This window comes from Gossypium raimondii, chromosome 8, assembly GCF_025698545.1.
Source record: "Gossypium raimondii isolate GPD5lz chromosome 8, ASM2569854v1, whole genome shotgun sequence".
NCBI classification, from domain to species: Eukaryota; Viridiplantae; Streptophyta; class Magnoliopsida; order Malvales; family Malvaceae; genus Gossypium; species Gossypium raimondii.
In genome coordinates this window covers 51,310,284-51,382,372 of record NC_068572.1, presented here as the reverse complement: position 1 = coordinate 51,382,372, position 72,089 = coordinate 51,310,284, and the positions used below count along the sequence as shown (strand labels likewise).

At 33.3% G+C, this 72,089-nt stretch overlaps 6 protein-coding genes and 1 pseudogene across 10 annotated transcripts; 4 read left to right on the top strand and 3 right to left on the bottom strand.

The window, feature by feature from the left end:
* Positions 1–7,457: 7,457 nt before the first annotated feature.
* On the bottom strand, positions 7,458–11,513 carry LOC105793398 (uncharacterized). The gene is made up of 6 exons (XM_052634875.1): positions 11,492–11,513; positions 8,887–10,016; positions 8,500–8,808; positions 8,244–8,410; positions 8,030–8,154; positions 7,458–7,828 (listed from the first exon to the last, which is right to left on the bottom strand). The coding sequence occupies exons 1-6, from the start codon at positions 11,511–11,513 to the stop codon at positions 7,458–7,460; spliced, it is 2,124 nt and encodes a 707-aa protein (XP_052490835.1).
* A 9,355-nt stretch (positions 11,514–20,868) lies between these two features.
* Positions 20,869–25,851, top strand: LOC105792011 (histone-lysine N-methyltransferase, H3 lysine-9 specific SUVH6). 3 transcript variants are annotated; one of them, XM_052634941.1, is made up of 4 exons: positions 20,869–20,983; positions 21,688–24,892; positions 25,126–25,268; positions 25,697–25,851. In XM_052634941.1, exon 2 carries the CDS (start codon positions 21,722–21,724, stop codon positions 24,836–24,838), a length of 3,117 nt encoding a protein of 1,038 aa, XP_052490901.1. In that variant the 5' UTR covers positions 20,869–20,983; positions 21,688–21,721; the 3' UTR covers positions 24,839–24,892; positions 25,126–25,268; positions 25,697–25,851. The 3 variants fall into 3 exon arrangements, with proteins under 3 accessions (XP_052490901.1, XP_052490900.1, XP_012475819.1); XM_052634940.1 differs by having other exon boundaries at positions 25,126–25,367; XM_012620365.2 differs by lacking the exon at positions 25,697–25,851 and having other exon boundaries at positions 25,126–25,617.
* A 2,372-nt stretch (positions 25,852–28,223) lies between these two features.
* Positions 28,224–29,626, top strand: LOC105792009 (uncharacterized). 3 transcript variants are annotated; one of them, XM_012620358.2, is made up of 3 exons: positions 28,228–28,931; positions 29,005–29,157; positions 29,486–29,626. In XM_012620358.2, the coding sequence occupies exons 1-3, from the start codon at positions 28,740–28,742 to the stop codon at positions 29,543–29,545; spliced, it is 405 nt and encodes a 134-aa protein (XP_012475812.1). In that variant the 5' UTR covers positions 28,228–28,739; the 3' UTR covers positions 29,546–29,626. The 3 variants fall into 3 exon arrangements, 1 of the variants encoding a protein (XP_012475812.1); XR_008198344.1 differs by having other exon boundaries at positions 28,229–28,931; positions 29,052–29,157; XR_001133164.2 differs by having other exon boundaries at positions 28,224–28,931; positions 29,052–29,626.
* Positions 29,627–44,389: 14,763 nt separating this feature from the next.
* On the top strand, positions 44,390–51,757 carry LOC105792008 (COP9 signalosome complex subunit 8-like; annotated as a pseudogene).
* Positions 51,758–55,386: 3,629 nt separating this feature from the next.
* LOC105792001 (ankyrin repeat-containing protein BDA1) lies at positions 55,387–57,048 on the top strand. The gene is made up of 2 exons (XM_012620352.2): positions 55,387–56,163; positions 56,248–57,048. Exons 1-2 carry the CDS (start codon positions 55,561–55,563, stop codon positions 56,929–56,931), a joined length of 1,287 nt encoding a protein of 428 aa, XP_012475806.1. The 5' UTR covers positions 55,387–55,560; the 3' UTR covers positions 56,932–57,048.
* A 904-nt stretch (positions 57,049–57,952) lies between these two features.
* Positions 57,953–59,350, bottom strand: LOC105792002 (expansin-like B1). Its single transcript, XM_012620353.2, has 4 exons — positions 59,123–59,350; positions 58,927–59,033; positions 58,472–58,783; positions 57,953–58,373 (listed from the first exon to the last, which is right to left on the bottom strand). Exons 1-4 carry the CDS (start codon positions 59,256–59,258, stop codon positions 58,176–58,178), a joined length of 753 nt encoding a protein of 250 aa, XP_012475807.1. The 5' UTR covers positions 59,259–59,350; the 3' UTR covers positions 57,953–58,175.
* A 3,101-nt stretch (positions 59,351–62,451) lies between these two features.
* Positions 62,452–63,889, bottom strand: LOC105792003 (expansin-like B1). The gene is made up of 4 exons (XM_052635393.1): positions 63,563–63,889; positions 63,367–63,473; positions 62,919–63,236; positions 62,452–62,822 (listed from the first exon to the last, which is right to left on the bottom strand). The coding sequence occupies exons 1-4, from the start codon at positions 63,699–63,701 to the stop codon at positions 62,640–62,642; spliced, it is 747 nt and encodes a 248-aa protein (XP_052491353.1). The 5' UTR covers positions 63,702–63,889; the 3' UTR covers positions 62,452–62,639.
* Between the last annotated feature and the right edge of the window lie 8,200 nt (positions 63,890–72,089).

Here is a 72,089-nt window from a genome sequence, read left to right as displayed (position 1 = left end):
AGCTCGTGAAAGCTTATTAAGTACTCGAGAATCCAAATATCATTTTTACATTGATTTCTATATATTAAAAATATTATTACTATTACAATTCTTGAATATATCTTAATAATCAACATAGTATATTTTAACAATCAATGATCATTCCAAATTTATAGGATTAATTATTATGATAATTTACTACTTTTATCTTTTCATGGATTGATAGGAACAAAACTTTTACCACTCTAATTCACTACATTATCACTTCACTGTTTAACAAAAATTGTTATCAGAATCATTTACTTGTCATCTCATTATGTATCATAAACTTTTCATCAGAACTTGCTTACCATAAGTTTTTATTTTATCATTATCTTTTATTATTCAACAGAGGCCCAATGTAGACTTAACAGAACACATAGGATATACAAAAATATTATAGTAATGCACCGAAGTGCAATAACAGAACAAGCCAGCACCCAAGTGCGTATTTAGAACAGGACAACAGCAAAGTGCATATTCAAAATAGAGAGCGCGCTAAATTTTCCTTAATGGTGTGCCATCTATAGAGGTGTTCAAACGGTTGGTTCGGTTAATACCCGAACAGAATTACAATTAACAGAATTACTCAAAATGTTAAAATCTTTAATCATTAATCGAACCAAAGTTTTTTTCAAATTCATTAACCAAATCAAAATATTTTGGTACCGAATTAATCGAAAGTTATATGTTTTTTGTCTTTTGATTAAAATAAGTATAAAACATATAAAAAATACATTGCTAATCTTCATTTTATTTTCTTTAATAGTTCAAAAATCTTTAAATGGAGGTGAAAACAACAAATAAGACATTAGAAACAGTACATGAATCTTGAAAGTTAACAACCAAACAAAAAGTTAACTATAACACCCCTTGCCCGCCTCTGTCACCGGATTAGGGTTACGGGATACTATGACAATTAACTAGTCAATAATACGCAATTTCAATTCAAAATTAAATTTAATCATTAATTAATAGATAAACATTCAATAATAATGCTAATCATACAAAAATGAGACTTAAATTGAGCATATGGAACTCTAGAATCGATTAAGAAACAAGCAGGGACTAATTCAAAACAAAATAGAAAAGTAAGGTAAAAACAAAAAAGGGGTCACACAGCTGTGTGGCCAGGCCGTGTGACAGCTTGATGCTGTGTGATGCTATGGGACATGGCCATGTTGCTCAATCGTGTGCAAGGACTAAAACTATGTAGGTGGGGGTACATAATTGTGTCTCTAGACCTTGTAACAAACTATGGCCATGTGGCCAAATTGACACCTAAATCAAAGAGAGCACATGCCCGTGTAAAGCATATGACCTTCTATCAAACTGTGTGGTAGCCTGTGTGAACCTGAATATGCCTTCGAATGCAAGTCATACAATTACATGCTTACTTAGGCCATGAGTATACCATTAACCAATCATTCAACATATTCCAATCACACTAAAAACATACAAAAACATGCCATTTCCTTACTTCTAGCCAATATGTTATAAGGCAACTTCACAAACAATATTTTAACCTAATGCTCAACTTCATTTTCTATCAAACTCATACCTAGCAAAACTATGTCATGTAATGTACCATAATGACAAATACGATCAATTTTTCTATCAAGTAACAATTATGCTATTATATATCTTAGCATGCATTTATCAACACATTTACCAATTCAACTATTCAACTTGAACATTTCCAAACCAACAATCAAAGTTTACTATCACAACCATTAATCATGCATCAAGTAACCAATGACCAATATATATAACTTTAACACCCAACCATACCATTCACCATGCAAGAAACCTTTCAAAACATTTCCAACCATTATATCACCACATATCAATCCATGATCAACCACATTATCAATCTCAAACATACAACTTATATACAAGAACACATATAAACAAATACAAACTACTCCTATTACATGCCACATATCCCAAAATAAATGCTTTCAAAGTCTATCGAGAGATAGTGGGATAGTGTGATCTTCTACTTGATCCGATTGCCCAGTTCCGCAAAATGATATCTACAAGAAAATAGGAAAAATGACACGAGTAAGCTTTAAGGAGCTTAATAAGTTCATAGGTTGAAACAATACAACTTACCGTATAATCATAGTTTAATAATTAACAAGTTCATTAGCTAACATTAATCTAGTCATCCACAACCATTCAATAGGTAAGTTTCATATATACAAAGCATTTAATAATCTCATTTTTACGATATCATTCATTACTAAGTTATGATATGGTATCGAAAATCATGAGAACATATACAAGTTATCAACAATGCATCATAACCCAATATCAAATACATATCATCAACATGTCAATTAACCATTGAATATTTGCTTGATGAACAATATAAACAGATACAGATATGTGGTTATCCACCCAAGACACGCTAGGATGCTCAACGAAGCCAATCCAACCAATAACAAGCTTGGGCACCAAGTGCCTAGCCCGTAGGCTAACATCCCTCTAGAAACACGCTTGGGCACTAAGTGCCAAGCCCGTAGGCTTTACATTCCCCCCCAGAAATATGCCAAAATTACTATAAATATAACTTCGTAATCCGTAACAAATGTTGGACTCCAGTATATCCAGTGAATAATAACAAGTCAAGAATCGTCATCTCATCACAAGTCAATCTTGTACAATACGCAAAATAACCTATCGGCATGCCAATTGTATCCTATCCTATGTTCATCCGGGCTCGTTACAAATCATCATATAACACTTCACAATTCAATTACTTTCTCACCTTGTATTAGTTTATAACAAATCAATTATACGTATACATTCAACAATTCACACCCCAAAAATCAATATAGCATTTCAAATATACTAATCCAAACCGTATGAACTTACCAAGGCTAAACTGTAGAGATAGTAATATCAGGGACTAGACAGTAATTTTCTCTTTTCCACGATTTTCTACCGGTTCTTGATCTATACAATAATTTATTTCAATTATTAGTCCCAAGTACTTTTCAAAAATTCATTTAATGCACATGACTTCTTTATTGCCATTTTTCATAATTTTCCTAAACTTTTACATTTTATTTAATTTAGTCCCTAAAATCGAAACAAGCTTATTTTTTTCATAATTAAGTCCAAAACTATTATGCTGGATCCATTATCATCCTAAAATAGCCCTCAAGTAATGAAATTTACAAGAAATTCATGTCATTTTTAACAATTTAATAATTTAATACCTAAACTCAAAACTATGCAAAACCACTTTACAAATTAGTCCAAACTCATCATCGAGCTTCAAACTAAAATATTAATAACTAAAAAGTTCCAATAATATCAATGAAAAGTTTTAAAAACTTTCATGGAATCACAAATTAGTCTTTGGGCTAGATAAATTAAGCTGCAACAATCTCAAAAACATAAAATTTACGAAAAACTGATTAAAAAAACACTTACATGCAACGGATATAATTAACTGAATTCTCCAAGATTTCTCTCCTATGGTTTTTGGTCACAAAATGGTGATATGAAGAAGATGACACTTTTGGCTTATTTTCATTATGTTTTACATTTATTTAGTTACTAATTTAACCTTAAATAAATTTGTTAATTTTCATTAATCAATGGCCTTTAACCGTCCATTAACATGCATCATGGTATAATTACCACATAAATCCTCCTACTTTAATTATTTAAGTCATTTAGTTAATAAAAAAACAAATAACGAGTGAATTTTGCAATTTTTACAGTTTAGTCCTTTTTCTTTAATTAACTAGTCAAACGTTAAATTTATTGGACCAAATTTCAACACACTAATATAGTAACTCTATAAATATTTAACGAATGCTTAACATAAATATTTACAGGCTCGATTTATAGAAACGAGGTCTTGGTACTTCATTTTCCAAAACCGCTTGACTAGAAGGACAAACCACTTGTACTTAAATATTCGTTCAATTAGTAGGAACTATCAAATCAAAATTCTATATAATACTATATTTGACTTATAAATATTAAATAATAATATTTACGAACTCACTTGTCAGATTTGTGATCTTGAAACTACTAGAAAATGGGTTGTTACATTAACAATTATATATAATATATTATTTATTTTGGTTAATTGGTTAATTCGGTTAATTACTCAATTTCGAACTAAATTAACATATAACCAAATTCCAAAAACTCATTAACCAACCTCCGACTGAACTAAATTTGGCCACTGACCGATTAACCGAATTAGATCAATTCGGTCAGTTAATTCGATTTTAATCGAACTATGAACACCCCTAGCCATCTATATCCCACTAGTTCTCATCTCGTCTACTTGGGCGATTATATCAATTTCATTTCCTTATTTCAAAATAGAATTTAAATACTTTGGACTTACGTCAATTTAGTCCACATTGTAACAATTCAAAAACAAAATTTCCAACTTTCTTTAATACATATATCTTACTACTTAATAAAAATTCCATATTCACTAATAAAATTTACTATAGCTTTCCACATGCCACTTTTGCATATTTCGGGTAATCTACAAAAATAGTCACTTTTGTTTGCCTCAAGTTACATTTTAGTCACTTATGTTTGAAATGTTACGTTTTAGTCACTTATGTTACTATTTTGTTACGAAGTGATCACTCTACCGTTAAGTTCCGTTATCTCTCTAACGGTAATCCTATGTGGCAATCCAACTAGATTTTAAGTGCCAACTTGGATTTCTAAATGGGATGAAAATAGATTTTAACCAAAATTAGAGATATTGGGTGTAATTTAACCAAAATTAGAGAGAATTTGTTTTCTTTGTTTCCTTCAGTCATTCATTCCGTCCCTTTCTGTTTTTAGCAGTGAAAAATTTCAAAGGAAAAAATAACATCATTTGGTATCGATCTAACCTTCAGAAAAAGAAAAAAAGAAAATGGCTTCAACACTCAAAAAGCGTCCAAAATCCAAGCATAATTCATATTCAAAAAATTCTTCACTGAACTCCATACTCGAACCACCCCAAAGCTTATTCCCTTCAAAAGGCGAGTTCTTGCGTCTCGTTACCGTACTTGCAATCGCATTCGCTGTAGCTCTCTCCTGTAATTACTTCCTTACCTTCTTTACCTCCACCACTAAACCCTTTTGTGATAGTAACTTAGACCCCATCGATTCATTCTCAGGTATAATTCTTTTATCCCCCCTTCTTTTCTGGGTATTTCTTTGTTTTTGTTTAACTTTGCTTTCTGGGCATCTTTTATTATGATTTTGTATTCATTCTGTTTGTGTAATTTGAGTTTTGTTTGTAGTTTTAGCTATGGGAACTTTTTATTCGGTTTATTGGTTTATATGAATTTGTGGGTAACTTGAGATTTTCAAGTTTTTTTGCTCATAATGTGTCAATCAATGTTTCTCTTGTATATTCTTATACGATGGGAAAAGTCTTCGAAGTGTTGTTATAGTTGGCCAGATCTTCAACAATGGCAGGTATTGTCTCTGGGTCGTCTTTGCTGAGAGCTGTGTATGGTTCATGGATGGAGAGTGCCTCTAGGAAACGGGTTATACGCGGGCTCACGACTACTCACCATGGGGACGTGAGCCATACACGCCACTCGTTAGAGGCGGGAGACAAAATCTTTGTACAACCCGAGAACAATTCCTACCATAATCTTTGAACTATTGTTACAGCCGGTCGGATCCTCATCAATGGCAGGTATAGTCTTTGGATTGTCTTTGCCGAGAGTTGTGTATTGTTCATAGAGTGGGAGTACCTCGAGCCAACGTGTCATGCGTGGGCACACAGCCACCCACCAAGGGGATGTAAACTGTACACTGCTCTCAGTAGAGGCGGAGACAAAATCTTGGCACAACTCAGAACAATACCTATCATTGAATAGCAACCGACCGGGTCGCTCGTGATCAACACTCAAGACTTCTCTCACCTCCTCAAACACTATGTAGTTTTAGTTTTAAATTTGCTACTCCAAAGTGATAGATTCCAACTCACAAATGTATATTGCTACAGATTCTTGTGAGCCTTGTCCAAGTAATGGGAAATGTTATGAAGGCAATTTGGAATGTATTTATGGTTATAGAAGACATGGAAAGCTGTGTATAGAATACTGAGATATCGATGAAACAGCTAAGAAACTTGTGTGTTATTAATATCTTACTCATTTTAGAATATTATATGTAATTTTTTGTCTTCTGATTATCATTTATGTGTTGCAGTCTGAATCCATAGAAGCTGGCCTCTATGAAGCTTATGCTCAAGTTTTGTGCTATGGGACTAGGACAGTTTGGGTATCTCATGATATTCAATTTCATATAATATCACATGTATAATACAGAAAATTATGTATCCTAGGAACTGTACATTACCAATGTCTATTGTTCTAAATATGTATATGTTTCAGGTTCGAGAAAATGATATTTGGAATGATTTAGACAGACACAACTTGATGCAAAATGTTGGTTCAGACCATACCACATATGTGTATATGAAAAGAAGGGCAATGGAGACAATAGTTAAATTATTGGAGACAAGAACAAATCTACATGGGTATGCTTATCAACGTCTATTTTTATGTTTCGGCATTTCAAGATATTTAATTTACATTTCTCTTGTTTTCTTTTTACAGAGTTCTGAGAATTCAAGTGTCCAGATGCTTTGGCGAGTATTACAAACCTTTAACCTGTCATTTTCGTGAATTGGTCTCCAAGCATTCTCTTATTATCATGCCTATTTGTGCTGGGGTAGTCCCTTCTAAAAGCTATTCTTTGAATGCTTTAGTTATAGTATCAAAATTTTGAAAGTTGTTAACGATATTTAGCTTTATAGCTTATAGGGTGTGCAGTATTGTTCTTGAAAGTCTGTCAAAGAATGTATATTTCGGCTAGAGCAGTGGAGCTTTACAATTAGGTGCACAAACTTTTTGATGTACAGTTATAGTCAATTAACGGTTTATTTTCTGTACATGCTGCATGTCAGACTCTTTTGAAATTGTTTGTGAACATGTATTTTATTTTGCGTCGGTAGTCATTTTTGTATGTACAACTACCTTTTTATAATTATATCTTTTCTTGCAGTAAAGAGAAAAGTTGTTATACACTTGCATACTAATATACTTTTTATCAAGTAATTATTATTTTAATAATAATGCCCCTGCAACTATCTTGTAAATGCCATATACATACACAGATTCAAGTTCTATGTTTCAATAATTAAAACTCCACATGGTTGCGAGGGCAAGTAAACAAATGCTTACCTGCAATCCAGCAACTAAAACAACAGGCTTCAAAGTAATTGTCCAATAGTTAAATGTATAACATGTCCAATAGCCATTTCTCAAGTAATTGTTCAATAGTTTAACGTTTCAAAAAAAATATTGTTTCAAACCCTCAATTAAGATAAAATGTATTGTTAACATGATTCAACAACCCTTCCAAAAAGATATATTCTTTATTCACAAAATAGATTTCCTTTTGACAGGTAATTTGGCCCTAAAATTTGCTGTCAGGTTTGAGCTTTGTTGGGTTAAAGGTGGTTGGCTTGATGTGTTATCCATTAAAGTGGCTTGGTTCAAAATTTGTAGGCTCGATGACTGGCTTGCCGTTTGGTTACCCCCAACAATCCCTTTGCAAGTCCTTGTATTATGGCCTGGTTTGCCACATTTGGTGCAATTAGCTTGCTGTCCAGTCTTGCTTAATTTTGGTCCACTCTTTCGTACTTCATCTATTTCCTTCCTCCTTATTCGTTTGGGTCTTCCTAGGGGCCTTCTAATTATGGGAGGAAGAATGGGTTCCATGTCCCTTACATGTTCCCATTGCATAGGACCTATACACAAAAATTTAAAGATGTCAAACACATTTTATAAATAAGTAATATTTTATAAAGGTTTAAGGTTTTAGGGCTATTACCTTTTACAGGGTTAATCAAGTGGTCGTAAATATTCAACTGGTAGTGACAAGATAACATGTATTTACATATGTTTGGTGGCTCTGACAAGTAATTGCATGCAAGAAACAGCATGCTTACATGGAATTCCTGACAAGTCCCATTTTCTGCATGAACAGGAGGAGTTGAGGAGGTCAACCACATGCTTGTTGCCTAATCCACAGTCTACCTCATACTTCTCATTTCCAGCATATATCGGCCATATACTATAAACAAAGTAACATTTTAAAGTTAAAAAATTTTCCATCCAAGCAACAGAATTCAAGCTAAGTAAAAAAGAGTTAGCAAAGCTTACTTATTAGACTGACTAACAATTTCAGACAACTTCTTTTGTATCCTTGGACATAAAGGTCCAGGATACTTCTTAGCAGCCTCTCTCATAGAAACTAACCTAGTCATGATTTTTCTTCTAATTATTTCCAACATCGTTAGGATGGGTTTATCTCTAGCTTCTAAAATGATCTGCAAGGAGAGCAAGTCTTTAAATAACTCCAACAACAATTATATAACATGAAGTGATAAATAATCAGATTTAAAAAATAAATTTTAACCTTGTTGAAACATTCACTGTTGTTGTTCAGTAGTAGATCAGATTTGCATCTAGTTGAGAAGTGGGCTATTGACCAAGTTCTTGGATCCTTGTCACGCAGCCAAGCCTCAGCAGATTCTGACAGTGACCTCATTTCAGACATTGCTTCTTCAAATTGTCTTGGAAAAGTTGCTTTAGCAGCTTTCCAATAAGTAAGACGTATAACTTGGCCTCTAAATCCTTCCATATTTTTAAAATTATTGTAAAGATGTCTGGCACAATTCCTTGTTTCAGCATTATGGAACAACAAAGAAATCGCTTCTATTAAACCCTGTAAAACAATTAAAACAACATGCTAAGTAATCGTTTTTATATAAACAATTTAGCGTATACTATGACTTTATAGTACCTTTTGTTTGTCAGACATGAAGCATATATTGTAGGAGTTGTCGATCTCCAAATCCCTCTGTAACAACTCGAGGAACCAAAACCATGATTGTTTGTTTTCACTCTCAACTGCAGCAAAAGCCATTGGATATATACAATCATTGGCATCAACCCCCCAGACAATGACAAGCAAATGTCCACCATAATATCCCTTCAGCCAACACCCATCTAACCCTATAATTCTCCTACAACCAGTTAACCAACCTGATTTGCATGCTTCAAGGCATATACAAAGCCTCTGAAATAGCCTACAGTCTAATTTACAGATGGTTGTTGTACCAGGGTTGCTTCTCCTTAACTCAAGTAAATAATCATATATATTGGCATATTGGGCTTTGTGATTCCCTTGAACTAGTTCCAGAGCCCTAATCTTAGCCCTCATACATTTAGTCCGAGACACTATTGTTCCAAAATCCACCCTAATATCATTTTGTAAGGATGTTAAGGAATAATTAGGATCAACTTGAAATTTGTGTAAATAATGTCTAGCCATCCACTTTGAAGTAATATTCTTATTTTTCATTGCCTTACCACACTTATGGTGGTTGACTAAGGTCTTAATTTGCCAACTCCCATCCATTGGATCCTTGGGATTTAACTTGGATGCCCATAATGTCCATGGACAATTAGGTACACAGACTGCTTTCACCCTAAGCTTGTCATTCCTAGTTAGTTTGGTTTCTACCGTATTTATCCTCCCATACTGTTTAATTGCATCTTTTAAAATGTCTCTACTAGGGAAAACCAAACCATTTATCAATATAGGGTTCTTCATATCAGTTTGAGGATTGAATAGAGGGTACCTTTTATCCACATATTTATCATAATCCATGTCATTATTCAAATCATCATCACTGTTACTATCAAAATCATCTTCTAAACTCCAAAAACTTGAACCCAGTAAGTGGTCTAACTCCTTCTGTATCATTTCACCTACTAGTTCTACCTCTGGTTCATCTACCCTATCACCATCAGACTCAAAAGAATCAGAATAAGAAGTACCTGACTTATAAGCTTTATATGAATTATCATCTGAGTCAGACGCTTCTCCTCCAAAATCTCCCCCTAAAGTATTTTGTTCAACTTCAAACCCTAAACCAAAAAAGAAAAATAAAACATTATATTAGTATCAACAAATTGCACAATTCAAACCTGAAAAAATATTATCTCAACTTCAGTTCAATTTCAAACAACATCACTAATGAATTTATGAACATTTTAGGACATTCGGACAGCAATCGATTCACATTTGGACAACATTAAAATACATAATCTAAAACATGAAGACAATAATCATTAGATTATTCACATAATCTAAAATAAATGGCCTGTGAATAGATGTTTAAATCGTCGCCTATCATGGGAGGTTGAATAAATAAAAACTATACAGTAGAAAGTGTAGAAGATAAATCAATTTATCTCAGTAATTATGCGATGGGATTCTTTACAGAGAAGCTATGGGGTATATGCTCAAAAACTAGCTTTAAGATGAAAAAGAAAAAGAATTGTGGATATTTTTTTTTCAAATGCCAGCTTCACCACATAGTTACACGATGTATACATGCATATGCACTCATGAACTCACATATATTAAAGCTAAATCCCACTATGTTCATGGCCTAATCTAATCCCTTTTAAATTGTGGTGTTCCTGTCTGCATATATGGTTATATATGGTTACCTTGTTAACACTCCATCCCTGCCCTGCTTCCTTTTTCGTATGGTTTGCTTATTCAGAAACGAGAGACAACATAAGAGGAAGCAATTTATTAAGTGAAATTTTGCTTCATTCTTATTTGATAGATTTACAATTGTTTTTGGTTTTGTTCAGTAGACAGGTCGAAGAAACAAAAATACTCCCTTACTGTTTACTATTTCTTCTTTCCACTAGAAATATATTTAAAATATATGTTCATGCTTGGGCTATCTAAGTTATTTAGTGGTTGCCAGTTGGGGAGCTATGTTTACTCTCTTCATCTGTTTTTTTTGGAATTGGGTTGTTGCTATTTTAATAATAACAAACTAATCCATCCATCTAACAAACCCAAAATCCAATGCTAAAAGGCCATGAACACTCATACACAACTCTAGAAAGCCCTTATCCTTAGAATCAATACATGTTTGGGGTTTTCTTCTTAACCCTTCACTGCAAAAGAATTTTTGTGCAAGATTTTTTTCCCAATTTATCACGTTTTATGGAACATTTGGCACCTCCGAATCCTTTGTGTAGACATTGAGACTGATGGATGATAAGATGGAATAAGCCTACTAATCTTTGATTTAAAACTTTTGTTCTCAATTTCACATGCAGGATGTCTGCAGAAATGGTAGCATGTATAGCAGTTGTGTCCCTATCAATATTAGAGAAGATGCATTCGAAAGGGTTGGTGATCTTAATTATTTTTAGTATGAAGATTAGCAGTTGAGTCCCTATCGGCAGAAAAAGTGATTCCACTTACAATAAAAAAATTCAATCTATTTTTAGGGTTTTCATTAAACAATAAAAAATTCAATCTTTTGTTTTTTAGTATTGAATAAAAGAGACAGAGGAATGCAAAGAAGACATACCTGGACTCTCCATTGAATCCATCTTTATGAAGCAGTCAATTTGATTTCAACTATTTTGATCTTAATAATAGTTTTTCCAGTCAAATGGAAAAAAAAACTTAAAAAAAGAAGAGACGAAGAAAAATTAAAAAGAAGAGATGAACATTTTTTTTCAGTTAAGGTTTAGGTTTCAAAATTTTAATTAATTAAATTTATTTAATTTAAAATCTATTTTCATCCCATTTAGAAATCCAAGTTGGCACTTAAAATCTAGTTGGACTGCCACATAGGATTGCCGTTAAAGAGATAACGGAACTTAACGGTAGAGTGATCACTTCGTAACAAAATAGTAACATAAGTGACTAAAACGTAACATTTCAAACATAAGTGACTAAAATGTAACCTGAAGCAAACAAAAGTGACTATTTTTGTAGATTACCCTATTTCACAATTTAGTCATTTCTCTTTTTCAAAATTCTTTCGTTTCATTAAAATAATTCACATAATAAATACAATTTAATAATTATTTCTATCATTCACTATTCTTTGTAATTCAATCTCACTTTCACTTTTCATACATTTACTATTTCATCACACTTTCTTACATTCTATTTATCAATATAATATTTCACAATTTAACTATAATTTTACACTTTTTAAATTTAATCATTATCTTTCCACAACTTAAAGAAAAATTGTAATTTGAATTATAATAATCATGTATTTTGTATTCTTAACAACATTCTTCACTTATTAAATATTTTCTTGTAAACTTTCATAACTTTTCAATTTAGTCCTTTTGATATAAAAGTTCAATATTCACTAATTAATCATATTAAATCTTTTTTCTTGTTACACTTTAATCATATAATTTATTTTAATATCTTATTTCACATATCAATTTTTATATATTTCACTTCTATTATTTCATCCACATATTTTCTCAAGTTTGACAATTTAGTCCTTGTCATAATAAAATTCCATATTTTTCCACAATTTCACATTTTACAATACTTAATGCATATTTCATAATCTCGTAACACATTCTTTAAGCTTTTATCATATTTTACTTATTCACATATTAAATTGTTACACACTTTATTTTACTAATTTACCACAAAATTTCACCAAGCCTACATTTTAATCCTTAGTAACAAGAGAATTCATGGGTATTTACCTTTTCCTACTTCAAATCACTTGCTCTTCATTTTTCCTCATCACTTAATTCATTTTCTCGTTCTCTTTCTTCATCAACATGGAAAAAACATAGAACTTTCTAAAAGTAAACTTTACCTTAACATCGTTTCCATACTTTTCTAACAATATTAAACTTGAAAATAATATGAAACCTTAATATTCATACCTTGTTCTCTTGGAATCAAGCTTTAGCTTTATTTTCTCTCTCTCTGTAACACCCCCAACTCGTATCCCTTGCCGGAACCAGATTACGGAGCATTACCGGAGTTTACAGATCAAACGGATAAAAATTTGAAACATTTCATATCATCAAAACAAGTCATCAAAGCATCATTTTAATCCAAATTATAAACATCTCAAATCCAAATCAATTTTGCCTAGTTCATGAGCACTTAAACATAGAATTAAATTCACATGCACCTATCTAGATTTAGTTCAATTTATCATGCCATAATATGACTTCAAAAACAAACACATATTTATATGTATAAAACCAACCAAAATTAAACTTATAACCTCATTTACAATCAAACCACAAAATAACTATTATTTAGACACCCTAGGACATGCCGACACAAAGGATAAACATCATCACATTTGAGTTCGGGATCGTTGTTGGATGTTGAATCGGCGATCAAAAGTTAAGTACCTAACTGCATGACGGAAACAAAACCGCATAATGAGTATAAACTTCGATGGTATTTCTATAATCTGAATATTTAAAGATAAGAAATTACAAGTATACAATTGAAATATAAACACATATTAATATTTAATTAGTACAACAACCATTATTTCATTTGTTTCACAAATATCTCAATTCACATACTTGCTATATAAATAGATTTTCACAATGTATTTCAAATTTCATTATACAATTGCAATATCCATTCCATAGTCATTTCATGAGTATATAACTCATACATTCCATATATTTACAACATATTTCACATTCTATTTTCAATTCACTATTTCACTTCCATTTTTCATACCATACCATTTCAATATCAATTATAAAATTTTATTATTCATTTACCCCTATTAACACGACTGGGACTCGGACGAATACACGGATCCAACCAAAACCCACCAGTTTGGCACCCACTTCCTCATCGGATTATTCGAAATAATAAATTGACACCCAGTGTCTCATCGACTCAAAGTCGAAGAAATTCCTGAACTCTTCCAATCCTATGGCATGTCATCTATATCCGACTTAGCCCGATACAGTTAATAGGGTTTCAATTCACTTTTCAAATACAATTAATATTCATTTCAATTCAAATAATCAATATATTCAATATATATACCAATTCAATCAATATAAATTCAATAAATTCATCACATACTAAATCAATCTATTTCAATTGCAAAACACAATAATTCTCACCTCAAAACTTACCATATACATTAAATTGAATTATAACAATTAACAACTAAATTCGGATTATAAAAATACAAACTAGAAATTTCGAGCTATTCCTCGTCGACTTTATCTTTCCCCTTTTTAGTCGAGGATTCCAGTACGACGTTAGCTACGAAATTAAAACAATTAAAATTCATCAATACAATACAATTCAATTTCATATTGCATATTTCAATTTTTACTCAACATTTGTCTAAATTCCAATTTAGTCCCTAAACCAAGACTAATTTTATTTATTCACAATCAATTCTATATTTGCATTCAATTTCCACTTTAAACTAGATTTAACTCTCTAATTTCACTTAAATCCCTAAATTTCAAAATTTTCACAATTTAGTCCCTATTACTCAAAATTTACAATTTATTCTACAATTCAATCCTTTTTCACTTCTAACTTAAAAATCTATCAATTTAATCCCTAATACTAAAATTATTCAACATTAAAAACATATAAAAACTCAACAATTTCTAAAATTTTGACATGGGTCGGGTAGTATTTAATACTGAGATTCTAAAACCATAAAAATTTAAAGAAAAAAGGACTAAATTGACTAACCAATTAAACTTTGAACAATTGAAGCCCCTAAGGCCGTGGCTTTCTCCTTCCTTTCTTTCCTTTTTTTTTTCTTTCTTCTCCTTCCTTTCTTTCCTTTTTTTTTTCTTTCTTTCTTTCTTTCGTTTCGTTTCGTTTCGTTTCGTTTCTATCTTTCTTTCTTTTTATTTATTCTTTATTTATTTTGTTTTATTATGTTATAATATAATATAATATAATATAATATAATATAATATATACTTAATAATTAAGTAAAACATATTTTATTATAATATATATTAAATTTATAAATTGCCTCATTAAAGAATAATGGTATAATTGCTTCTTTAGTCCCTTTAATTTTTCTTTAATCTATAATTCAATTTTTACCCTATATGCAATTTAGTGCTTATACCTAATTACTTTTAATTCAAGCAAATTCACTCAATCGAAACCTAATTAACTACACAACTAGCTTCGTAAATATTTATCAAAAATATTTACGAGTTCGATTTACGGGAACAAGGTCCCGACAATGCATTTTTTAATTTGATCCTTTTTAATTAATTAACCATCGAAACGTTGAAGTTTCTTAACGGAACTTTAATATCACCTTAATGACAGTCCGTAAATATTTTTATAAATATTTACGGCTCAGTTTATAAAAACAAGGTCCCGATACCTTATTTTCTAAAACCACTTGAACTTAATAAATCATTTAAATAACATAAATTATCAAATCAAAAACCTTTTTTTTAAATCACATTTGAATCATAAATATTAAATAATAATATTTACGAACTTACTTGTCGAATTTGGTGTCCCTGAAACTACTGTTTCCGACACCACTAAAAAAATAGGTTGTTACACTCTCCAACTTCTATTTTCTTGAATCTAAATTGATATTCTTACTCTCCATAGTCTCCTTATTATTTTTCTCTCTTGGTGGTTATGGAAATTCCTTTGATTTTTTGGTGAAAATGATGAATTTTTTATTAAAAGACCAAATTGTAAAGAAAGCAAAATTTTCTTTCTTCTCTCTTTCATGGACGTTGGGAGTATGAAGAATTTTCTTCATCTTTCTTTCTTTTTATATTAATCTTTAATTAAATAAAATATTAACAAATATCTTATAATAAAATAATAAAATATTCAACCAATCATGTTTTAACACTTTTCTTACTTACTTATTATGTTTCTTCAAATTTTCATCAAAATTTCATCCTTAAATCACTACTCACTTTTGATAAAATTGTGATCTAGTCTCTCGTATTTATCCACTTATTCAATTTGGTCATTGCACACCAGTTTCATCTCATAAGAAATTGGGTTATTTTCCATTTTGGTCTTTAAATTTTCTCATATTTATGCTTCAACCTAGAGGTGTTCATGGGCCGAGCGGCCCGGCCCGGCCCGACGGCCCGCTCGAAATATGGGAGGGTTTGGGTAAAAATATAGGCCCTAAATATAGGCTTGGGCAAAAAAACGAGGCCCGTTTAGAAAACGGGCCGAGCCTCGAGCACAACTTTTTTGGCACGGGCCCAGCCCGGCCCGATATAATAAATATATTTATTTTTTAAATTTTAAAATAATTTTTTTAATTTTAAAATATTTTTAAAATACTTTTTTTAATTTTAAAATATTTTTAAAATATTTTTAAAATACTTTTTTTTAATTTTAAAATATTTTTAAAATACTTTTTTTATTTTTAAAATAAATTTTTGGTATTTATTAAAAAAATGGGTCGGGCCGGGCCGGGGCCGGGCTTATGATTTTTTTCCCGGGGTGGGCCTGGGAAAAATTTCAGGTCCATATTTCGACCCGGGCCGAAATTTTTTATGGGCCCGGCCTGAACCCGGCCCGGCTCGGCCCTTGAGCACCTCTACTTCAACCCCTCAAATTTTGAATAATTGTACTTGAACCTAAAAACTTTTTACATCTTTATTATTTAGTCCTTACTTTAATTTAGTATACCACAACATACTTCTAAATTCAACTTTCTTTGACACTCCTTAACCTTCTCTTTTATCACTTTCATTTTCTTATTTTTCTTTATCGAGAAATCAATTGTACACAATCTCAATTTATTATTACTTTTAAAATATAACAATTTTAGGGGTGTTACATGTAAATTATATTTGTTTTATCCATTTTATCTAAAATGCCATGAGGTTAGTGTTAAGTATTTGAATTTGAATTTTTTATTTTATTTTACCAAAGTTAAAGGAGGCTATTGTTTTCTTTTAATTTATTAAAATTTGATATCAACTTTCAAATTTTAAGTGCAATTGTGAGTAGACGTAAATTTCAATTGTCATGTAACACCCCCGTATTCGACCCGGCCGCCGAATCAAGGCATCAAGATGTCACATTCGTTGCCGAAGCAACTACTAAAAATTTCAAATCAATGTATCATATTATTTAATTAATATAGATCATTAACTCATTTCAGTAATAATTGAATTTACGATAGAACTAATTATGAGTTAAAGGAGCTCATTAACACATCCACAATTGATCAAAGGCCAAATTGTATAGTTCATAAAAAATTTTGAACTGTCGTCACGACGTTAGGGTTTCCACATCGTGACATGACGAACTTGTCATCGTGATGTCGTATCCATTTTCCTACAAGTTCCAGGCTTTATTTTTATTTTTTTATATCATTACATGAATCGTATTCAGATGTCAGAACCGCCACTTCATTTTACATATCATCCACTTACATCTATTTCTAATCTCAAGTCATCATAAAAACATGATATTCAATCAAAGATAACAAAGTTTATAAAATTAACACAAATATTAAAGTTTTACAAATAAGACCATTGGAGGACTTGCACTTTCAAAGTAGTTTACCCACTTTATGTATATTTCATATTTATTTCTAAATTGTGCCAATCAATTTAATTCTTCATAAAATCTTAACAAGAATTCAATATCACATCAATTAAAATTATTCACTTATTATTTTATCAATTCATTTAAACATATTCACATGTATTAATCATTCCATCACTTACAACCATTTTGAAACATTTCAAATTCATCTACTATATATATATATATATATATATATATATATATATATATATATTCATATTTTTTCCTTCTCCTCCTCTCCATTCCACATCCTTTATGTATATATTTATTAGAATCTTTAGCTTTTAGTATATAAGATGCTTATATGTAACATTGTCTATAATCTCACTATTTACTTATGTGTTCATATCAAAACTGTCCACTTGAGTCATAGTCACTAAATTATTTATTTCTTGAGCTACGAATTGAAATTAGGATCCGCTTGATGTTTTTGAAACTAGACTCAAATATATTTTTTTACCATAAAAATTTCAGAATTTATAATTTAGCCAATTAGTACAGTAAATTCTTCAAATTTTCCCATGTTTTGTTGCTTGACAACTTCGACTTTTCTTTACTAAAAATAAATTATCTCTTAGTACAGGGTTTGGATGATGTTTTCGTTTGTTCCTATTGAAAATAGACTCATTAATAATTTAAAAATATAAATTTAAACCCATATATAATAATTTTTTTTACATTTTTTTATGATTTTCCAAAGTCAAAACAGGAGAACCCGAACCCACTCCGACCTTATTTCACGAAAATTAATATATCTCAAACTATAAAATCTCGTTTCTTTCACCGTTTCTTCCATATGAAATTCGACTAGTAAGCTTTAATTCTATATTTAATTCAATCTCTAACTAAATTTCTATAATTTTAGGTGAATTTTTCAAAGTTAAGTCACTCTTGTTGTCCAAACTATTTTAATGAAAATATTTTCTTTTCCAAGGTTCTTTGCACTATCTTTCATTCAATCACACATAATTGTCATACTTTGGATTACTATACAATTTAGTCACTTATGTTTATTTGTAGATTACATATTCATTTCTTAATCTTAGTACTTTTCACCATACAAATCACATTCTCTGTTACCAATTTAGCGTTTTAAGTCTCTATTCTTCATCAAATACTTTCTATTTCTAGTATTTAGATTAAATACATGTTTCATACATCTCACTCAAAACATCTTTAACTCAATCTATTGAAATACAAGTAGGTTTAGTATGAAACTTACCTCCTTTGTCAAGAATTTCTTCATTTCTTCTTCATTTCCATGCATTTCTCATCTTCACCACTTTCTTTCCTTTTCTTCTCATTTTCTCCACTTTCATCTACTATTTTCTTCTAAATTGATGAACATATTCTCTAGAATCTCTACTTCATCTTCTCTCTTTAATATCTAAGGAATTTTTCAAAATTTTGGGTAAAATGTAAGTTTTCATGGCAAAAGACTAAATTGTAAAGAAAAGAAAACTTCATTTCTCACCTTTTCACTCACGTTGGAAGGATAATAAATTTCCTTCTTTTATACTACCATTTTCTAAATAAAATAATAATAAATATCTAAGTAAAATATTAATAAAATAATATTTAACTAATTACTTAAAAAATCACCAAAATATCATCAACATCATCATTACATTCAAGAATTCTCCCTCTTGCTAATTGACCATTTTACCCTTTATGATCTTTCAAAATTTTATCCTTGAATCATCAATAATTTGGTAAAATTTACGATTTAGTCCCTCACAATTCTTCACTTATTCAATTTGGTCCCTGCATCTAATTCCATATCTTAGTAAATTGGATTATTTTCACTTTTGGTCCTTCAAGTTTCTCATTTTTACACTTCGATTCCCTAAAATTTGAACATTTATACTTGAGCCAAAACTTTTCACATATTTACGATTTAGTCCCTTCCTTAATACATCATGTCATGCTTCTTAATTTAACTCTCTTTTGATATATTGCAACTTTCATTTTCTTTGATATTATACCTTATTTCGGTAAAATTTTATCTCATATTATTTACAACCAAGGGGGTTTTGAGGATGTTACCGTCAAATGTTATTAACTTATTACATATAAATTATTAAATTATTATTTTTTAATGAGTTGTTGTTGTGTTCTAGAAAAATAATATGATGTGTGAATTTTAGTTTAATTAGTCGATTTTAGTTATGATTGTTTTGATCCTTAGTTTATTTATATTATAATAGTTTGATTCTACTTTATGATTGTTTGAACTTGTATTTGTATTTTGGTTAGATTGTATTTATAAAACTTAAAAAAAAACAATGTTACTCAATTTTACTAAAATATAAGGCTTAAGTTCACATTTGGTACTTGAACTGGACACATCTTTTTTTTTCTAATTTGATGCCTAGACTTTTTAACCCAATTTAGTACTTGAACTTGATATTTTTTTCTAATTTGGTACTTAAACTTTCTTTTAGGTTAATTTGGTACCTAAACTTATCAAATGTCATACAAAGTACCTAAAAACTAATGATGTTAATTTTTTTACAAGGGATGAAATAGCTAATATATGGTTGACATGTGACAATTGACTTGAAATTTAATAGTAAGAATTATTTCATTTATTTGGAGTTTTCTATGTTTCACTAAACAATATGCTCGAATTTTAGTTTTCATTGGGGTTGAGGTTATTTTGTTTTTTAATGCCATGAATGATTCAAGAGGGATTACATGCTTTAAAGTATAGTTTGATCTTCACAAAGCCCTCAATTCCACAAAAAATATTGTCAGTATTAGAGGAACTGTGTTAAAAAATTATGCTTTGAGGTATGTTTAACGAATTAATATTGAATAAGAAAATATAAATTTTAAAACCCAAAAGAAAGAAATTCATTATTTTAAGATAAAAATAAATATAAAAGTAATTAAACATTTAAAATATAAAAAGGAAAAAAATTATGTCATCTAGTATATGTGGGTCATACATAAATTAATTTTACTAGTCATAAAAATAAAATTATTGGTATATTGAAGTAATCTATATAACGTCTAGGCCTTATGAACTTAAATTTTTTAAGTACCAAATTTGGTAATTTGATACACTTTTTTAACACATTTGGCATTTTTTCTAATTTGGTATTTTGAAGTAATTTATATAATATCAAATATCAAATTGGATAAAAAATTAGGTACCAAATTAGTAAAAGTGAAAAAACCCTAATGCGAAATTAGAAAAACGTGTCAAGGTGATATTCAAGCCAAAATATAAGGATTAAGTTTTAAAAAGATTAAAATAGAGAAATTAATTCTCCATTTTTTTGTAAAGTAAAGGATGAAATTTAAAATTAAACCATATATTTTTTAATTTGCTGTTTGACCCTTTTAAAGTTAAAAGAAAAAATGAAACTGAAGAGCAGAAGAACAACTCTCTCTCGTTTTCGACAATTTCTCTCATCTTCTTCCTACACTTTGGTCTATAAGTGGCCATATGGTTTGAAGATAATTCATGGTGATTATTCCATCCTAATTGTATATAATTTATAATTTCTTTCTTTTCTCATTTTATCTCACCTTTTCTAAATTCCCTTTCAGGTTTTTCTTACTTCTCTTAATTCGATTGCAAATTATTATGGATTTTGATGTGTGTTATTATTATTATTATTTGTTTTAAATGATTTTATAATGAAAAAAAGAATCACCTTTGAAATATGTTTTCCCATTTTTATGAAGATCGAGCTTCGACTCTCTGAGTCTGGTTTCCAAAAAGAGTTCTGGAAAACATTATACATGGAAAAAGAAAAAAAAAATTTCTTGACTGTCTTTAGGTCCTCGAGAGGTTACGAGAAAAGAGACTCATGAAGCGCATTATTATTTTATCGCTGTGTTTTTTCCTCCTCTGCTACTGTTTGGTTGGATACGAAGTTTGAATTTCATCCTTGGGATTTACTATTTGCTTCGTTTCCCCCCATGTTTTTGATTGACATGTTCTTCAGTATCGGGGCATAGCTTTAGGTTATTTGGTGGCTTGATTTGATTGTTAAGATAGCTCTTTTTGCTAGTTTGAGAAACTAAAGTCCCATGGGCATTAGGTTAGTTTTCATTATTTTCTGATTTTAGCTTTATTCATGGTTAGAGAATAGAGAATTAGGTTAGTTTTTGTTTAATCTTTGAGCTAATAGCAGCTGAATGATATTAATATTATTGTTTTCTTAGGTTGTTTTTGTGCAATTCTAATTTATGAGTTGAAATGGGGGTTTCCGATAATATGTTGCATAAAGAGATATCAATGGTGGCAAGTAGTAGCCATTCTGAGGGAAGATCAGGAAGGGTGCCAACTGAAAATGGACACGTAGCCCCTGCCCCCAGATTTAAGCAGCGTAAAGTTTCGGCTGTTCGGGATTTTCCGCCAGGGTGCGGCAGGGTGGCTGCACCAATCACTAGACCAAGTGAGCAAGCACAAGGACTGGTAGTATCCGAGTCTGAAAACCCAGCATCATTGCCTGATTCTGTAGAGAGAGTTCAGTGTGAAACAAAGGTTTCAGAAGAATCTGAAAATGCGACTAGTTCAGTAAATGAAGTTTCTGGTTCGCAGAAGGATTTGCCTGAGGAGAATGCTGCATCAATCACTAGACCAAGTGAGCAAGCACAAGGGCAGGCAGTATCTGAGTCTGAAAACCCAGCATCATTGCCTGATTGTGTAGATAAGGTTCAGTGTGAAACAAAGTTTTCAGGAGAATCCAGAATTGCGACGAGTTCGGTAAATGAAGTTTCTGGTTCAGAGAAGGATTTGCCTGAGGAGAATGCTGCTATTTCTGAAGAGGAGGTTCCAGAAAATGGTGTGGAGTTCCATCCTGGTGAGAGCAGTTTAGCAAGAAACTATCGTCCTCGGAAAGGAGTCACTGTTGTTAGACACTTCCCTCCATTTTGTGGAAGAAATGCTCCACCTCTTAGTGATGAGGAGCGCATGAAATGGCTTACCTCTCTAAAGAACAAGGGTTTCAATCTAGATAAGTTTGTAAATAAAGAGAAGCCCTTGGAAAAGACCTTATGTACTGATGTGAGACAAGCGATAGAGGATGTTCAGGAAATATATGCTCTGGATGGTAAAGTAGAAGGTTGTTCTCCTAGGCTCCCTGTAGAAGAAATTCAAACTAAACCTGAAGAGTCAGCTTCTGAAAAAGTGGGAAAGCGGGGTGCTTATGAAGAAGCTTCTTCCAGGAATGATGTGGAGGAGGATGTGGAAAATACGAATGAAAACAACATCAAGCCTTCTTGTGAAAGTTTTCCAAATGAACCTGATAGCAACTCTGAGAAAGTAACTGAGACTAGGGATGATAGTAGAGGTTTGGAGGAAAATCCTATACGTGATATTGTAGTCTATGAAGGGGGAGATAGTTTTGAGAAAAAGCTTTCTGTTTCATCTGCTTTTGAGGGTCAATTGATGGAGGAGGATTGCATTTTTGTCAATGAAGAAGGCAACAGTTTTGAGAAAAAGCTTTCTGATTTATCTGCTTTTGGGGATCAATTGCTGGAGGAGAATCATGGGAGTCAAGAAATTTTATCAACTTCTCCTCATCGACAAGGGAAAATCAGCTTTAAAGCTGACCTGGCTGGTGGTTCATTAAAAAGAAAAAAGAGGAGCAATGCCACGACGAAGAGTTCTTCCAGAAAAAGGGCTCATCAAGGTCAGGTCATTGTTTGGAACAAGGAAGACTCCTTAGAGCAGGATGAGCTGCACAAAAATGATAATTTTGCTTGGAGATCATACAGTTATGATGTGAGTCTTCCGCCTTGCCCCAGTAGGTCGGATCATGATAATGATGAAATGACTACTCGGAACAAAGTGAGAGAGACATTACGCTTATTCCAAGCCATTTTTCGAAAGCTCTTACAGGAAGAAGAATCCAAGATGAAGGAAAAAGGAAAGGCTCCTAAGAGGATAGATATTCTAGCTGCAAAGATTCTCAAAGAAAAAGGGAAATATGTTAACACAGGCAAACAAATCATAGGACCTGTTCCTGGTATTGAAGTTGGTGATGAGTTTCAGTATTTTGTTGAGCTCAATCTTGTTGGCCTTCATCGCCAGAGTCAGGGTGGTATAGATTATGTAAAGCAAGGTGATAAGATAATTGCTACCAGTATTATAGCTTCCGGGGGCTATGAGAATGATTTGGATAATTCAGATGTCTTGTGTTACATGGGTCAGGGAGGAAATGTTATGCAGAAAGGCAAGCAACCAGAGGACCAAAAGCTTGAAAGAGGAAACCTTGCTTTGGCAAATAGCAGATTTGTCAAGAATCCAGTGAGGGTGATTCGTGGTGAAACAAAGTCTTCGTCTACTTTGTTGGAAGCTAGAGGTAAGACATATGTTTATGATGGACTTTATTCGGTGGAGGAGTTTAAGCAAGAACCAGGACCACATGGGAAGCTGGTCTACAAATATAAGTTGGTCAGAATTCCGGGTCAACCGGAGCTTACATGGAAAGTTGTCAAGAAATCTAAGGTGCGGGAGGGGCTCTGCGTACATGATATTTCACTAGGGAAGGAGGTAATCCCAATTTCTGCTATAAACACCATAGATAGTGAAAAACCTCCTCCATTTGAGTATGTATGCCACATGATCTACCCTGACTGGTGCCGCCCTATTCCTCCCAAAGGTTGTGGTTGCACTAAAGGATGTTCAGAATTAGGGAAATGTTCTTGTGTGATGAAGAATGAAGGAGAGATCCCGTATAACCATAATGGGGCCATTGTTGAAGCAAAGCCCCTTGTCTATGAATGTGGTCCTAATTGCAATTGTCCTCCTTCTTGCTATAATAGAGTCAGCCAACATGGCATAAAAATTCAGCTTGAAATCTTTAAAACTGAATCAAGAGGCTGGGGTGTTAGATCCCTAAATTCTATCTCCTCTGGAACTTTTATCTGTGAGTATGCTGGAGAGCTCCTCGAAGATAGGGAAGCTGAAGAAAGAAAAGGGAATGATGAGTATCTGTTTGATATTGGAAATAACATTGACAGTTCTCTCTGGGATGGTCTTTCAAACCTATTGCCTGATGCGCATTCAAGTTCTTGCCAAGTTGTACATGAAAGTGGTTTCACCATTGATGCTGCACGATGTGGCAATATTGGGAGATTCATAAACCACAGTTGTTCACCTAATTTATATGCACAAAATGTCCTTTATGACCATGAAGATACGAGAATCCCGCACATAATGTTCTTTGCAGCTGAGAATATTCCTCCTTTGCAAGAGTTGACATATCATTACAATTATATGATAGATCAGGTCCGTGATGAGAATGGTAACATAAAGAAGAAAATATGCTACTGTGGTTCTTCTGAGTGTACTGGTAGGCTGTATTAAGGCATGCCAGTAAAAACTGCTTGGATTCCTGAAGAAGCATTGAACATTTGCACTGTATGTGTTTTTTCCCTCATATCCTCTTCATTTATTAGGTATTTATGCATTGACTTAGTGTTATAATATATACATGTGCGTGTATGTATGTAGTTCTTAATCAAATTAGTGCTGTCTGTCATTTAATACTAATCCTTGTTGCTTGCTGGAAATTACAGTCATATGACACGATGTCATTTCTGCATATGTTAGTACCTGGCCTGCTAATGTTTCTGCTGCATTTTTTTTTGCAGGCATTTGAATATTCAGAGGCTTTACTATAAGCAAGCTTCTTGTTGGTGTTCAAATTTTGTGCTTGAAAAGACCAGATCGATCATCCATGCCATCAATTGCTGGGATCAATTTTGCATTTGAATATTCAGAGGCTTTACTATGAGTAAGCTTCTTGTTGGTGTTCAAATTTTGTGCTTGAAAAGACCAGATCGATCATCCATGCCATCAATTGCTGGGATCAATTTTGAGGAAACGGTTTTAGGTTCTTATTTTTCTCAGCTGTTTATGGTAGTTTTTTTTCTTTTAAAACTATTTGGCAAAATGCTTGTAGCAAGCATGCAAGGAAGGTTGGTTAATTGCAGTCTTGTATTAGGTTCTATCATCTAATGTTATGGATGTACTAGTCACTAAGCAAATTTGTATGCCCGTATCATGTTGATGTATTTTGTAGTTTCTTATGTGTTTAGGCTATTTTTATTTATATAAATTTTGATATCATCTACATTTTGAGATGATGGTTCTGTGTTTGTTTATTCTTTCACGTCATGTTTTAAGGTTTCTTTTTTAATGGCATTTTCTTTTTAATTGCAGAAAATGATCGAATTTCGACGTGAAATGTTCCCTTTCTCGACGCATTTGCCAGGGGATTTTGACCTGGATATTGCAAGGCTAACAATAGTTTTCAAGTGTATTAACAAAACTTCATGAATGCTACGGTGAATAAATTAACTTTTATTAATTTCAAATTTGTTTTTAGGAAAAGTACACCAACAATCATTAAACTTCGATTAAAATAACATTTCAGTCATTAAATTTTTAAAAGTGACAAACCAATCACTAATGTTTACAAAAAGTGATAAATTAGTCACCAGCGTTCATTTTTCGTTACAGACTTAACGGGACAGTTAACGTGGCCTATTATGATGCTTCATTGGACTTGACTGGATGTCCATTTAATGGATAATTAATTTTCACTGTATGATCCGAAAAAAATTAATTTAATGTGTCAAAAAAACCAACTAAAACATGAAAAGAAATTGAAGAGGCAAAAACAATTTCGTTAAAGGAAAAAAAAAATAATTCAGGAGAAAAGGGAAATCAATTGAAATTTATAGGGAACTGTTGGAGAAGGGATTGAAAATATTCGAAATTGGGAAATTATTGTGCAAATTTTCAAGATTGTCGGAATGGTTAATAGAAGAGAACTAGCCGAAGGTCTTTCATTGATTGTAACGGGTAAGTTTATCTTGAATTTGAGTTATTTTGGGTTTAAGAAGTACATGGTTCGGGCTTGGTATAGGGTTTAATAATGATTCTAATTTGGGTTCATCGTTTTTCGGTTTTAGGGGGATTTGGGTTTATGATTTTTTAGATTTGTTAGTTCAAATATGTTGTATTCGCTCGGGCCTGACAGGGTTATGCTTTTATGCGATCAATAATTATAAATTCCTGAGAACATCCATGAGTTTATGGTTTCTTGGTGTAAACTATTTGAATTGGAATTTATTTAAAAATTTGTTTAGGGTCGTAAGCTATTCTAATTTAATGGGAGTGAAACATGTTTTGATGTCATTTGTTTTGTGTCATGAAACAAGTTGTGGATGCATGCAAAATTTAGACAATGCACCAAATGTAGGAGGGTTAAACTTAGGGCACTGGAATTAATTGACGAAAGATTTATGAGTATCTATTGGAGCTTACGACCCAAAATGCTGGAACAACAACAATCTGTTATTTGGATAACAAATTGTTTCAAAGGATGTATGTCTGTCTGTAGGCATGCAAAGATAAGTATAATGTTGGTTGTAGAAGGATAATAGGTTTAGATTAATGTTTCTTAAAGGGCTACCTTGGTGGGTATCTATTGCCTCCACCAATGTCCCTCAAAACCATTGATCCAAAAAAAACCATAAGTTGGTTTTTCATTTCAACAACCACAATAAAATTACAAATAACAACACCATCAACCATATTTTTCTCTCCCTCCTTCTTGCATCTTCCATTGTCCTGACTTTTTTCAAAACACTCAATAACACAATTCATAAACGGGGCATCAATGGTAGATCAAACCAGGTGAAAAATGGCATGCATTTTGAAACCCACTCTTATACTTCTTGCACTCAAAAAACCTCATACCTGGATTTTCATTGGACCAAGAAGTCCTTAAATTGGTTGGGTTTCAACAGTAGCACACCGGATTCACAATGGGTATCTCTATTTCTTCTTCTTCTTCCAGCTAGGGTTCTTCTATTTAGCTGGTAATCCTTATAAACTGGTAAAAGGATTTGATATGGACATATGGTCATGTCCAACGTGGCACTCTAACGGGCCACGTTAGCTGTCCGTTACGTCTGTAATAGAAAAATGGCTCGAGTGACTGATTTGTCACTTTTAAAAGTTTGGTGACTGAAATATTATTTTAATCAAAGTTAGTGATTGCTGGTGTATTTTTCCCTTATTTTTAAGTTAGTATTTGATTCAATATTATTTGATGCATTATTAGTAGAACAAGTAGAGTTTAAATGATATCATGTGTTCTTTGTTATTATCTTTTTTTATTGTACTTGATAATAATTCATATTTAAAATTATGTGTATTTATTTTTTTTTATGTTAATTTTGTTTCTTTTGTTTGCCAATTGAGTTTCAGTTCAATTGGTATCATCATTATTGCCAGTGTAAAAAGATGTAGATTCAAGTGCGTTGAAGCGCATTATCCTCTTATTTAAGGGTTGGGGAGGGACTATGGGTAGTTTTAAGTATTATATCAAAAAAACAAAGACTAAAAATTGTGATGTTATACTCATATGAAATAAATAAATATTTTATTTTTTAGATATCAAGTAATCAAATATAAATATTTATATTATAAATAAAATAAACACAAAAAAATAATATTATTATGGAATATGATTTAATAATTTAAAAGAATTTTAAATAATTTTTTTTTGAGCAAAATTGAACTGGGCTTTATAAAACAATAGCATAGTGTACAGGAAATAAAGTTTTAAAGACCAAAGTCATTAGGGCGGCCCACTTACCATCCTAGCAAAATAACAGAGAAATAAATAAAAGAGGAAACTTTTGAAAAAAAACAAAACACCTAATTTAAAGCCCACTCCCTCGGGAAATTCATTATCCGTCCCATCAGCTATCATTCATAAGTGCCTGACGGTTTCACTTTCCTAAAAACCTCCTTTTCCATCCAAAGCAATGCTCCCCTGATTTCCAAAGAATCATTTCCGCTTCAAAACATTTTACTCCGACGTTTTGATTCCCATGGAGCAAACACTCATCTTCCTCACAAAGCTTCAGTCTGGTTCTCTGATCCATTCGTCTTCTAGCGTTTTGACTGCATGACTTGGTACCGCACCTTCCAGGTAAAACCCTTTCCTTTGCTTCAGACTTCCAGTGGCTATTATATCTGCCAAATTGCTTGCTGTGTGATGGACATGCTGAAATTTTATGGATTTGAACTCTCTCTGTATAGTCTTTATATCGTGTATGATGGAGCATATTTCTGATTTATCTCTGGATTTTGAAGTGCATTTCCTTATAACTGAAATCGAGTCCCCTTCAATAAAGATTTTATGTTCTTTCATTTCTAACCCCATTTTCACTGCCTCTAAACATGCATGTGCTTCTGCTGCGAAAGCCGAGTCAACATTCTCGTATATGGTCGCTCTGGAGGCGATCACTCTTTCCCTTCTGTTTCTGGCAACTATTCCCGAGCTTGCTCTAAAAGCCCCCAATTAAAACCCACATCAAAGTTGATTTTTATGTCTTCTCCAGGAGGCAGAACCCATGAGTCTCTGATAGGTGCCTTGGTAAGTCTGTTTTCCTCTAATCTATCCAGCTTCGTTATGTATTTTTGAATAAAGAAGGCAATATCTTTACTAGATTTCTTTATTTTTTTCATGCACATACTGGTTCCTCTCTGTCCGAAGGACCCAAAGGGATACGCAGATCATTCGCCTCTGGGGATTTGAGCAATCATCAAAAGCCCAAGCAAGCCATTCAAACCAGTCTGGAATAGATTTTGAAGTAACCATTGTAAGTTCACTAATTGCCATACTTCTATTGAAGCAGAGGACAATGAAGAAAAACATGTGTTATGTTTTCTACTGCTTCCCCGCATCTTGGGCAGTTTGTGTTTGTTACTAATCTCTTGAAATGTAGATTTGTTTTCGTAGGGATGTAATTTCTTGTGATGCGCTATACTGTAATCTGGATTTTAGAAGGGAGTTTTAGGCTCCATAGTTCTCGGTAGAAATTCCTAGTTAAGAGTTGTAATGTATTTAGCGTAAGAGTAGGAATACCCAATTGTAATAGTTTATAGGCGCTTCGCACTGAGAATACTCTCGATGGTTCACCCTTCCAGGCTACTTCATCTTCTTGTGGAATTGCTGCTAATGGGATACGAAGGATCCTGCCCACATAAACCGCATTAAATGTATTGGAGATTAGTTTGCCCCTCCATTCTCTTTTATTACTATCAATAAGCTCTGCAACATACTCCAAAGTACAATTATCAATTGGATGACTTAACCTGTAATTATCATAACCTGGTAACCATGCATGATTAAAAATGGAAACATTATCGCCCTCTCCCACTCTCCAACACGTTCCTTCCTGAAGCACTTTCTTCGTCGCCCATATACTCTTCCATGTGTAAGACGCATTTGTTTTTAAAGTAGGCTGCAAAAAATCCGAATTTGGGTAACTTTTGGCTTTAAGAACTGTTGCCAATAATGAATTTAGGTTCGTAATAAGTCTCCATCCTTGTTTTGCTAATAAGATTACATTAAAATTTGCCAAATCCCGAAAACCCAGGCCACCGTTTTACGTCAGATCACAACTTTCCCCACGTACACCAATGCAAACCCTTTTTTCCTTGAGATTCTTGCCACCAAAACCTGGCCATTATTCCTTCCATTTCGTCACATAGCAATTTTGAGAGTAGAAAGCACGCCATAGAATAGGTTGCGATGGATTGTAGAATTGCTTTGATGAAAACTTTTTTTCCTCCTAGCGTCAAGAATCGTGTGCTCTAGTTATCTATTTTCCTTTTCATATGATCCTTTAAGCTTTGAAAAGAGGCTTTTTTTCCCTTCTACTGACTACATTAGGGATGCCCAAATACTTTTCTAGGTTATTTGAGTATCTCACTCCCATATCTCTAGGTTATTTGAGTATCTCACTGCCATATCGTTGGATAATTGCAATCTTACATTTTCAGGAGTATTTGTACTAAAGAAAACCGTAGATTTGTCGAAATTTACACATTGCCCTGAGCAATTTTCGTTTTCTTTCAATATATTTTTCAAGGCAATTGCTCCTCTAGTTGTAGCTTCCCCGAAGAGTATGTAGTCATCGGCAAAATGTAGGTGTGAAATTGAAGGCCTACTTCGACTTGCTCTAACCCTTTTTAATTTCCCCTCCCTTTCAGTAAGACGCATACGAGTAGATAAACCTTCATTGCTAATCAGAAAGAGTTGCTAATCAGAAAGAGAAAATGGCTTAAAGGATCTTTTTGCCTTAGCCCTATTGTAGGTCGAAACTTGTCTCCTCACAGCGTGTATATTTACTAAATATGAAACAGTTGAAATGCATTTAGTCACAGTATCCACCCAAGCCTTTGCAAAACCCATTTTAGTCATCATTTCTTCCAAAAAACCCTATTCCACTCTGTTATAAGCTTTATTCATGTCTAATTTTAAGGCCATTAACCTTTTACTTCCTCACTTTTTTGACCAAAAGTATGCAATATTTCATATGCCAATAAGATATTATCTGATATTAGCTTGCCCGAGATGAAAGCACTTTGAGAACTGTCTATACATAAATCTAGGACCGTTTGTAAGCGGTTTGTCACAATTTATCCACCACCTTATATATGACATTACATAAGCTAATTGGCTGAAAACTAGTCATATTTAGAGGGTTTTGGGTCTTTAGGATTAGAACGATATTAGTAACATTTTAATTTTCTATGCTCTTTTTTCCATTAAGGACACTTAAGCAAAATAGACTAACATCCTTTCTTGTTAGCAATGTTGAAAGAAAATGGCCAGAAAATTGTCAATACCTGGTGCCTTAGTAGGTCTCATATCCTTTACCGCGACAAAAACTTTCTCATCTAATTAGGGTTTCGTAAGCTCGTTATTCATGTCATCAGATATACAGTTTTCAACCTATGATAAAATATGTTGCATATTAGATGCCCTTTTTTTATGTGAAAAGACCTTCGAAAAATCTTTTGCAATATACGCCATCTTGCTGTGATCCCTCGTGACCGTACCGTCTTTAGTCTCAAGATAATTGATTGTATTCCCTTTCTTACGTTGCGAAGCAAAGGAATGAAAGAATTTTGTGTTTTTATCTCCCGCCTTAAGCTAATTAATCCTCGCCCTTTGTTCCCAGTACAGTTTGTCCTTATCAGTTTTCTAATTTAATTGGATTTTTACATCAATTAAATCATTTAAAATTTTATTTTGTCGATCTGCTTTCTGTAAATCCTGTAACTTGCGGTACAGTTGCACTTTAAGTTCATTTTTTGTCCATTTGATACCTCGGCTCCATCCCAGCCTAGGCCTTCCAATTTTTGTAATAAATCCCTACTTGTCACACTCTAAATTCTTTAAACTTCCTACTTAAATGTCTCCTCCATCATCCACCAAGCTTCAAAATGAAAGTTTTTTTTGTTCCTCTTTGTACCTTCATGACCTAATTGAATTAGAAGGAGACTGATCAAAGAAGGAGTGTGGTAGATAACAAATTGAAGCATGTGTAAATTGCACTAGCCAACTTGTATTCGCCACTCCCCTATCAAGTCGCTCAATTATATTGGTTCCCGCGAATTTCCCCTTTCCCATGTAAATCATGGACCCAAAAAACCCACATCATAAATGACATATTCCGATAGTGTTTCCTGAAATTACTCTATTCGTTTTTCTTCTCTTTGTAATTTGCCCTTTTTTCTCAAATGCGTATAGAATTTCATTGAAGTCTCCACAAACTAACCATGAAATATCAAAATTCATACTCAATCTTCTTAATTCATTCTACGAGTCATTTCTCCCGTTTGCATATGGAGAATCGTAAAATCTCGTAAAACACCATTCTAATTGCTTCTTCTCTAACTTGACCATCACATCTATATAGTTGCTAGAAAAACTCCGTAATTTAATATCTGCTTCATCCTTCCATGCTAAACATAAATAATGATCACTAAACTAATTATAATTACGACAAAGGCAAGCGCACCTATCGAATAATAGTATAACTTTGGTAAGTAGGGAATATCGTATCCACAAGAACTAAAAGTACTAGTAATTATCGTTTTTCTATTATTGAGCCGATAAATTGAAGTGATTGTTTTTAATTTAAATATACTAATCTGAATATACTAATCTAATTTAACTACTGAACGAATCGAAGCGAAATAGGAAAATAATCGAAGATAACCAATAAGAAAGACAATACCTAGGAAAGAATCTACTTAGACTTTACCTATTATTTTGAATCTAAATTAAACGATTTATTCACTTGTGTCTTGATCCGTAGAAATCCCTAAATTATATTAATATCCCTTTCGAGAGAAATAACAACTGACTCTAGGTTGATTAATTGAAATCTCTTTCTAAATAAAACCCATATTGTCGCATTAACTTGATTTATAGATTCCCCTATTAGATTTGACTCTAATCCGATAGATTTATGTTGTCCTATTTCTAGGATTGCATGTAACTCCACTCAAGTATGTTAGATATACTTTTAAGCAGAGACTTTTGCTCCACTGAAATAAGCACATTAAACATGAATTAATATCCTAAAAATATTAAAACACGAAATAAGCATACATAAATGAGAACAAGAATCATGTATTTATCGCGTAAAAAAAGAAATTAAATAATAAGATTCATCATAGGTTTCATCCTCTCTAGGTATTTAGGGGATTTAGTTCATAATCCTGAATAGAAACATTTCAAAGTTAGGATAACAACAAAACATAAAGAAACTAAATAAAACTTCAAAGGAAATTAAATGAAGATCTTTGATCCTGAAGGAGATTCGCTTTTGAGTTGATTTCAATGGCGTTCTTCGAGTCTTTTCTTCGATCTTCTTTGAGTGCTCCCTTAGGTCTTTTTCTAATTGGTATTTATAAACTTTAGAATACTCCGAAATCTTAAAAATTAGAGTTCGTTTTTGAAAGTAGGGTGAGATATCGACACGGGCTAGCACATGGGCGTGTGCCCAGCCCGTGTGGAAATGCCCAGGTCGTGTGAATATTAGAAACAACTCTATTTGTCTAATTTTGGCTCGTTTTTTACTCCTTTCGCTCCCAAATGCTCTCCTAAGTATAGAAACATGAATTTAAAGGATTCGGGGTATCAAATTCACTAATTTACATCATTAATCATCCAAAACTGCATTAAAAATGAGATTAAAATATGTTACTTTTACAGCTTATCAAATATCCCCACACTTAATCGTTTGCTTGTCTTTAAGCAAAATCCTCAACTCTAATTAAAATTAATATTTCTTAACTTATAATTCCCATCAATAATGTTTCAAAATAATTCACAAATAGTCATACATTGACAATTCAACCAAAAGAGCACTAAAGCCTCAAACAATCCAAGCTAACATTTTTAAATACGAAAACATAGGTGTTTCCCCTTATTTAAGCAGTTACATTTAACTCAAAATCGACAAGAATCGACAAGAATCGACATCCTCACTAAAGATTCACTCAAGTCACTTAAAGTGTTTAAGGTTCAAGAATAAGCACTCAATAGTCAAACATGAAAAGTTATTACCATAGGCTTGCATGAAAATCAAATCTCCACCACTATAAAATTATATGATACACAAATTAAAAGGTCTTTAAGAGGTTGTAATGGGGCTGAGGTTAAGGGTGTAGAGAAAGGCCGAAATGGATGGTTAAAATCGAGATTAAATTGATAAATTACCAAACTAGAAAAAATAAATAATTGTTGAATTAAAACAATTACATCAATTGAAAACTATTCAAGAATAAAAACGAACTTCTTCCCAAAATATGAATTTAATTGTTCAAGTTTAATCAACATAGAACTAAATAATAATCAATATATATATTTTATATTTTTTCGATTTTTTTATACAATAAGAAATAATTTAGCAAATCAAACAAAAGAGTATAATTAGGTAACTAACCAAATAAAATCTCGACAAAAAGGGAGTCAATAAAACAGGAAAAAGTTTCAACGTTAAAAAAATGAGTTATGGGTTAACATTAATGGGTAAATAAAGAGACGGTGCGTTTGGCTCAACGGGGTTCACTAAGGGTTAATTATGTAGCTAGGCTTTTTATGGGATAAGTGGGTTAAAACCTAAGTGCCTTTATCATCTCAATATATCAAATCAAAAGGTGTGGTCTCGACATGTATAATCGACGCAAGTTCTAGAATAACAAATCAAATTGACACACTCATAACCAATAATAAAATGAGCAAGAAAAATGCATGCTCTAAAGACTCAAAATCTCACAAAAAAATAATGGTTTTTGATGTCATTCTTGCAAATTTCAAACTTCAAGATAATACTTTAATTTAGAGAAACCACCTAAAAAATTTAATTTCTGAAACATAGCCTATCATGCTTGATTCTCTCGTGTCTTAAAGTTTATATCAACCAATGCATAATTATCGACAAATTAATCTAAAACACATCAATAAAAATTCCAAATCGACAAAAATTCATTCCAATGGAAGTATGAGAAAATTACTTAAATATAAGACATAATTCAGGGATTTTCTAATAATTATATAAATAACCTCCCTACACTTAAGATATACATTGTCCTAAATGTATAAATAGATATAATCACAGTATAAACAAAATATCAGAAGAAAGGGAGAAAACTAAAACTGCCCTGAATATTGGATGAAATTGCCAGAATGGTGAGAATCGAAATTGTAGATAAATCTAGATGTAGTGCATGATTCCGAACAAACCAATAAAAAAATAAACACAAATAGTGAAGAAGATTAAGGGGTTATAACTTGAGTAGAAACAACCATAAAAATATAGTTCAAAAGATAATAATTAAATGAAATACAAGAAAATAAAAAGAAAACAAAACAACTAAAAAGAGAAATAAACATTAAATTAAATTAAATTAAAAAAACAAATAAAATCAATAATCCTCATTGTCGGAGGCATCAGTAGGGTGAGTCGCGGTGCCGAAGAAGAGATATGGAGGTGCTGACAGATCTACTGCAGTGTCACGTCAATACTATCGAACCTCTAAAAGCAGAGCTGCTCGAAGCAAGTGAACCACTCAGAGAAGTAATTTAATGTAGCAGCAGAAGAAACATGACGGTGACTCGAAGGTGGAGGATGAGGTGGGTTCTCGTAATGGAAAAAGGACATCATCAGTGATGTCCTCAGGTTTATTCTGAGAATTAGAATAAAATTATCGGTATTGAGAAGGATCTACTCCACGAAGCCGCTCGATCATCCTCATATAGGTCATGCTCGATATCCTCTGTGGAGACATTTGGTCGGCGAGTGTAAGCGTAGAGGACTACTCTAGTGTGTCGAGGAGATTGAAGTGTCGAGCTAGTCGAGTCCGTGTGTGGCCAGCCCGTGTAGCTCACACGAGCATGTGGCCAGCCCGTGTGGAAATGCCCAGGCCGTGTGAATCCTGAAAACAACTTTATTTGTCTAATTTTGGCTCATTTTTCGCTCATTTCGCTCACAAATGCTCTCCTAAGTATAGGAACAAGAATTTAAAGGATTAGGATCATCAAATTCACTAATTTACATAATTAATCATTCAAAAATGTATTAAAAATGTGATTAAAATATGTTAGTTTTATAGCTTATCAAAAATGTATTAAGAATGTGATTAAAATATGTTACTTTTATAGCTTATCAATAAACCACATTTTTTTTCATCCACTTTCACCTCAATCTCGTTAATAAAATCGTACCTCCTAACTGATTCCATCTTATTCTTATCAATTTTCAACTCTATAAAGAAGACAAGTTGGAGTTTATATAACTTTAGTATATTCTGAAGTCTACGTACTGTTCGTAGGTCCCCTAAACCATGGACATTCCAGCATAAAATTTTTATTGCTCTCGATTGGCAAGCCGACTAGCTACTGTCGATCCTATTTGAGATGATATTTTTGCTTATTCTATCTTATCACCTTTTCCAACCATGTTTTCTTCAGTTTCAAATTACCCCACTGTTGCTTTTGCCCTTTTACTTTCGGCTGTATTTGGGAAGAGCGATTTTATATCCTCAAGACCATCCTAATCCCCCTTTTTTTAGTAGATGAGTCCCCCTCACTTTGGTCAATTGGTGTACTGTTTCCTATTCGTCTCCATCCTTTTCGTGGCCCCTTGGGTTTATCAATAATGTTTTAAGAGAAATCAGTTTGACCCATTTTCATAGCTGAAGGAGAATTGACCCAAGTTGAATGTCCACTATATTCCACTGTATCCTTAACATGACTTTTAGAGAGTAAGACTTCTCCATTGCGTTCCCTCTTTCCTCGTACCAAACTTTATCTTTTTCCTTAATATTCGGTCGTAACAAATTTCAGTTCAAGTTGGTCTTGATCTCCCTTATTCCTAAATTGTCCTTCGTCGATGTCCACTTTCTTCCTTGAACAGTATCGAAATTCGTGTTACCCTCTCTTCCTTCATCAGATCTCCTTTAGTAGTAGCATTGTGGCATCGATTTCTTCATGGTAACTCCTAGCCACATACTAATTTTCCTTATTAAGTTTGATTCTGCTTTCAGGGCTAGAAAGAAAGGCAGATCATTTTTCGATAATTCTTTTGATTCATTTGGAGTATCATTGCAATCCTTTATCCTGTGTCCTATACAACCACATCCAAAGCAAAAGCCAGGCAAATTTTCATATTTAAAAGGAATCCAGGACTTTTCTTGTGTGCTAGCCAGAATAAAGATCCCCCTACGTAATGGTTTTTGGACATCTAACTCTACTTTTATATGACAGAATTCCCCCATTACTTTCGAACTAATGATTCCTCCAAAAGTGGATCCAATTGCATGTGTAAGGTCTTTCTTGTCACATTCAGGTGGACAATGACCTATTTTGAGCCAAAAAAGAAACTGAACCAAACGAAGATTGCTTCTATCTATCGATTTTTCCAGTTTTTTTAAAAATCACCAAATTTCGTCTAAAAAGCCATGGTCTTCTTGCCATTATTGATTCCAGATCTCCCTCATCTTCAAATTTAATCATGGACAAGTTTTGACTTACAATTTTAATATCAATTTTTTTTGTTTTCTAGATACTCTTCAATTAGGCTCAAAAGCTATCTGGGTTGTAGGTTTTCATCGTCTATACCGTCCCTAAGAGAGTCGGCTTTCCATTGGGGACCACCAGTGAAATTTTGACTGTTAGATGTACCAATTCTTCTTCCAAGAAAGAGATATCGTCTCTTGTCATAGTAATCTTTGCCACCACCCTACTCATGACCCAACCACAATAAACTTGTTTCTTTGGGAGACTTACGAGAGAGCACTCTTGACTTGAATAGAGTACTGTAAAATTTTTTAATGAATTTTAAATAATTTATTATATGAATTTTAAACAAATCATCCCACTTTCTTGAATTTTCGGGCACTACTATTAACAATTATTTTCATTTTGATTAACTACAGTTAATTTAAGATTAGTAAATGTTATTGTACATTCATTTTCATCACCCAACTTTAATAAAATAAATGAATGCACAATAACTTACCGTACCTCAAAGTAAAGGCAGGTGATCAAAATGAAAATAATTGTTATTACAAAAAATTTTGGAAAAAAATTGGGTAATTGTAGTTAACTAGAAAAATTGACAACTGAACTAAATTATTGAGGAATTATTTTTTGAAGTCTATGTTGACGTGTAGCGAGCCTAGCTTTAAGACTTTAGCACCACCCTCTAACATGGATATTTCTTTCAGCCATTCCAATTGGGCTCTGGAAGAAGAAAAAAGAAAAAAGTGTAAAGGAGAATAACAAAAGAAGTTGAGATGAAGTTCAGTGTCCTCAATGAAGCATTGGTCTCCATATATGCGATAATCTCATGCTTAAGGTGCTTTTCCTTTTCTCCCCTTTTCTTCTGCTTGATTCATCTGATTTTAGATATTTCAAAGTTTTTCCTTTTTTGTTTTTTTTTCTTAATTTGATCTTTCTAAAATAAGAAAAATTGATCTATATTGAAAAAAAAGTTGCAGCGGAGGGCGTTGCTTTCCAAAACAAATGACCTTTTGCAATTTGTTGAGAATGTGCCTTAGACTTGCTTAATAATAGGTCTGTAGACCAAGTTTTTAGGGATTTTTAATTTTTTTTTATTTTTTGTCACATAATTTTTAATTTTTTGTCCAACAGCTTGTCCCTGTGTGAATTAAACAACTCGTTTACCTTATCCATGGTGGAATCAAGAGACATCTTTACATAGTCTCTGGACTGCTCCTTCCAGTTTGCTATGCGATCCTCGACCCCATCGAGTGCCTCCTTTACATCCTCCATGGATCCTTCGAGTTTACCCACACGTTCTTCTACTGCCGATAATGTCTTCCTCAAAGACTTTCCCACCCACCTTTGTTCGAACTCTTCTCTCGACATCCCAACGGTGCCTTTGAACCAACAACTCAGATATTACTTGGTTTAAACCTTGCTCGGATACCACTTGTCACGGGGCTAGACCTTTCGTCTTGCAATCCGTGCGGCCTTAGGCGATCCATTCGTCCAAACTCGCCCAAGTCAGCCTTAACTCAAGTGAGGATTCTTTTAGAACTCCTGCAAGGCACCAATTGAAGAGCAGAAGCGATTTATGCCAAAAGAAGAACAACAAAGAACACCAGAAAGAACAGAAAAGAATGCACACAAGGTGTTTGAGTAAATGCTCTCTATTTCTCTTATTCACAAAGAATAATGAAACAATGAATGGAGTGAGTACAACTGAGGGGAGACTCTCTATTTATAGTTGAGCTCCCCCAAAATCGACGGTCAAAATACATTTACATCGACGGATGATATTAACCATATCTCTTAATTTTAGGGATTTACAAGATATGCCTTATCAAATCAAATCTAATCTTTACAAGATATAATTCCCTCTATCTTCTAAGATTAGTTACCATATTAGCTTAAGTTGCCATCACTTCATTATCGGGCCAACCAGGCTTCAATCTGATAGGCTTGCCCAATAGCTCTTTGAATCAGGCCAGTTCTTGTGGGCCAAATGATCCCTATCTAAGCAATAGACCTCTATTGGATGCATTTGGTGCGATGGTCACGAGCTTTGAACTTCGGCCCGTGACATTCTCCCCTACCCATTCTCACAACGTCATCGTTGTGACTTTTGAATGGCACTGATTGGATTTGCCTCGGTCTCGTCTCAACGCCTTAGCCTTCTCCTTTCTTCGGGACTTTTTCCTCGACTTACGTCGCTTCTTAACTCGAACCGTCCTACTCGTTTGTACATCTCGATGACAAGAAGTTATGACTCGAATAGAATCCTCTTGATTCACCACACTTGGCTTCACTTTGCCCACAGTCTTTCGGCCTCTTTGCTCAAGAACTTCGAAAGGGCCCCTACGTTCTTGCCAAGTCAACAAGTTAGAATTCAAAACACTATCACAGTGTTTGGAATGTACCTTTGCATTTACTCTGGTCAACTGTCCCACATGCATCACTTCTTTTTCTTGAAGTCCGATGCACCACCCACCTCTCCCATAGGTGGAAGCCTTGTCGATGACTCAGCCAACTCCGATGCTTCACTCAACTTGAGTCTTATTGGTCCCAGCTTTATTGTTTTCATTGCAACTCTTTCCTCTAAGTCTGATGACAAACTCACCTCTTCCTTGGGTGGAAGCCCCTCCGATGACTCAAGCTCAAACATTGCCTTTCTTTTGACTCCGGCTTACTTTGGACAGCTTCGCAACTCATGCGGACCACGGCACAAGAAGCACTTTACTCGCTTCTTTTCACTTCTCTTTGCCCTCTTAGCTTCGGCTTTTCCTTTTCTCGAACCAAGCTTCTTGGGCTTCTTGTCTGCTCCATCGTTCCCCTTGATGACAGACTTTCTCGGACACTTTCGCAACCTATGCGGACCATGACACAAGAAGCACTCCACTGGCTTCCCCTTAAGCGCGAATTTCTTCAGACATTTTTTTAACATGTGTAAACCCGCCGCAAAGAAAGCATTTCAACTTGTCCATTTTCCTCTTGGGTTTCTTCTTCCCAACTCGTGGTTTCCCATTACCACCATTGTCGCTGTTGCCATTGCCATCAACAATATCTTCCTTGTGATTCATTTCACATACGCCCCTTTCCTCGGACTTGGAAGACCCAAGCTTGTCTTTCTCTAAACCAAGCTTGACCACGGACTCAACTACCGTCATGGCTTCCGACAGCTTTTGGACACCTCTTTGTTCCACCTCCTGTCTGACCCACGGCTTCAATCCATTCTGAAAAGCAAGCAATGCCTCTCTTTCGGTCACCTCTGAAACTTGGAGCATGAGTTCCTTGAACTCCCGAACATACTCCCCCACTGTGCCCCGTTGCGTTATCCCTTGCAACTTTGCCCGAGCTTCTTCCTCGGTAAATTCTAGGTAAAACTGTCCCTTCAATTCGCATTGGAACTTTTGCCACGTCTCAACCTCACCTTGCCTTTTATCTGTGGTCCTACCTCGCCACCATAAAAGCGCAATGTCAGTAAGAAACATTAAAGCAGTGTTTACCTTAATCGCATCATCCATGATGCCAGTTTTTCATCCTCCACAAGAAATTATCCACATTGTATGCAGACCTTGTCCCCATAAACTCTTTCGGCTTTGGGACATCCTCGTTACTGAGTGCTGCATTTGCCACTCCATTCCCCATAGCTGCTCGACACAAGGCCAGCTCTCCCTCGAGCTCCTCTATTCTTGTGCTCAAAGCCCTCGTCGTGGCCATTGTTTCTTCCTTCAAAGCCATCATCATGGTCTCGAGAGCATCATTCCTTTCTGACAGCTTGTCCCTGTGTGAATTAAACAACTCGTTTACCTTATCCATGGTGGAATCAAGAGACATCTTCACATAGTCTCTGGACTGCTCCTTCTAGTTTGCTATGCGATCCTCGACCCCATCGAGTGCCTTATTTATATCCTCCATGGATCCCTCGAGTTTACCCATACGTTCCTCTACTGCCGATAATGTCTCCCTCAAAGAATTCATCTCCCACCTTTATTCGAACTCTTTTCTCGACATCCCAACGGTGCCTTTGAACCAACAACTCATATATTACTTAGTTTAAACCTTGCTCTGATACCACTTGTCATGGGGCTAGACCTTTCGTCTCGCAATCCGTGTGGCATTAGGCGATCCGTTCGTCCAAACTCGCCCAAGTCAGCCTTAACTCAAGTGAGGATTCTTTTAGAACTCCTCCAATGCACCAATTGAAGAGCGAAAGCGATTTATGTCAAAAGAAGAACAACAGAGAACACCAGAAAGAATAGAAAAGAATGCACACAAGGTGTTTAAATAATGCTCTCCATTTCTCTTATTCACAAAGAATAATGAAATAATGAAACAATGAATGGACTGAGTACAACTGAGAGGGAGGCTCTTTATTTATAGTTGAGCTCCCCCAAAACCGACGGTCAAGATACATTTACATCGACGGATGAGATTAACAATATCCCTTAATTTTAGGGATTTACAAGATATGCCTTATCAAATCTAATCTAATCTTTACAAGATATGATTCCCTCTATCTTCTAAGATTAGTTACCATATTAGCCTAAGTTGCCATCTCTTCATTATCGGGCTAACCAGGCTTCAATCTGACAGGCTTGCCCAATAGCTCTTTAAATCGGGCCAGTTCTTGTGGGCCAAATGATCCCCATCTGAGCAATAGACCTCAATTGGATGCATTTGGTGCGATGGTCACGAGCTTTGAACTTCGGCCCGTGACACCTTAGACTTGCTTAATAATAGGTCTGTAGACCAAGTTTTTAGGGATTTTTAATTTTTTTTTATTTTTTGTCACATAATTTTAGCAATATGTTAAGTGTTTGTGGTATGATTTTAGGAGTAAGTTTAACAGGCTTCTGTTTTTTTTTTGCCCATATAATCTGAACAATACAACAGGTTATAATATGCTTCCAATATATCTTTCGTTCACATTTTCTATGTTTCATTTTTTTTGTTAAAAAACCAACAACTGGCATCAAAGCTCTTATCTTAAGTGATCTGTGAGTTGAGAGAAGCATATAAGTTTTAGACATGGAAGCTGACACAATGTCGTTTTCTCATATTGTTCCACCAATTTTTGATAGTGACAACTATCAAGCTTGGGCTGTTAGAATGACAGTTTATCTTGATGCGATGGATCATTGGGAAGCATTATAAGAAGATAACGATGTTTCGTCATTGCCGGCAAATCGAACAATGAATTAATTAAAGACTCACAAAGAGAAGAAGACAAGGAAATTCAAAGCTAAAGCATGCATTTTCTCTGTTATTTCAAGCAAAATATTTACAAGAATCATGAATTTTGGGTCAGCAAAAGAAATTTGGGACTACCTCAAGAAAAAATACCAAGGCAATGAAAGAACAAAAATATGCAGGTGCTCAATTTGATTAGAGAGTTTGAAATACTAAAAATGAATGAGACAGAAACCATTAAAGACTATTCTGATAAGTTGGAGGGAATAGTAAACAAGCTAAGATTGTTGGGTAATGATTTTTCTGATGATCGAATAGTGCAAAAAATTCTTGTCACTTTGACTAACAAATATGAGTCTAAAATTTCTTCATTAGAAGAATTTAATGATTTGTCAAGTATATCCTTGGCAGAATTAGTGAATGCATTGCAGGTTCCAGAACAAAAGAGAAAGATGAGACAAGAAGCATCAGTAGAAGATGCTTTTAGGGCAAAAAATTCGGGAGGCAAAAATAAGAAAATTGAAGATAAGACCAGCAACAATAAAAACAACGAGACATATCCTCCATGTCCACACTATAAGAAGACAAATCACTTACCAAAGAAGTGTTGGTGGAGGCCTGATATCAAGTGCAGAAAATGTGACAATATTGGGCACATATAACGGGTTTGTAAATCTCAACAACATGGAGAGACAAAAGCATCTATTGAGCAACAAGAAGATGAGTTCCTTTTTGTGGTGACATGTTTCTCAAATGATCTTGGTTGATCGAAAGCGACTGCACAAATCACATGATCAATGATCCAACAACTTTCAAATAACTTGATAAAACTATCATTTCCAAAATAAAAGTTGGAAATGGTGAGTTTATTCTAGTTAAAAGAAAAGGAACAGTGGCTATTGAAAGTTTAACAGGTTTGAAACACATAATTGATGTTCTATATATGTGCCTAACATTAACCAAAATCTTCTTAGTATTGGGCAATTGATTAAAAAAAGGTTTCAATGACATATTTGAAGACAAATGGTTCTTGATCAAAGACTCAAAAGGCAAGGATGCATTCAAAGTAAAAATGAAAGAAAAAAGCTTTGGTCTAAATCTAATGGAGGAGAAGCCAACAACAAAGCAATTGCTAGAGACTCCTCAGTACTTTGATGACAACATAGATGATGTTCTAGTTCGTGACACAATAACTTTATCTAAAATTTATGAAAGGTACAATGTTTTTGTATTTGAGTCTGTTGAGTTTAAAAAAGCTGAGAAAGATGACAAGTGGATTAAGTAATGAGAGAAAAGTAGCTCAAGGCATTCTAAGTTAAGGGACAAGAGGAGAAAGTTTGCATGTTAAACAATGCCTCATATAGTCTTAAACAAACTTTTAGGCTTGGTACAGTAAGATTGATGAATATCATTTGGAAGAACAGAAGATTGGTGAAATCAAGTCTATTTTTTGCAAGACTGAAGATCAAATAGCCGATATGTTAATCAAGGCTCTTCCAAAAGTTAGATTTAAAGTTTTAAAAAACAAAATAGGCTTTTGCAATTACTAAAGCAAGGAGAAGTGTTGAGAATGTGCCTTAGACTTTCTTAATAATAGGTTAGTAGACCACTTTTTTAGGAATTTTTAAATTTTTTTTTAATTTTGTCACATGATTTTAGGAGTAAGTTCAATGTTTGTGTCATGATTTTAGGAGTAAGTTTAACAGGTTTCTCTTTTTTTTTTTTGCGTATATAATCTGAACAATACAACATATTATAATGTGCTTCCAATATATCTTTCTTTCACATTTTATGTTTTTCATAGTTTTTGTTAAAATACCAACACAATTCATCTTCTCGGCCACATCTACGTTGATGCTATATAAATCCATTTATTCTTTCTTTGTTTATTTGAGCAATAAAGCTATGTTTGCGGGGCTATATTCATATTAGGGGGATGGTTTTGCAGTAATAATGCAAGGTTCCTTTGGAGATCAATACATCCAACGATAAAGGAGAGCCAACCAGAGTTGGTGGCAGCCTGAAAAATAGGTAGAAGCCGTGGACAAGGGACTATGCTGGTGTCTATGACGCTTTCGTGGCTTTGATTGGACTCAAGAAACTAAAGTTCTTGTTGGTGCTTTCTCAAGCAAGTTTCTTAATCTTATATTAGTTTTAAGAAGAGCTAATTATAAAATTTAATGTATAATGATTCAAACGCAATGGTATGGTACAATAGCAATGAAGCGTGGTTCCTAGTTCAATTCTTTGCTTTGATTGAGATGCATGACATAGAAGGAGCAGAATCATGAAAAAAATAAAGGACACTCAGTATCATAGAACGTCTAATTATCTAGGACTCTAGGTTCATTTATTTGCGGTCTTTTTTATAGAGCTTTACACTAAGAGGATGTTTGAACTGCTGCTATCTGTTTATTCAACAATAAGCATCCAAAATGCAGCTCAATATCTTGGGATGAGCGAGGAAGAATCCACAAATTGTAAGTACATGCATTGCAATTATGTTAATGCTGTGAAGTTTCTACTACTTAATATTTATTTTTAAATGTTTAACCGCCTTACTGCAAGACAGAGACATGTCTGGTTTATATCAATAATAATAGGTGATAACAATGTCAAGAAGTATCTAATGGTTATGGTTTCAACATCTCTAGACTTCAAAACCTCTTCCTTACCAAAGATTAGTAACATTTGTGCTCTCCATACATTCAAAATGTATAAAATATGAGACTCAAAAGAATTGTGGCCAAGAAAGCTATCTTTTTTAATCTACTATTACTACGAATATATTGTTTTTACTTCTTAGTTTTAAGAAGCCTAATTGATGGCCATAAAAAAAAAGACCCTAAATTGCCAGTGGAAAGCCACATACTAATAGGCATATGCCAAACTAGGGTAAATGATAACCGTATGGACTACCATCCAAGTCTAACTATACTAATAGATCATGTGCTATTAACCTTGCATGTCCAAAATGGATATGCTTTTTGTTACGAAATATTGCTATTGATGGTTCAACTCATCAAAGGGGACTAAAACTTTAGGATTCGTTAGAGAGAGACCCAAATCTCTTCTAAGTTTCTTGATAGAAATTCTACATAGTTTTTATTGTTCCATATGTCCCGTTAAATGAGGATCACTCTTGTTACACGAATCGCACTCTTATTCTAGAAACGAAATAAGTTGACTGAAATAAAAGCACAACAAATCCTAAGGAAAGAAATAAAATCACAACCTAAGCCTTAATTGAGGAATCAAAATTAGAACCTTTTCTAACATAGATTCGGCCCATAACACTTTTCCTCTTTGCTAGAATGGCACTAGCAAAGCTTATCCATTATGGAATTAAAGAATGCATCATCTGGAATAGAGACAAAGGTAATAAAGGAATTATTGAATCATAATATACTAGAATGCATTGGTCAATACAACCATTTGCCAAGGACATTCAGCAGATGAAAACTTTCTTCATCAACTTAACTATGAGGAATGAATGGCATGCAGGAAGATGGTGGACAAGGGAGGCGACTTTAAGGGAATTTAATAGAAGTGCTTTGACTGTGCAAAATCATAATTTTATGTGTGTAATGAACTCTTTTAATTTCACTTGTCCTTATGTTCTGCTTGTTGTGTTTCCATATAAAAAAAAGTTTTGGTTGATTAGTCTGGCAAAAGAGGATCATAGACTTTGTAAAGAGTCTCCAATCTTCCAATGTACTCTTTTTTCAAGGGTTGTTTTAGATTGCTTTAGTGCTATTTGGACTTCTAAGAGATCAAAGATAAGGTTAATTTTTTGTCATCACAACTGTTTGGGGCTTGTTTGTAACCTAGTTTAGGCTTTCAAGTTTTTCCAAGTGTTGAACTAGCTTTGGTTTTATGTTCATGCATTTGCTGCATTTATTTTAGCGCTTGAGGTGGTATATTTGGGAATGGGCTCTTACTGTCAAGTCTCAATCCTATTTTCAGCTTAACGTTTCACATTCTGTGTAGTTAACAAAATGTAGTGTGTTACTATGCGCATTGTTTTTCGGGTTGTTGATGGTTATATGCATTGGCTTCAAGTTGTTTATGCCTGTTGCATGTAGATGTGTTGGATAAATGGCAGAAGCAACCAACCAAATGAAACACTAAGAGCATAAGCTCTCAAACAGCAAGCAGAACAAAAACAAAAGGAAAAGAAAAACAGGAAACTCAAGAGCAAAAATGTAACCGAATAGAATACCATTTTTCATTTCATTTGAAAATATATGAGTTACAAAATTGGAATGTCAGTTACCTAAGCTTGTAACTGCTCACACTAAATTTGGCAAGTTGCTAATTAACAATTACAAACTCAAAGCTGAAACATATCAGCTGTTACATCTATCATTATCAAATTCTACTAACTATGAAATCAAGTTGCATATCAACTTGTTTCATTTACAAAAGATTACAAATATCAAAAGTAAACAAAATAAAAAAAATGAATCAAGCTGCTCCTAGCCTTGCTCGAATTCTGGTCTGCTGCAGTGGCTGGTCTGCTCCTTGGCCAAATATTGCATTGCAATCCATGTTTAACACTCCTCCTTGGACTATAGGCAACAAACGCCAATCAATTCCCTCAGAAGTTCAAACCTCATAGTACCAATAGGCTTTGTCAAAATGTCAGCCAATTGATCTTGTGAGCTACAATATCCAAGACTCACATCCTTTGATTGCACTGCCTCTCGAACAAAATAAAATTTGAGTTTAAAGTGTTTTGTTTTGCCATGAAAAACAGCATTCTTAGAGATAGCTATTGTTGATTGATTATCAACCATAATCTCAGTAGGCTCAAATTGTTCCTCATGCAAATCACACAACAATCTTCTAAGCCAAATAGCTTGACTTACTGCTCCAGCTGCTGCTATGTATTTTGCTTCAGCAGTTGATTGATCAACTGTTTGTTGCTTTTTAGAGCTCCAGCTGAAACCTCCCGAACCAAGTATAAAGAGGTAGCCTGAGGTACTCCTCATATCATCAATCAAACCTCCCCAGTCACTGTTTGAGTAACCAGTCAGCTTCAGCTAACTTCCTGACTTGAACATTACTCCAAACTTCAAGGTTCCTTTGACATACCTGAGGATTCTCTTTGCTGCCTTTAAATGTAATGTGTTACAGCTATGCATGAAACGAGATAGCAAACTGACTGAGTGCATAAGATGAGGTCTAGTTGCTGTCAAGTATAGCAAACATCCTATTAAACTTCTATACTCCCTTTCATCCACTTTTTCTTCATTTCTATAGCTGCTTAACTTTTGGCCTATAACCAGTGGAGTACTCACTGACTTGCAATTTTCCATGTGAAATTTAGTGAGTATTTTCGAGGCAAAGGCATGTTGACCAATGAAAATACCTTGATCAATATGACTCACTTCCATACCAAGGAAATAACTCATAATTCCCAAGTCTGTCATATCAAACATGACTTGCATTTTCTCTTTGAACTCTTGAATCAGTTCAATTTTACTTCCAATTACCAGTAAATCATCTACATATATTAACACAATCAACAGTGTCTCATCATTGGACTTATTCACAAACAAAGTTGGTTCACTCAAGCTTTTCTCAAAGTGGAGTTTGGACAGATACTCATCAATTCTGTCATACCAGGCTTGAGGAGCCTGTTTTAAACCATAAAATGCCTTCTTCAGCCTATAAACCTTGTCCTCCATTCCTTGGACTTTGAACCCATCAGGTTGTTCTACATATATCTCCTCTTTAAGGAAGCCATTTAAGAAGGTTGACTTGACATCAAGCTGGTGCACCTTCCACTGTTTCTGTGCAGCCAAGGCAAACAACAATTTGATAGTATCCAGCCTAGCTACTGGAGCAAAAGTCTCCTCAAAATCAATGCCAAATTGTTGGTTGTACCCTTTCACCACAAGTCTTGCCTTGTGCTTGTTCAGAGAGCCATCTGCATTGAACTTTGCCTTGTAAACCCACTTGACACTAATGACCTTCCTCTGTTCAGGTCTGTCCACTAGATCCCAAGTATCATTCTTGTGGATCATATCAATTTCAGCCTCCATAGCTTTCCTCCAGCTCTTGCATCTAGCAGCCTCTTCATAATTTGAGGGTTCAATAATGGCCACATTGCATCTCTGGTAGATGTCAGCAATGGACCTGGTCCTTCTCACATGAGCATCATCAACATTGGCATTTTTCTGCCAATTCCAGATTGCTATCACCTTTCTCTTCTTCAAATGAACTTGTATCTGAACCATCAAAGTCCCAAAATCTTGTTTCATCAAATTTAACATCCTTACTTACCAAAATCTTCTTGGTCGAGGGATCAAATATCCTGTAGCCCTTCTTACAGCCACTATAGCCAACAAATATGCCAACAATTGACCTCTTCTCAAGTTTGGTCCTTCTTTCTGCTGGTACAAGCACATAACATATGCAGCCAAACAATTTTAAATGTGAGACAACAGGTTTGAGACCATACCATGCTTAAAAAGGGGTTTTGTCCTTCACAGCATGTGTTGGCAGCCTATTAAGCAAATAAACTGAAGTATTGACACCTTCAGCCCAAAAGATACCTGGAAGTTTGCTTTGAAACAACAAACACCTGGTTATGCTCATCACTGTCCTGTTCTTCCTCTCACTCACTCCATTTTGCTAAAGAGTGTACACAGTGGCCAGTTGATGATGGATTCCAGCCTGCTCACATAGCTTCTGGAATCTTTCAAACAAGTATTCTGAGCCATTGTCTGTCCTTAAGGCCTTGATCTTATAGCCTGCTTAATTTTTTGCCCAAGCTTTAAACTTTACAAACATGTCAAACACCTCTGACTTCTGTTTCATGAAGTACACCCAGTAAAATTTGGTCAGATCATCAATAAACAAGACAAAGTACTTACTGCCATTCAGTGAAGGTGTCTTCATTGGTCCACAGACATCTGAGTGCACCAACTTAAGTCTGTCTCGAGCTTTCCATGCCTGGTTTGCTGGAAAAGGCAACATGGCTTGTTTACCAAGCTGACACACCTCACAAACACCTTCACTTGTATTAACTTTCACAATGTCCTCTGTCATGTTCATTTTGTGCAGCAAGTCAAGTGATTTGAGGTTAACATGGCCAAACCTCTTGTGCCAAAGATCAGTATCATCCACTGAGCTTGTGTAGGCTCTTTTCTCAAGCTTGTTCACATCCAGCATGAAACATTTGTCTTCCATAAGTGCTGAGACTATCTCCCTACCATAGACATCACTTATAATACAAGAATCATTCTTGAAAACTAGTGAATAGCCTTTTTTAACTAGCTGGCCTACACTTAGCAGGTTCTGATCAATTTCAGGAACATAAAGCACATCTGAGATAATTTTGTTACCTGATCCAGTATTGATCACAACATTGCCTCTCCCCTTTGCTTCAATTAGGTTGCCATTGCCTATCTTGACTTTCGAGACATAGCCTTTGTCAAGATCCTTGAACAAACTCTCATCAGTAGTCATGTGGTGTGAGCAACCACTGTTCACAAGCCAGCTACACTTTCTGTTGACTGCAAAACATGAAGCAGTGAACACATACTCCTCCTGGTCTTGTATACCCTCAGCAGTCTTGGCTTGTACTGGCTGAGCTTGAGCCTTCTCATGATTTCTGCAAATCTTCTCATGATGGCCATACTACTTACAATTTTTGCACTGTATGTCTGGTCTGGTCCAGTAAAACTTCTCTAGGTGATTGGTCTTCTTGCAGTGAATGCATGGTGGAAACGTCTTCCTGCCTACTTCTCTGTTAGTTTCTCTTCTTGCTTTGTCCTTTCTTTCAAACCAAGGTTTCTTAGCTCTCTGATTTGAGCTAGAACCCTCTCTGGCTCTTGCTTGAAATGCTCCTTCAGGATTCTCCTCCTGTTTGCTAGACCTTCTCTGCTCGAGTGCATAAAGAGAATTAACCAATTCAGACAAGGAAATGGTTGTGAGGTCCCTCGAGTCCTCTAGTGAGGAGATTTTTTATTCAAACCTCTCTGGAAGAGTGGTGATCACCTTCTCAACCACTCTACTGTCACTAAAATCCTCTCCTAGAAGTCTTATGTTATTGACAGTAGCCATTATCCTGTCAGAATACTGTTTAATAGTTTCTAACTCCTTCATCTTTAAGTTTTCAAACTCCCTTCTCAAGTTGATGACTTGTTGCTGCCTGGTCTTGTCTGATCCCACAAACTCCTCTTTTAGCCTATCCCATGCCTGCTTAGGAGAATCACAGGCCATAATGCGAGTGAAAATAACATCTGACACACCATTCTGCAGACAGGCTATGGCTTTGTGTTTCTTGGCTCGTTCCCCACCATGTTGCCTGATCTGAGCAATGGTAGGATTTGCTCTTAATGGTGCTGGCTCGACATCACTTTTAACTGCACTCTAGAGGTCAAGTGCTTAAAGATATGTCTTCATCTTGACAACCCAAATGTGGTAGTTGTCTCCAGCAAAAACTGGTGGTGGAGGAGGAGCAAAACTCATGCTGCTGAAACTGACTTTGCAAACACGATTCTAAGTTGGTATTGAAAACTAAAGTTTAAACAACAGAGGTCCTCAAAGATAGGAGGCTCTGATTACCATTTGTTGGATAAATGGCAGCAGCAAGCAACCAAATGAAACACAAAGAGCATAAGCTCTCAAACAGCAAGCAGAACAAAAACGAAAGGAAAACAAAAACAGGAAACTCAAGAGCAAAAATGTAACCGAATAGAATACCATTTTTCATTTCATTTGAAAATATATGAGTTACAAAATTGGAATGTCAGTTACCTAAGCTTGTAACTGCTCCCACTAAATTTGGCAAGTTGCCAATTAACAATTACAAACTAAAAGCTGAAACATATCAGCTGTTACATCTATCATTATCAAATCCTACTAACTATGAAATCAAGTTGCATATCAACTTGTTTCATTTACAAAAGATTACAAATATCAAAAGTAAACAAAATAAACAAAATGAATCAAGCTACTCCTGGTCTTGCTCGAATTCTGGTCTGCTGCAGTTGCTGGTCTGCTCCTTGGCCTAATGTTGCATTGCAGTCCATGTTTAACAAGATGCCCCCCAACGAGGTTGGATAATCGATCCCGCTTCTCAAATGCTAATTGTGACAAAGCAGTGTATCGTGAAAGAGCAGAAACTAGACCCTAGCAAATTGCAGCGACTGACGGCATACGTCTTCCACCTTGAACATTAAACCAGATTTGTAAACTTCTGACTTTTTGACTTCCTTGTTGAATCAAATTCTTCAACCAAATTAATGCTTTCGTCCAGAATTTGGGAGCTTCTGCAAATTTCATTCATCTTTGTTGTCTTACATGCCCTCGGTTTATGTTTGGAACAGTTTACTCAAATATAAAATCTAGGTCTTACTAGCAGAAGAGAATTGGGAGCAATTATGCACGCTCTTGAAACCACATATTTGCATCTCCAAATAGAACGACACGCCATTTCAATAAATTGATCTTAGTATCATTAGGTAAATTTACCTAAAGTTTGTCTTACACTGAATTTAAACAAGTTATTTTAATCCAACTAGTGGTTAGGAGACAAATTAGTTTAGCTTAAGCTATTGACAGGTGAAAATGAGACGATATTCATTTACTATTTTTTGTTTGTTCATTTTTATATGTTTATTTATATTAAATCAAAGTTTCTAATATCACGATTTAAGAAAATACATCAAAGTAAGCTATCAAAATAATCACTTATGTTTGAAATGTTACGTTTTAGTCACGTTAACATGTTGTAACATTTTAGTTACTGAGTCATTAATTGTCATTAACAGTGTAACAGTAAGTTGACGTGGCACGTTAAATCATCATTTCAAATAAAAATCTTAGGTTAAATTATACAATTGGTCCCCATATTTTTTCATTTTGAGCAATTTAGTTTTTTTTCTTTTATGTTCTTTTAACTTTCCTTTTTCTTTATTTTCTATTTTCTTCTGTTTCTCCCTCTGTTTTCTTCCCTTCTCCATCTCTTTTAACATGGTTTTTCTATATTTTCCATTTGTTAAATTTTTTTTATGTTTATGAAAAAAATGGTAAAAGCTAAAAACAAAATAAAACTTGCTTCGCTTATTCTCACCCACGGTTACAAACCCTAATCGTCCATCATCACTTTAGCAAACCAATTTGGATCTCTCAATGGCTTTGTCCACAAGCTCTCCTCACTCGAAGACCTCGCTAGTTGTGACTTATGGCAATCCACCCTCAACAAAGTTTCCCGAGCCCGTTCCCTTAACCTCCTAACCAATCCCCATGACCACCTCATTTATCTTACCTACAACATTCTCGCCCTCTTGAAATGATGTTGTTTCACTAATTCTTCAAACGAGCTCTATACTTTCAATGACTAAAACGACCACCATTCGAAACTTACCATCAACTTTACCCAAACCAATTTGGTTCCATGCTCCCTTTCTCTCTTCGGTTCATCCATGCTCTGCTTCCAATCAAGTTTGCTTGGGAATATCCAAGAAGATTTAAATCAATTTTATTGTTTGCTTAAATTTATTTGTCAGAAAATAAAAGAAAAGGAAAAAAATAATTTACACAATTCTGTAAAAGTTTGGAAACAGAAAAAAATTGTTTTGAATATAAAGAATTCAATTTATGTTTAGATTTGATTAATGATATGGTTTTTTATATTTGACTAGTTAGATCCAATTTTAGTTTCAAAATTAGATTATATTCAAATTGATATTTGATTAAAATGATTGATATTCGGTTTCGAGTGAAATTCAATTTAGGAATCATGTGAAAAAATAAGGACTTAGTTTATTTGGTGAGCAAAAATTATGTTTCGCAATGAAGAATATGAGAAGAGAGAAAAACAAAGGGAAGAAGAAAATGAAAATAAAGAAATAAAAAGAAAAAAATTAAATTGTTCAAAAAAATAAAAGTATAGGAACTAGTTTTAACAAATAAAAAAAACATAGAAAAACTACGTTAGAAGAAATGAAGGAAGGAGGAAAACAGAGGGAAAAGGAGAAAAGAATGAAAAAAAGAAAAAAAGAAAAAGAAAGTTTAAAGAACGTAAAAGAAAAAAAAATTAAATTGTTCAAAATGAAAAAAAAAATATGGGGACCAATTGTATAATTTAACTTAAAATTTCATTTGAAATGATGATCTAATGTGCTAAGTCAGCTTACTTACACCGTTAACGACAATTAACGCTCAATGACTAAAATGTTACAACACGATAACGTAAGTGACTAAAATATAACATTTCAAATATAAATAACTAAAATGCAACCTGAGACAAATAAAAGTAACTATTTTAATAGTTTACACAAAAAATTATTATTAAGTATAATATTAGGCTATTGTTGGGATAATGCAGATGCAAATGTTAAGTCAAAGTTTTTCTTTATTGAAAATTTGAAAGTTTAAGGGAGTAAAAAGTCCTCAAACTTTTTAAAAAATGCAGTTAATTTTTTTCACTCAATTGGGTACTTAAACTTTCAAAATGTATTAAAAAGACCCTCAAACTTTTTCAAAAAAGCAATTAAGCCCATATATATATATATATGCACTCAATTGGGTAGTTGAGCTGTTAAAATGCATCAAAAAGACCATTTGGCTGTTAGCTTTAACAGTGTAACATGTGGCCAAAAAAATTATAAAAAATATAAATAAATAAAAGGTATAAAATTATTAAAATTTAATAAAACTATAAAAATTGTAAAAATTGTAAAATTTTATAAAAATCATAAAAAATTATAAAATGCATCAAAAGACCCTTTAACCATTAAAATTAATTTTTCTAAAAATTTTGAGAGCTTTTACACCCTTAAGCCAACTTTACATAAGTTATTATGTATACTTATTATAAAGTCTTGAGTTAGTTGGTATCACAAGTTAATTAGGTATTAGCTCAGTTGGAAAAAGACAAAAATAAGCTCAAGTAATTGTATTGTATTGAGGATGTTTTATATTTTATATAGAAAAATAAAACACATAATGGCTCTTTAATTTTAACATTTGTACTTCACCATTCAACCAAACATTTATTTATTTGTAATATAACTTTGTTATATATATATTTATCCTTTCTTTAAACATAATTATAATACAATAAAATAATAAAAATACAAGATAAATGTTAAATTAACTATAAACGTCTTTTTAGTTGAACTAATTAGGAATATTTTTATAAATTAAATGGAGAATGGAAAATTTGCAAAGATAAGGATGAAAAGTCAAATTTGTAAAAGTAAGGGAAAAGTGAGGAAATCATTTAAATTAAAAAGTTTAAGTTGGAATATTAAGAATTAATGATTAGCTAAGCTATAATTTGAAATATCAGGTGTTTAGTTAAGAAAAATGAATGGGCTGGCAGATGCTTTCTACATTCTAATACAAATATATAATTGTGATTGTTAAGTTAAGAGAGTCAAGTTATGCAAAGTCAGAGTAATGCTTAATGCCTGTTTCCTACAACACATGTACAGCATGTGAATGTTTCCATTATCACCTTGAATCATGTGCTTATGAATGCTTTAAATATATTAGACTTATCAAATTTTTGCAGTTTCTGAATTATTAATACAAAAAATAATAATAAAAACCTGCCTTCATTACACTTTCCATTAGCTGCCATGGATGATTATTTATATATATATAGAGAGAGAGAGAGAGCAGTGTAGTCAGCGCTGCTTCATGTATGAACATCAAATATTCACTCAAGACATAAGAAATGTAGTTTGAAATTTTTTTGTTTTGACGAATATACAATGTAAGGTACATTATGGAAAATTCGAATTCAAAACATTGAATTAAATTTAAGAAGGATTATTAATCTGTTGTGATGAGAGGGAAATTGACTAAGTTCTCAATTAATCATAAAATATATTTAATATATTTTGATTTCTATATTTTAAGGTGACAGTGTATGTGCCATGGACCATATCCTACCCCTTATATTAGAATAGTAATTCAGCTGAAGCAATCTCCAGCAAAACTAAGTCTAGGCTAACATAGTGTTCTGTTTCAAATGGATATACATATGAGGAATGCTGCTTCGAAAGGAGATGTTGAGATGTTATATAAAATCATAGATAGAAATCCTAATGTATTGGATAATATTGACAAACATCCCGTTGTTGAAACTCCTTTGCACGTTGCTGCAAGTGAGGGACATACCAGTTTTGCTATAGAGATCATGAGGCTGAAGCCATGTTTCTCCCAGAAGCTAGATGGCAGAGGGATGAGCCCCATGCACCTTGCCTTGGAAAACAACCGGATCTCGACTGTGCTTCGTCTCCTGGAGACGGAGAATGGGGAAGACCTCGTCCGCAACAAAGGCAAAGACGGTATTACTCCTTTGCTTCATGTGGTGAACCAGGGAGATCTCCGTCTCTTGGATAAATTTCTCTCGGCTTGCCCCACTTCCATCGTTGATATCACCAACCAGGGTGAAACTGCATTGCACATCGCTGTGAAAACCCGCAAAATCGAAGTTTTAGATTATTTATTAGAATATCTTCAAAGGTCTTGGAAAAGAGAGGCCCTGAACCAGGAGGAAAGAGTCCTCAACTGGAAGGACGAAAATGGTTACACCGTATTGCATACTGCAGTGGAATTGAATCAATTACAGGTGATAATCTTAATTGCCAATATATATATATAATCATTTTATTGCTTAATTTGTTGATAATTATTCCTCCTCCTCCTCCTGCAGATGGTGAACTCGTTACTAAAGACTAACATCAATGTGAATGCGGAAAACCTGAAAGATTTAACAGTTCTGGACATGGTTAACAAATCAGAACCAGTTAATACAGAGATGAAAGGCCTCTTGATTCAAGCAAGAGCTCTAGAATTTCACTCGATTCAGATCAAGGGTACTACAGATTCCATGAATCAACCAAGTACCAAATCAAAGGTTAGCTGTTTTGGAAACGTGATAGGATTATTGAAAGGGCAGAAAGCAAGTATCTCAACGGAATCAAGGGATGCATTGCTTGTGGCGGGTGCACTGATAGCGACAACCACATTCCAAGCGATTCTGAGCCCGCCAGGAGGGCTTGGTCAGGGTGAGAACAATGAAGGGAAGGTGGTGATGAAAGCTTGGGTATACATGATATTCATAATCTTGAATGGTACTTCGTTTTGTGTGACAGTCATAACCATATTTCTTCTTCTCCCACACGGCTTCTTTGGTTGGCTATTGACGGTATCCTTAGGTCTGCTGTCTGCTGGTTACCTGTTCAGCTCAATGGTCATATCGCCAAACCTGGAATGTGCTTTGTTTAATTTGGGTTTATTCATACTGTTTGTAGCGTTACTAGTTGTGGGTATTCTGCTTTCATCAAAGCGTCAACGGTTCATCTCCATCAGAAAATTCTGCAAATGCAGCAAGTAGGACCCTCCATCTGTGGACGGATCTCTGAGTCCAATTATTTGGGTACAAAAAAGATATCTCCTCACTTTGTGTGAAGTGCATCTTCTTTGCAATTAAACTTTTTCTTTTAATTTTATATCTGAAGTAAATTGGTAAGATAATGACCAAAATCATTCAAATTTATGACTTCGACATTTTCTTTGATAATAAAGGAAATATCATCTTAGAAAAAGGTACAACCAGCAATTGGACCCAATACAAAGGTTGCAAAGGCTCAAAGCGAGCCAGAGAACTTAGCCCAAACAAACGCACAGAGCCCTAGCTCTTAAAACATTCGGCCACCGCCACCACATCTAAACATATAAACATTGCGGCCTGCCTATGTTCACATTACATTATTAATTTACTATTCCTTTTTCACAAAATTTACTGATAATGAAATAACAAATTCATCTAGAATCAAATTATTACACTACAACACGTATAATTACACACATATTCAAATAAAATTACAATACAAATGAATTAAAAATTGAAAAGTCTAAACTACACTAACTAATTATACTAAAAACTCATATATTACATTCAGTATATAATGAATTTTTAAAACCTATACATATAATCGCATATGATGAGTTAACAGGTCTTTTATTTATTATTGTATTTATGCAATAAAATTTATAATAAAATTAATCTGAATTTTGAAATATAAAATAGTAAAAATTAAATTCATGACAAACTAAATTCTATTTTGGTGAAGAAGAGGAGAATGATGGCATATTTTAGCTTTCAAATAACCTATAAGTTTAGGGTTAGAATCAAATTTATTGAATGTTTTGTCAAAAAGAAAAAGTAAAAGTTTAAAAGATAATGATACGTCTATATCTTGATTGTATAATTAAAAATTAGTAAAAGGAAGAAAAATTTTAAGACTATTTATTATTGAAGTTGAAAAGTGATTTAAAAAATATAGTGAAAAAATATTTTAAAAAATACTTTTGTTTATCAATTTTAGAGAAAGTGCAAGATTGAAATTATTGAATGAGGAAAATATCTAAGGAGCAACTTTATTCATCATTTCAATCAATACCCAAACATCAAGCAAAACTACAAATACCCAACTCTTTTTTATTTTGTTCATTCAGCATAAGGCCAAGTTTGAGCACTTTGCTGTCCTATAATAAACAAACATTTAATGACATGATAACAATAACAAACCAACCATAATTGAGAAAGTAATCCACCAAGTGCTATTTTGAGGTTGTTTAATAAAGCTGAATGTCCGTTTCATAAGCAACTCCAGCTTTCCAGTACTTAGGAATGACATTCGGTGCCTGCACCCATGTCAATCCGGCGCTGCCCCGCACTTGGAACCTCAAACTGATGTCTCCTGATGGCGGATTTGCCATGTCGAAAACGGCCCCATATGCCCTCCTCATTCCTATCCATTCTTTACAATCCTCCTGCATATTTATATCACCATCAAAACTAAATACGTCAACTCCTTTTAATAGCAATGTAAACATCAAGGGTTGGCATAAAGTTAAAGCACTTTGATTACCTGCCAAATATCGACGGATAGGATTTCACTTTTACCAGCTTGGTATAACACTACAATGGCCAAGTAATTTGGGTATTTGCTATGTTCATGAACCTTAACCTGGGTCTTGTAACCACTGTATTGGCAGGGGATTCTTTGGTACTCTACATCAACAACGCCGTAAGCAAACAGATGTGCCCCGGTGTCTGGTTGCGCCATCCTTGCATATGCGCGGGGACTAAGGATGAAATCGGTGTTGTCGCCTTCGCCATAGTCGGTCACCACTATGTTCACCCCATTATCAGCACATATTTGAGGGTTAGTGCACCTAACCTGACATAGTTATTTCATTAAACAAATACCAAAGTGCCATTAGTCAGCAACATAAAATAACAACCCACTTGTTTATAATTTGAATAGTCCCAAAGCTATAATTAATCATACATACATATAATTTAAGGGTGTTGAAGATTTACCTGATAACAAGCACCGCAGCCAGTTCCATTCTTGTAGAGCCTGGAAACCCCGGCGACATTGGCATCATTGACACTTCTTCCATATTCTCCAAATCCGCAAGCTCCACCTAGATTCACGTGATTGTTAGCTCATATATGCAAATATTTAATGACAAAACAAACAAGCATATATGAATTATAGGAGAAATGTATGTACTTGGAGTGCCTAAGCAGTCAGGACTGCCATAGTAAGTTGCTCTGGACTTGACGAAATAGTCCTGAGAGTAACACACTGCAGGTAATAGCACCATGACAGACACTAGGCAATACTGAAGTTTCAGTGAGAACCCCATGTTTTTTTTTGGCTACAAAATGAAATCAAGCAAAGAAAAGAACTTAAAAGTAAAGGAGAGTGAAGCTGAATGAGGTTTGAGATAAGATGGGAAGCTAAGCAACCAGAATATCCCATATTTATAGCAAAGCAGAGGGGAAAGAGGCTGCTGTTGAGCAAATTGCAAACACCTTTTTTCTTCCACTACTTAGCAGTAGTTAGGCCAAAGTCCAAATGGGTTTTTAAGGCTTGTTGAATTAAGATGAATGATGTGTAAATTGTAAATGCATGTACCTTATGTAGACCCCGTTATTGACCCCCCCCCCCTTTTTAAGACCCCTTTTTGAAGTTAGGATATGTATTACAGTAACAAATCTTCTGCCTAACTTTTGTGAACATTCCCTTCGCTTTTTGGAAGATTCGTGTCTGTATCTGCAGGTTCATTTTGTAAGTTTACGCATGACTTGGTTTTGGGACTAAACCAAAAAAGCTATCTTGTAAGGCACTACAATGACTGTGAAACCAGTAAGCAGGCAGCTAAGATCACTGAACACTATCACTTAGAGGTGGAGAATTTGAAGTTAAAGACTTGAAACATTAGGGGCAAGAGCACTCACTGATTTTCTGTTCTCTTGGGTTTGTTGTACTTTGTAGAACAAATTGATGTTGACTGATTATTTTTTTCCGAATTCTTGGCACGTTTGAATAAATGTAAAGGTATATGTAGGAAACAAGATTACAAGTGTGAATTTCCAATAGGATGATTGTGGATAATAATAAAAAGGGAATTAAGTAGTATTTTTATTTGTTAAGTGGAGGTGGGTAGGTACCTCATCTTCCCGTTCTTCCATTTGGCGATTGTCAGCACATTGGGTTGTAAATACCAGAGAAAAACAAGTACGATATTAATTAGGCTAATCATGGACTTAAGATAGACGGGTTTTCATTATAATTAGATTTATCTACGAATTAACCATATCTATATTCCCTAAAAAACAAGATTTATAAAGCAATTCTATTTTAGCAAAATAAATCTTAGTATCTTTATTTGAAAATGTTATAAATTTAAGATTAAAAGATTTTATATATTTAAATTATTAATAAATAAAAAACATTATATATAATAATACATAATAATTTAATTGATGTTTACGATACATAAAATTCATCAATCTGTCTAAGAATATACGGGATGATTCGATGGTGTGGCAAGCTGAAAACTCTGCTGATTACTTAATTCGGAGCGACTATAAGCTTCTCTTGGAGGATTCGATGGGGGTTGATGATGCTGGGGCTCATAAACAAATTTACAACAAGCTCTGGAATTTACAACTACCGGGGAAAATTAAGATTACAATTTGGTGCCTACTACTAAATTACATCCCAACCTATGTTAACCTATACAACAAAAGAGTGGCCCTGCACAAGTAGTGTGGAACTGGTTTTCAATACATTGGCTAGGGAACATACAAGAAACAAGATTTTGGGACTGGTTCGAATATGTAATAGGAAGCAGTTCAACTATTAACAGAAGCATATATAGTGGTGATTACATGGTCCTATGGAATTCTCGAAATAAACATGTTATGGAGAACACTATTCAGTCTACATACAAGCTACTCACAAAGATCCACTTGATGAGCTGGGAACTAAATTACTTGTTATGGGGAGAATCAATGTGATGCGATGATCTCTTCCAGCTCTTACGGCGGTAAAAGTTAACTTTGATGTAGCGTTCAAGGACATGTACTTGGTAGTGGGGTGGAGATTAATTCTCACATCTATGATGCTTTCATGTAGTGATAGAGTTAGAAAATTTTTTGAGTTCAGAATTAAATTATATATTTTTATGATAATAAAAATTTAATTTTATTATTTTAATAATCTATATTTTTATAATTTTTAAATGATTAAATTAAATTTTTATTAAAAAGACCAAAATATAATTTTACCATTACTAATTTAAATTTTTATAAATTATATAATATTTAAATAAAAAACTTTCTATTTTAGAGGACCCGGACCCCTACCCCTACCCACCTCATGGCTGAGCAACTGTTTTCATGGCTGAAGCATTGTCTTCAATCTTTGCGGTTTGCCAAGGACATGGGGTTCACCATGATGCATGTGAAAGGAGATTTATAAAGGCAATGCAAAAAACACTAGACAAATCAATAATCAATGCCTATATTTATAATATTTTAGATTTTGATTTAGTATGAAATTTATTGTATTACTACTTGTAAGATTCGTCTCATGACGCGTCTCAAATTATTGAATTCAAAAGGTAACAAATAATCAAAATATATAACTTTTCAATTAAAAATAAAACTATCACTTATAATGAAATCAGTACTTATAAACATTTTAAATATTTTAGAAAACACATTAAATTTATTGTTATAATTTCTTTAATTTTAAAGAACATTGAACAAAGAAATATAAGAAAACTATCTCTTCAAAGAGTATTATATTATTATTATGGTTTTATTAGAGAGAGAAAATCACAAAATTTAATTTTGTGTTAGACTGAATTTTTATTAATTACACACAAATTACACATACACATCACTTCTGAGGAGATTTACTAATACTACAACTTTTTAGTATGACTTTTGAATTAAATTTTGAGTTTTATATATAAATTTTATATTTATTTATAAAATATAGCTATATTCAAATAGTTGTTTATAAAATGCAATACTTAATTTTTAATAATTAATTTTTTAATTTATCAAACACACTTTAAATAATGTATAATAGAATATGAATTTGACAAGAAACTTGTATAGTAATTTCTTATAGAATAATTAATAGAATATTAAGAGATTGAAGGTTAACTAAATAAAAATTTATTTTGGAATTTTTTTAAGTATGTCCTTCGAATTGAATTTTAAATTATATATTATATTAAAAAGTCGTTTATTTAAATAGTCACGTCTCTTAGCAATATTAATATATATTAATATTCAATTAAATAGTTATTTAAATAACACAAGTTTTGATTAACATTTAAGAGATAAACATTTGATAACTATGAGATATAATTCATCATCTGTAATTTCTTCCTTTTAATTTTTGGATTATTTATAACTTTTCAATGATAACTATAAAAACATTATAAATATTTATAATTTCTTTAATTTTGTGGAAGATTGTAGACAGAAAACATAAGGAAAATACCTCTCAAAAGAGAAGTTTATTGATTACACACAAATAAATATATCAGGGAAACTACACATACCCAACCTTTTGGGTTTATTCAGCACAAAGCAAAAGCTTGAGCACTTTGCTTGCTGTCTTATTATAAATTAATACACACTTTATTTTTAAGAAAATATAATAAACAAACACTTACTGACGTAATAACAAAACCAAAGCAACCATAGTTGAGACTTGTGGTTTACTGAAGCTGAATATCGGTATCATAAGCAACTCCAGCTTTCCAATTACGAGGAATAACAGCCTTTGGCCATTTGATGCCGGCGTTGTCCTGCACTTTGAACCTCAAACTGATGGCTCCCAATGGTGGATTTGGCATGTCGAAAACTGCCCCAAATGACCTTCTCATTTCTACCCATTTTCCCTACATTTTACCATCAAAACTAGTTACTTTCAATTCCATTTAATAGCAGTATAACATCAAAGGTTGGCATAGAGTTAGAGCACTTTGATTGATTACCTGCTGCCAAATATCAACGGATAGTATATCACTTTTACCAGCTTGGTACAACATTATAATGGCCAAGTAATCTGGTTTTCTGCTATATTCATGAACCTTAACCTGGATCTTATGACCAACGTATTGGCAGGGAACTCTTTGGTATTCCACGTCAACAACTCCGTAAGCAAGCAGACGATCCGCGGTGCCTGGTCGTGCCATCGCTTCATATGCGTGGTGGCTGAGGATGAAATCGGTGTTGTCGCCTTGGCCATAGTCAGTCACCACTACGTTCACCCCTTTCTTAGTACAGATTTGAGGGTTTGTTGTGCACCTAACCTGACGGGGTTATTTCATTTAAACATCATTAGTTGGCAACATAAAAGAACCAGCCGAGAAACAACATTTGTGATCAAGATATATATATACATAATATCGATATTATAATTTAAGGGTGTTGAAGATTTACCTGATAGCAAGCACCACAGCCAACTCCATTCTTGTAGAGCCTATAAACCCCAGCGACATTGCCACTAGAGATATTTCTTCCGTATTCTCCAAACCCGCAAGCTCCACCTAGATTCACGTGATTGTTAGCTCATATATGCAAATATTTAGTAATAAAATAGACATGCATATCTGTATTATTGGAGAAATGTACATACTTGTAGTGCCTAAGCCGTCGGAACTGCCATAGTAAGTTGCTCTGGACTTCACGAAATAGTCCTTTGAGTAACACAGTGCAGGTAATAGCACCATGACACACACAAGACAGTAATACTGAAGTTTGAGCGAGAACCCCATGTTTCTGCTACCAAATGAAACCAAGAAAACTTAAAAATTAGAATGAAGATGAATGAGGTTTAAGGTAAGATGGGAAGCTAAGAAACTAGAATACCCCATATTTATAGCAAAGCAGAGGGAAAAGATGCTGCATTTGGATGAAGATGTAGGATCGTAAACGGTGTACGGTATGCTGACCCTTGTTATTGACGCCGTCCTTAACATACTTATTTGAATATATATGGGATATTTGTATTTATTGTATTATGTTAATAAATGTTGTGTATGACTTTTGTGAACATTCCCTTCAGTTTTTGGAAGACTCGTGGCTATATCTGCCGGTCTATTTCGGAAGTTTAGACGTAAGTTACTTCGGGAACTAAATTATTTGTTTAAGCTATTGGTTTAAGACTAGAGATGCAGACTTTATTTCTTGTAAGTTGTTTTTCCTCAAATATTTTGATGCCTCCAGGGAGTCAAGTACGAAGAATTGGTATAAACAAATAACAAAAGCGAAGGTCGATATTCTGAGGCACCTCCAGAAAGCTATCTTCTAAAGCACTACCATGAGATGACTGTCAAAAATTGGGGCTGAGAGCTATCATTAATCTTTCTGTTTTCTTTTGCTGGCTCATGTTTGTACAACAAGTTGATGTTGAATATTTATTCTTCAAAATCTTGGCAATTAGATTACAGGTGTGAATTTTTGAAAATAATAATAATAATAATAATGGTTTGAGTTGTATTTTTATTTGTTAAGTACGGTAGGTAGTCAGCAGCACATTGGGTGGTACGATACCAGAGAAAAACAAGAAAGATGGTAAAATATGAATTAAGCTAATAATGGGTTTTAGAATAAGATGTGGTCACTTGCTTCTCTTTTTGATTATCTGATTTCTCTTCTTTTCTATTCTATTGTCTCAGTACTTATTACATCTTTAATTTACATCTTTTTGTATTTATTGTATTATGTTAATAAATGTTGTGTATGACTTTTGTAAACATTCCCTTCAGTTTTTGGAAGACTCGTGTCTATATCTGCCGGTCTATTTTGGAAGTTTACACGTAAGTTATTTCGGGGACTAAATTATTTGTTTAAGCTATTGGTTTAAGACTAGAGATGCAGACTTTATTTCTTGTAAGTTGGTTTTCCTCTAATATTTTGATGCCTCAAGGAAGTCACGTACGAAGAATTGGTATAAAGAATCAGCTGACGGAAAATAAATTACAAAAGCGAAGGCCAATTTTCTGAGGCACCACCAAAAAGCTATATTCCAAGGTATTATCATGACTGTCAAAATTTGGGGGAACAAATTAATAAAGGCATCACATAAGGAATCAGACAACCTCCCTCTTAATTAACATTTTTTTTTAGGTTTAAAAAGTTTAAAAAAGTTATATTCTTATTTGGCGATTCTCAGCTGCACATTGGGTGGTAAGATAGCAGAGAAAAACAAGAAAGATGGTAAAATATGAAAGTTAAGAAAAGTGTAAGACATAGACTAAATACTGAGCATATGCAGAAAAATAAAAGAGATCAGAAAATGAGAAAATGAATTCCTTCATTCTGTTCGATGGATCATTTTTTGGTACATTTATACTAGAGATTGAGAGCAAAAATATCTTTTAGTAATGGAGAATAAGAGGAGAAACGTGGAGCAATCTGTTGAAGAGAACAGAAAATTCTTGGCTGTTGTGAATGAGGACAAAGGTTAGGAGCCTCCACTGGTCATTTGACACCTGTCTATACTAGTAATGATGGGTTTTAGAATAAGATGTGGTCACTTGCTTCTCCTTACTTATTAAATCCTTAATTTGCCTCGGACCAAAATGTTGTGTCCCCACTGTTACTCAAATACGACCAGCACCTCAGATTTAATATTCTGCATTTGTATTTATCATTTTCGCATATTTTACAATAAGAAGAATGATATTTATAACGTTTAGATCCACACATGCCTTGTCCTGGCCTTTCTGTCAGTACTTGATCCATATTTTCATTTTCTCAAACCGGTTTATTTGAATCGAATCATACCAAAAAAGTTTTAAATTTCTAGAATTGATTAATCTTATTTTATTAATAAAATTTGACGAATAAATTGACTAGAAATTTTGTTACAAAATCATAAATTGCCACCAAACATATGTTTTTTTCAAATAATCACCAATCACACAAATTAAATGAAATATCATTTAATAAAAATAAAATTTCAAAATCGATTTAAAAGAGTTTCACTGTAATTACAATAAGACAATCTTTTAACTATTATAATAACTACATTTATCTAAAAGGTAATCGAGTAGCGGATAGCATGATAGATTGATCTAAGAATGTTGATTCATACTCCTCAATATATTGTTTGTCTGCTATTGCATCACGCCAATGGCTATGAAATTTATGTTTAATCTTTTTTCAACAAAAAGTTAAATATTTCTATGAGTCCCTGTATTTTATAAAAGTTGTTGGTTTAATACATATTTTTAATTTGGTCATTTTAATTTATGTACTTTTGAATTTTTAAACCAAACAATAATTGTTAAATTCATTAAGTTCAGTTTTTTTTTTTTTGAAATCTAAATTGGCAAACTTATTATCATATTTATTATGTCATGTCAACTTATTATTTTCATATCTTATTCATTAAAAATTCGGTAAATAGATTATGATTGTCATTTATTCTAAAACTGAATAAATAAACAACACCCAACCTCCCACTATATTCAACAAGTAGCATTCATTTAAACTAAACTACACATCCACAATATAAATTGCGTATCTAGTTTATATCCAATCATGTTATTCGTTATAAGGTATTAGAATTGTAGCATCCTACACTCGACCCGATCACCGAGCCTAAACTATAGAATACCACATTCATCATCGGAGCGACTACGATCAATTCTTTTTAAAATTGGCATCTAGTGCCTCATCGGATAATCCCAAAAAATAGATTGCACTCATTGGTGTGATAGGAAGTATAATTTGTGCCCAACACTCATCGGCACGTAGTCGAAGTAACATTTTGGCACACGGTGCCTCATCAAAACTTCTGGAGTAATTAGTTTGTAACCAGCACTCATTTGAATGTCTGAAGGAAAATGCGTCTAATGCTCATCGGCATATAATCGAAGTAACTCACCTCAATCTACCCTATATTTGACTTCACCTGATCGATTAATAGGGTAATCATTTTCCAATGTATGATTGAACTTGATTTACATTTCATCATTTCCAATCTATCAACCAATAATTCAATTTCATTATAAGTTCTATTCTCATTCTATCGATCTCAATATCATCAATTCATCAATCAATATATCATTACATACATAGCATAGCATGATTCGTCTCAATTTCAAACAAATTTCACAAAGTTATGATATTTTCAATTTAATTCAATTTAACATTTTATCTCAATAATCAATCAAGTTCACACCAATATGATTTGATCAATCATAATCAACTATTAATTCATTTTATAACTCTTCTATTATTTCCTCCTCTTCATTCCGCATCCTATATGTATATATATTAGAATCTTTAGCTTTAGTATAACATGTTTATATGTAACAGTAATTATAATTCCACTATTTACTAATAAGTTCATATTAAAGTTGTCCACTTGTGTCATAGTCATTAAATTATTTATATCTTGAGCTACAAAATTCAAAATTAAGATCCGCTTGTTTTTTTTAAAACTAGACTCAAATATATTTTACCATAAAAATTTAAGAATTTTTACTTTATCCAATCAGTACAGTAAAATCTTCAAATTTGCCCCTGTTCTGTTGCTTGAAAGCTTCGACCTTTCTTTACTAAAAATTAATTATCTCTTAGTATGGGGTTGGTATGATGTTTCTGTTTGTTTCTCTTGAAAATAGACTCATAAAGCATTTAAATATAAATTTAATATCTTAAAAATTTTTGTACAATTTATAATGATTTTTCAAAATTAGAACAAGGGAACCCAAAATCATTCTGACCTTATCTCATAAAAATTATTATATCTCATAATCTACAACTCCATTTCTTACACCGTTGCTTTTATACAAAACTAGGCTCAATAAGATTTAATTTCATGTTTTATTCAACCTCTAAATCGATTTGTACAATTTTTGGTGAATTTTCAAATTTGTACTTGCTCTTCCATGATTTGAGTAAGTTCTTCTCATTTCATTGTCCACAGTCAATAATCATAATCATAATCATATTCAAATTGCTATCAAACATATACAAATTCATAATTCAAATACAATCATACCATATGAACTTAATTTACAAAAACAACAAACAAGTTGAATTTGCAGGGAGTACTAGTCGATAATTTTAGTTTTTCCGCGATTATCTCTAGTTATCTAATTCTTGATCTATACAATAAATCAGATCAATTTATCAATTCCAAACATCTTATATCATCCTCTTATAAGCATGTATCAGTTTAATTTTATTTTTGAATGTTCTCTAATTTTTGCATTTTATCCAATTTAGTCCCTAAAACTGAAATAGCCATATCTTTCAAATTTGAGTTTCGTTTTCCAATCCGATTTCAGTCTCATCCTCTATAAACTCTCTACTATCTATTTTTATCAAAATCTCATATCAGCTTTACAAATAATTCACTTTAGTCCTTATGATACAAAATTAACATTTAAACTTTATAGCTTAATCTTTTTATATTTAAACTCAAAATTTAACAATTTAGCACCAAAACTTCAATAAATTATTAATGACAATTTTTGAAAACTTTAACAATAATATGATATCAAAAACATAAAATTCACGATAAATGGACCTGAAATGACTTACCAATCGAAGGTTTGAAATTTGAAATAACTTGAAACCCTTTCTTCTCTTTAGGTTGGGCCAAGGAAAGAAGAAATGAAAAAGATGATAGTTATCATCTTCCCCTTTATTTTAATGTTTTATACGGTATAACTCCAGCTTTGTAAGAACAATGGTTTAATAACCATTGTGGTCCTCAAATCTTTTATAAAAAAATATAATAATTAAATTTTAATGATTTAATCCTTAAACCTTAATTAATAACTAATTCAGCCAAATTACTAATTCGAATTCAATTCACTTATAAAATAATCCTATAAATAATTAATAATATTTACGGGCTCAATTTACAAAAATAGAATCCTAAAACTATATTTATTGACACTATATTGACTTTTGGGTTGTTATAAGAATAATTAAACAATTATGAATTTAGTAATTCTAATTGATAAGCCAAATATTCTAAGTTATCTATACGAGCCCTATATTCAATAAACATTAATATTTGTAATTAAGCAAAGAATTATAAATACTGAAAAATAAAGAATAAAATTATTTTAAATTTCACAAACTAGAACATCCAAAACTTTAAAATTCCTTTTACTAGGAAAAGGAGTTTAGCAACACATATTCAACATTCTCATCACCAAGCCTCAAATGTGATTTTGGTTAAATATTTTTTGAAAGACCACCATTATTTTATTAAATTGTAACAAAATAAATTTTTGTACTTTTGTAACAAAACTGTAATAATAACAATGTATGTAATTTTCAAAAAGATTTTAGAAATTGTGATCTAAGTATAGTCTTTTATAATTATTCTCTTTTATCTATTTATTTTGTATCTAATTTTTATATAATATTTAGAACTATTTATTACTCTTATTTAATTTTTAAATAAAAAGATTCTAACTTGCGTCTTATTATACTGACAATATATAATGTCGATCCAGTATATAAAAATTATGTGACTTTTTATATTTTATGTTGGTAAGTGAAGTTAAGCATAAAATCATGTAAAATTAATGAAGGCTGTCGAAACCGTTTTTTGAAAACAAAAATTTAGTTGTCGACTTTTAAAAAACAAAAACTGGAGTCGCCACCAATCCTTTATTAAGGTGTGATCGGCTCACCTTAAAAATAATTTTGGTCTACGAAATTTGAGAAAATGAGTCCGGAGTCGATTCACATACGAGGAAGGATTAGCACCCTCGTAACGCCCAAAATTGGTACCAAATTGATTTTTTTAATGCCTTGGTGTCGAAAATTTGAAAGATTTTAAAAGGAAACTTTTTATTTCATGAATGAATCAAAATAATAAGACATTCTTATTTCAAAGAAATAAAACACCACACCCAGTGAGTTAGGGCACAATGTTTTAAATCTTCAAAATACCGAATATTACCTTTTGCTTTTGAAAATTCTTATTTAGAAGTCAAAATATCGGGACCAGATAAGTTAGGACCCAACATTTTGAATCCTCGAGAATAAGCTTTATTTGAAATTTGTGAATTTATTGCAAAACAAATACTTGGCTTTCTAAATTCATCGAAAAATGATCACGATCCAGTCAGTTAGGACACGATCTTTCTCGAGAATCATGAATGCCAAATATTTTAGAAATTTGTAAAATATGATGATTTTAATAAACCAAAACATATTTCCCAAAACTATATTTAAAAAAATGTACAATATGAAATAAACACTTTAATTTAAAATATGCATGTATATATGTATTGTCAAAATATAAGTATGAAACATAAATAAAATTTGAAAACATATATATGCATATATTAAAACAGCATATACAAGTATACGTATATGTAAACATGAAATACACAGATAGAACAACAACAAAACCTTATAATAATTCTAAGAACTTATACATATATATATATATATATATATATATATATTATAGTAAATGCAGCATATGTGCGTGGACTGTGAAATATAAAAGATGTATGTATGCTATAAAATGCCAATGCATATATATATATATATACACATGTATATAAAAAGGTATGAAAAGAAAATGTAAAATATGTACATGAAAATAATGAATAATAATAATAATAATAATAATAATTAAAATAGTTTTTAAAAACGTAAAAAAATTAAAATAGTTTTTAAACAAAATGGATTAAATTGAATAAAAGATGAAAAAGCAGGGGGCGAATTCAAAAATAAATAAAAAGGGACCAACTCGAACGCACGAGCAACAATGGGGGACTAAGAGGGAAATTAATCCCACCCTCCAAAACGCTGCGCATTGAGGGATCAAATCAAAACAAAAATAAAATACGCGGCCAATTTTTAAAAACAAAACAGATCTAATTGAAGCGCATTGCAAAAAGGGAGGACCGCACGCACAAATTCCTCAATTGGCCAGAACGCGCGGATCCTCCCCTCTAGGTCGGGTCACCGCACGGGTTAAGGCTTGGGTAAAACGGCGCCGTTTTGTCTTCAATACAAAAACTAAAATTTCTTAAAAAAAAAAACTCAATTCTATTTCATTTTTCTTTCTTCAAATCAACAGAGGAAAAAGGGGGGAAAGGTGCTCTGCTAGGTTTTTCTTAACCTAGTTTCATGCACGCTTCTACTACATCACCACGCCCGATTTCACCGGAGAAGACACCTACCGACTACTCCGTGACTGTGTAAGTCTCTTCCCCCTTTTCTTTATATTTTAAACGAAAAATAAATACAAATAAAAAAGACAAAAATAAAAAATAGACTCGATTCACCTTTAAAAACTTTGTAATCTCAGTATTTTCCTCTCTATTTCTCCTTTTTTACACTGAAATCCCCCCATTTTACACTATCATCATTCGGTTTTATAGCCGAATCTTAGAGAAATAATAATAAATCAAAATAAATCCCTTAATTCTTGCTATATTTTTTTGCTATCTACTGTTTGTGATCTGTTGTAGATTCGTAGGAGACGTGTACGGCGTGTGCGACGTTTGGGAGGTGAGCGAGGGAGAGCCAACGTGCGAGCGTTGCTGCTTAGGCGAGGCAACATGGCGCTAAGCCTACTGCTACTAGGGTTTCTGAAGGCTTGTTTTGGATTTTGGGCTAGGGTCTGTATTGGGCTAGGGTAATTAGGATTTTGGGTTGTTAATTGGGCCTGTTTTGAGTGGGCCGGACAATTTGGGCTTTTTACAGCTGCCCCTCTTTGCTCATTGTCGTGTAACGGGAATAGAGCAAAGACTAAAAGCCCAATTGTGCCCGGTCTTACTAAGCTTCAACTTTATCAGTACTTTTCTTCCTCAGGTAGCCTCGTTCATTCCTACTGCATCTTCAGAGGTATAGGAACCAGTGCTTCGATCCACTCCACTGCAACGTCAGGGAGATAAGATTTGTACCTTGTAGCTTCTCAAAAGAACAAAATTTGCTATCTTTAGTCTGCTCCACTGCAACTTCAGGGAGATAAAACTTGTAGCTTCAACTTATTCTGCTGCAACTTTAAAGATAAGTCTGATGCGATCTGCTCTACTGCAACTTCAGAGAGATAAGATCCATCATTTTAATCTACTTCACTGCAATATCAGGGAAATAGGGTAACTGGCTTCAATGTACTCCACTGTAACCACATGGAGGTAAAATCCACTATCTTTGATCTA

Bases quoted from the DNA above. Each gene is read 5' to 3' on its own strand.
- LOC105793398 (XM_052634875.1), bottom strand. From the start codon at position 11,513: ATGGATTCAATGGAGAGTCCAG. The intron at 10,017-11,491 runs GTATGTCTTCTT...TTTTTGGTTTAG, and splicing joins GGATTCAATGGAGAGTCCAG to GGTTTGAAGTTGAACAAAAT. The intron at 8,411-8,499 runs GTTAAAATTTAT...CTCTCCTTGCAG, and splicing joins ACAGTGAATGTTTCAACAAG to ATCATTTTAGAAGCTAGAGA.
- LOC105792011 (XM_052634941.1), top strand. From the start codon at position 21,722: ATGGGGGTTTCCGATAATATGTTGCATAAAGAGATATCAATGGTGGCA.
- LOC105792009 (XM_012620358.2), top strand. From the start codon at position 28,740: ATGTGCTTCTGCTGCGAAAGCCGAGTCAACATTCTCGTATATGGTCGC. The intron at 28,932-29,004 runs GTAAGTCTGTTT...TATCTTTACTAG, and splicing joins AGTCTCTGATAGGTGCCTTG to ATTTCTTTATTTTTTTCATG. The intron at 29,158-29,485 runs GTAAGTTCACTA...TCACCCTTCCAG, and splicing joins TAGATTTTGAAGTAACCATT to GCTACTTCATCTTCTTGTGG.
- LOC105792001 (XM_012620352.2), top strand. From the start codon at position 55,561: ATGGATATACATATGAGGAATGCTGCTTCGAAAGGAGATGTTGAGATG. The intron at 56,164-56,247 runs GTGATAATCTTA...CTCCTCCTGCAG, and splicing joins TGGAATTGAATCAATTACAG to ATGGTGAACTCGTTACTAAA.
- LOC105792002 (XM_012620353.2), bottom strand. From the start codon at position 59,258: ATGGGGTTCTCACTGAAACTTCAGTATTGCCTAGTGTCTGTCATGGTG. The intron at 59,034-59,122 runs GTACATACATTT...ACGTGAATCTAG, and splicing joins TGACTGCTTAGGCACTCCAA to GTGGAGCTTGCGGATTTGGA. The intron at 58,374-58,471 runs GTAATCAAAGTG...ATAAATATGCAG, and splicing joins TATCCGTCGATATTTGGCAG to GAGGATTGTAAAGAATGGAT.
- LOC105792003 (XM_052635393.1), bottom strand. From the start codon at position 63,701: ATGGGGTTCTCGCTCAAACTTCAGTATTACTGTCTTGTGTGTGTCATG. The intron at 63,237-63,366 runs GTAAATCTTCAA...TAACCCCGTCAG, and splicing joins GCTGTGGTGCTTGCTATCAG to GTTAGGTGCACAACAAACCC. The intron at 62,823-62,918 runs GTAATCAATCAA...GGTAAAATGTAG, and splicing joins CCGTTGATATTTGGCAGCAG to GGAAAATGGGTAGAAATGAG.